Source organism: Lathyrus oleraceus, chromosome 5, assembly GCF_024323335.1.
Source record: "Lathyrus oleraceus cultivar Zhongwan6 chromosome 5, CAAS_Psat_ZW6_1.0, whole genome shotgun sequence".
Classification (NCBI taxonomy): Eukaryota; Viridiplantae; Streptophyta; class Magnoliopsida; order Fabales; family Fabaceae; genus Lathyrus; species Lathyrus oleraceus.
This window is the reverse complement of record NC_066583.1, coordinates 582,646,994-582,719,082: the sequence shown is the minus strand read 5'-3', so window position 1 is coordinate 582,719,082 and position 72,089 is coordinate 582,646,994. Positions and strand designations below refer to the sequence as shown.

The 72,089-nt window shown below is 37.1% G+C and overlaps 3 protein-coding genes across 3 annotated transcripts; 1 reads left to right on the top strand and 2 right to left on the bottom strand.

Moving 5' to 3' along the window:
* Nucleotides 1-10,369: 10,369 nt before the first annotated feature.
* LOC127082220 (uncharacterized) lies at nucleotides 10,370-11,374 on the top strand. The gene is made up of 2 exons (XM_051022464.1): nucleotides 10,370-10,433; nucleotides 10,623-11,374. The coding sequence occupies exons 1-2, from the start codon at nucleotides 10,370-10,372 to the stop codon at nucleotides 11,372-11,374; spliced, it is 816 nt and encodes a 271-aa protein (XP_050878421.1).
* Nucleotides 11,375-23,182: 11,808 nt separating this feature from the next.
* On the bottom strand, nucleotides 23,183-25,777 carry LOC127086659 (NAC domain-containing protein 40). The gene is made up of 4 exons (XM_051027453.1): nucleotides 25,328-25,777; nucleotides 24,249-24,502; nucleotides 23,841-24,146; nucleotides 23,183-23,698 (listed from the first exon to the last, which is right to left on the bottom strand). Exons 1-4 carry the CDS (start codon nucleotides 25,515-25,517, stop codon nucleotides 23,345-23,347), a joined length of 1,104 nt encoding a protein of 367 aa, XP_050883410.1. The 5' UTR covers nucleotides 25,518-25,777; the 3' UTR covers nucleotides 23,183-23,344.
* A 20,990-nt stretch (nucleotides 25,778-46,767) lies between these two features.
* LOC127086658 (uncharacterized protein At5g41620) lies at nucleotides 46,768-49,845 on the bottom strand. The gene is made up of 2 exons (XM_051027452.1): nucleotides 48,556-49,845; nucleotides 46,768-48,321 (listed from the first exon to the last, which is right to left on the bottom strand). Exons 1-2 carry the CDS (start codon nucleotides 49,027-49,029, stop codon nucleotides 47,062-47,064), a joined length of 1,734 nt encoding a protein of 577 aa, XP_050883409.1. The 5' UTR covers nucleotides 49,030-49,845; the 3' UTR covers nucleotides 46,768-47,061.
* Nucleotides 49,846-72,089: the final 22,244 nt, after the last annotated feature.

The window sequence follows — 72,089 nt, the reverse complement described above, 5'->3', positions numbered from 1 at the left end:
CCTAGGAATATACCCTCATCACTTTTGGGATCCATTTTCCTTCTCTGTTCACGATATGTGAGAATGTAGCATTTACTTCCAAAAATGTGAAAGTACTTCACAGTGGGCTTTCTGCCTTTCCATATTTCATACAGAGTGGAAGAGGTTCCTTTTCTCAAGGTAACTCTATTGTGAACATAGCAAGCTGTATTCATAGCTTCAGCCCAAAAGTGCAAGGGGAGCTTCTTTGCATGAATCATAGCTCTGGCAGATTCTTGAATAGTTCTATTTTTTCTTTCAACTATCCCATTCTGCTGAGGAGTTATAGGAGAGGAGAACTCATGACTTATTCCTTCAGACGAGCAAAACTCATCAAACTTGGAATTTTTGAACTCCGTACCATGATCACTCCTAATTCGGACAATACCACTGTCCTTTTCCCTTTGAAGTCTGATGCACAGTTCTTTGAATACATCAAATGCAACTGACTTTTCTCTGATGAAGCTTATCCAAGTGTATCTGGAATGGTCATCAACCACCACATATGCATATCTCTTTCCACCCAGACTTTCAACCTGCATAGGTCCCATTAAGTCCATGTGCAACAGTTCCAGAATTCTGGAAGTTGTACGATGTCCCAGCTTCGGGTGTGACATCTTGGTTTGCTTGCCAATCTGGCATTCTCCACAGACTCTTCCTTCATCAATAAGCAGCTTTGGGATTCCTCTAACTGCTTCCTTGGATATGATCTTTTTCATTCCCCTTAAGTGGAGATGACCAAGGCGTCTATGCCACAGCTTTACCTCCTGTTCTTCCTTGGCTGAGGAGCACATTGTGGAAAAGTTTGAGAGCTTAGGTTCCCACAGATAACAGTTATCTTTGGATCTGGACCCTCTCATAACTTCTTGATTTTCTCCATTTATCACAACACATAGCTCCTTAGTGAACTGAACATAGTATCCTTGATCACACAGCTGGCTTATGCTGATGAGGTTGGCAGTCAGTCCTTTTACTAACAACGCATTATTCAGTTCTAGGACTCTAGAGCAGTCCAGCTTACCCACACCTTTTATTTTTCCTTTAGCACCATCACCAAAGGTCACATAACTGGTAGTGTGAGGTTGTATATCCACCAATATATTCTCCATACCAGTCATATGTCTTGAGCAGCCACTGTCAAAGTACCAGTCTTCTCTGGTAGATGTCCTTAGAGCTGTGTGAGCTAACCTAGCATACCATTGTCGCTTCTTGATGGGGACATAGTGCCTATATGTCTTATGCTTAGGTCTGACATGAGGGGCTTGGTTAGGGTAACCATGAAGCCTGTAGCAGAAGGCTTTTATATGGCCAAGCCTACCACATTGGTGACATCTCCAGTTCTGGAATTTCCTCTTTTGATGATTATTCATCCTGGTTCCCTGATGTTGAGACATTGGGTGTGACCTCCGCTTGAATTTCTGAACTTTAGCCTTTGTGCGTTTGAGTTCAGCTGAGGATTTTTTCACAAAGCCTAAACCAGATATGGTTCCAGACTTCTGTCCCACCTTTAGGATCTCTTCCAAGGTGTCAGTTCCTTTATTCAACATTCTGATGGATTTAGTCATTTGATCCAGCTTGGAGGTCAGCAAGGTTATCTCACCATTTAGACCTTCTATGACTGTCAGATGCTTCTGTTTCTCATCTTCCAGCTCCTTGATGAGCTTCTTCTGCTTTTCACCTTGTACACGCACTTCTGCACTGGTGACACATAGCTTCTTATATGCTCCAGCAAGTTCATCAAAGGTCAGTTCATCTGCACTTGAGTCATCATCAGTGGCACAAACACTCGTTAGTGCAGTGACATGTTTAGCAGATTCTCCTTCAGATTCACTTTCAGAATCTCCCTCAGACCATGTGACAGCTAGCCCCTTCTTTTGCATCTTGAGGTAAGTAGGGCATTCAGCTCTAATGTGTCCATAGCCTTCACACCCATGACATTGGATTCCCTTGCCTTGGTTGAACTTTTCTTCAGAAGTTGATCTTTTCTTGATGTCAGACGAGATGTTCTTGACATTTGGTCTACCTCTTTGATCAATCTTCTTCACGAACTTGTTGAACTGCCTCCCAAGCATGGCTATGGCTTCTAATATGCTTTCATCACCTCCAGTATATCCTGCTTCTGACTCCTCTTCAGTATTTGATACAAAAGCTACGCTTTTGTTCTTCTTTTCAACATTCTCACACAAGCCCATTTCAAAGGTTTGGAGAGAACCAATGAGCTCATCCACCTTCATGTTGCAGATATCTTGAGTCTCTTCTATTGCAGTGACCTTCATGGCAAATCTCTTAGGTAATGACCTGAGAATCTTTCTTACAAGTTTCTCTTCAGCCATTTTCTCACCTAAGCCATCAGAGGTGTTTGCAATCTCAAGAATATTCATGTGAAAGTCATGAATAGTCTCATCCTCTTTCATCCTCAGATTTTCAAACTTGGTGGTCAGCATCTGAAGTTTGGACATCTTCACCTTGGAGGTACCTTCATGAGTTATCTTGAGGGTATTCCAAACTTCCTTAGCCAGTTCACAGTGGTGCACCAGTCTGAAGATGTTCTTACTGATTCCATTGAACAATGCATTCAAGGCCTTAGAGTTTCCAAGGGCTAATGCCTCTTGCTCCTTGTCCCACTCTTCTTCAGGAATCTGCACACTGACTCCATCTTCACCTGTCTTCGTTGGATGTTCCCATCCTTTGTTGACAGCTCTCCAGACTTTGCTATCTAGAGACCTTAAGAAGGCTATCATACGAGGTTTCCAGTCATCATAGTTAGAACCATCCAGCATGGGTGGTCTATTTGAGTGTCCTATATCCTTGTCCATGGTACTAGAAAGTAACTTCCCTAGATCTCACCCAGAAATTAACAGGCAGGGTGCCTGCTCTGATGCCAATTGAAATTCTAGTTAACAGACTTTCGATGTCACACGGGTTGTTATGACATCCAATTCTGCGCAGACAAGAATTATGCAGAACTTAAAATGTAAGTGCAGTAAATAACACAGGTAATTGTTTACCCAGTTCGGTCCAACATGACCTACGTCTGGGGGCTACCAAGCCAGGGAGGAAATCCACTATTAGTAGTATTAATTGAGACCTTAAACCAACTGTTTAACCCTATCACTTAATACCTACCCAATGCAATTTCAATCTTACACTAAGATCAGAGTTCCTACTCACTCCCCCTCAATCACCTCAGTGATTACTACCTTTAATCAATATTAAAGACAATTATGAAGTCACACTTCAAACAACTCTTGATTGTGCTTAACAACTTTAATCAAGATACACAGCACTCACGCTTAAAAGCTTAGAGTGACACAACACTTACAACTCAATGAACACCCTATGCCAATGCAATCATCTCAGTGATAATAGCTTGGCTTACAAGATACGTCTAATACAAGACACACAAAAATACAGCAGTAAAGTATGATAGACACACTAAATCTTCACGCCTAAAATCCCTAGTTCTGAATGAAGGATTGCCATCCTTTTATATTGCAGCACTTGGGCCTTGTACTTGTATTTTCCTGAAATTAAGGTCACGCGAGTTCCCCTAAATTCCACATCTAGGTTACTAACAAATAGGCTATTTGTTAGGTTCATTAATTGTAGCTTGGTTGTTGGTTTCCTGAATTTTCTCTCAGTTGTTGAATCCCTGAAGGATAGCCTGAGAAAAATGCTGAAACAGAAAAACTAAACAACCTACAATATAGCATACGCTGTCAGGAATGAATGTCACAACATTCAGTTTGACATCCAAATCAAGGACCATATGCTAAGTCTGTTTTTCCTGAAAACAGACAGTACAAATTTGCTGAACTGTACATGACCAATCTGTCCATACCTCAGTATCAGCATACATAAATAAATGTCAAGGCATCCAATTTGACATTTACACAATTAGCCTTATATCAGGTCTGTTATCCTCCTGAAGAACAGACTGAGATACATACTGAAGTGTAGCAGAAAACCACTCTGCCTATTGTTCAGTATATGTTGTCAATGATGAATGTCATAACATCCAGTTTGACATTCAGACATTAGGCCTTATGCCAGGTCTGGTATTTCCTTGATAACCAGACTGAAAATAAATACTGAGTTCCAACAGAACACAAATTGTTCTATTCCTCAGTATCTGCTGACAGGGATGAATGTCATAACATCCAATTTGACATTCAATAAATCCTGTATTAGCTAATCCTGCAGTATACTACTCAAGTATGTCATGACATCAGCCAAGACATCAGAGTACAGCTAGATATTCTAACATACAATGCAGTCAAACAAACATCTCCACAGCATGTCATGACATCAGTCAAGACATTAGAATCCAGCTAGTGTTTTACCATACAATGCAGCCAATTAAACATCTACACTATTCCAATGGGTTTGGGATCATATGTTGACATTGATGAATCCGGTATTCTAGATGATATCACTAAACATTGAGGTATGATTGGTTTTTTCTTATATTTGACGGCAAGTTGTCCTAACATAATGTTTAGTATGTCTATGTGCTCACCTTCAAGTAAATCCAAAGGAATCACATCTCATCATCGTTAAAAAGATCATGAAGTATCTCAAAGGGACAAAAAATGTTGGACTATGGTATCCTAAAGGTAGTATTTGCAATTTAGTTGGTTATTTCGACGTTGATTATGCTGGAAGTAAAACTAATAGAAAAAGAACTACTGGCACATGTCACATTCTTGGGAATGCATTAGTATCATGGGCTTGCAAGAAACAAGCATGCGTTGCTCTTAGCACGGCCGAAGCGGAAAACATAGCAGTAGGTAGTTGTTGTGCACAAATACTTTGGCTTAAGCAACAACTTCGTGACTACAGACTCGATCTTGGATGCATCCCTCTATGTTGTGACAACATAAGTGCGATAAATATTACAAAGAATTCAGTCATGCACTCAAGAACCAAACACATTGACATTCAACACCAATTTCTTTGTGGATACTCATAATCAATTTGCCGACATATTCACAAAACCTTTGGCACGAGAACCGTTTTACAAAATTCAAAGAGAATTGGGAATCTTGGATGAAAAAGACGTATGATGAACGATACACGTATTTATATGCTTAATTTTACATGTTTGTTTTTATCTCATTTGTGATTTATAAGAGGTGTTTATATGAAATTATATGATCATATGATGCATACACATGTTATCTATGTGTTATGTGCCTTTATATGTGTTTATGTTTGTTAAACTTCATGTGCCATAGTTTTTTTTTTGTATTTGGCAAAAAATTCCATCAGAAATCGATTACCCATATCCAAGAAATCGATTTCTTGAAAGAAATTTTAACTTCCTGGGCTTCTGGAATTTCTGGTTCGTAGGCCAAAAATCGATTCCCCTTCCTAGAGAAATCGATTTCCTGCTCGTTTTTTTTAATCTTTAACTTCTCTTATTAAATTGCTTAAATTATTATTAGTATTATAGTCAACATTTTTCATCTCTCTCATCTTCAACCCTTCCACCTACTTTCCTTGAAAATCCACCTCCTTCAAACCTATCCTTTATTACCCACTCAAATCTCTTCACTTACCAATACAATCCTCTTGAAAATCTCACTATCATAAAACTCACTATAATAATACTCTCACACCTAAACCTAAATAAGCTTTTTCAGAATCACTTCTCCTCACTCCAAAAGAATTTGGAAAATCTTCTTACAAACCCCAACCTGCTCTTAGCTCCATCCATGGCTCCTCCTAAGAACTCCAAAGGAAAAGGCAAGATGGGTGAAGGTTCAAATGCTCTTGACTCTGACCCAGAATAGTTTCAACCATCCTTGGAGCAGATAAGAATGATGACAGGCTTCAGACAAAGTAATGTGCTCCTTCCGAAATTTTGTAAACTTGACACTTTTCCCTTTTCTAGTTTCCAATTTCCTGCCATGCTAGAATATCAAGGGGTTGTTGATTTCGTATCGGATTCAGGGTTGTTTTATCAAGATTTTTTTAGATACTTTTATGCTTATTTTACTATTCTTCCGGGTTGTGCCTTTAGTTCTACCGTTAGAGGTATTGATATTTCAATGTCCTTGGAAGATGTTGGTGCATGTTTAGGTGTCCCATCTGAAGGCGAAAGAATTTCACACGGTTTTACTCCCGACACTGAGGGTTAGGAAAATTTCAAAAATTTAAGATTTTACTTCAGTATGAGCAGGATTTTCGAACAATAGTTTTATGCTCGTCATGCTCGCTCAAACTCAACAAAGTTGTTCCTCTCAAGCAAGAATCTGTCAGTCAGTGACCGAATGCTTCACTACTTCCTCGTTTATGTGCTTGTTCCAAAAGGTAACAATTACACAAAAATCGGGAATAGTGAAATGTAGCTTATGTTTTCTATGAAGATAAATTAGGCATATGTGACACTTCGTCATATGGAATATTCTAGAGGTTTGACAAGTGGTTTTCCTTATGCGAGAGCCATTACAAAAATCTTGGTATCTTGTGGGATTGAGTTGCGCATGGAACCATCTAAGAATATGGGAAGGACAAGTATGATCTCTAGCAACACTTGCCTAAAAATATGGAAATTTTCAAAGATGTCGATGGAATCTACAAGCATACGGATGCGGAAAATGTATATGCACCTTCCCCCGCTCCCGAAGGTGGATATACACTTGAGCTTATCTATAACAAGATTCATGAGATGGACATACGTCACTCTTTCGAGCTTCGAGCCATGCACTCCGACATAAACTTTCTCAAGCAACAAAACTGGCATCATAATAAGGGAGTAGAAGAGGAAGAGGGAGAAGGGGATGAAGAAAATGAAGAGATGGAAGATAGTGACTAAAATGTTTTTCTTATTGTTTTCACATAATGTTCTAATTTCATTTTTTCTCTATTTCCATGTATGTTTTCATTTAATTTGTAGCTATTTTAAAAACAATATATGTCTTAATATAGTTCCTTGGTTGGATAATGATTTTCTATGTTTATGATAAAATGCTTAACTTTTAACCTTTTTCCCATCATTTTTGTTAATGACAAAGGGGGAGAAGATATTATGCTTTTTATGTGTATCTCTCTAATAAATTTGGCAGAAAGCCTTAAACTGTAAAACTCTCATACATGAATGCATGTATCAAGAGGGAGTTATCATTGTTAGGGGGAGCATTGTACGTAAAGCTTCAATTGTTTGTCATCATCAAAAAGGGGAAGAATGTGAAGTCAAGACTCTCTATCCAATGTTTTTTAATGAAGACAAAGTGAAAATCAAATGATCATGTCAAAAGTATGGAAAAAGCTTCAAGTGCATTTAATCAAATCAAGTGCTCAATATTCAATATGTGTGAAAGCTAACATCAAAGGATTCAAGAGTTATTTTAAAGACTAGCATTCATCTTGAGTTTTTAAGGTACAAGCATGCAATATATATCGATAACTTAGTGCTCAAAATTACTCCAAATATTCATTGCATGTATGATCCATTATGTCTCACATGTCTTTGTTTCTATACTATTTTTCCAAATATTTTTTCAAAATTCAGTTCAGGAAATCGATTACCCCTTTTCCAGGAACCGATTTCCACGTCGTGTCTTGCCTTTCTGTTTTTCCAGAACTCATTTTTAAGGCAAGGAAATCGATTACACCTTTTTGGGAAATCGATTTCACTCACTAAATTTTGGATATTTCAGTAGCAACGCTTTAATGAAATTGATTACCTTCTTTTTAGAAATTGATTTCCACTGAAGCAGTAACTATTTCAAATTTGTTTTATGATCTAAACGTGTTTCAAAAATCATCCTTCAACCATTGCATCTCTTTATTTAATCACACTCATTCATAGAGGTGACAAGCTGATGTATATATTCCCATTTTCAGAAATCAAAAGTCATCTCTTCCATTGCAATTTGAAATTTTATACACATTCATTTTCAAATAAGTGTTTTGATCATTGAACTTTCATTAAGAATTTTTCTACATTTTTCACATATATCAGTCCAGAGAATTCCTCTCATATTCTTAAACACTTGAGCACTAATATATCCTTATAAATTTCTTATTTGGAAGAGAAGATCAGTCATAGTGATTGATATATTGTGATATACTTTCTTTACTTGATATTTTCCAGAATTGGTTGTAAACACATTGCTGTCCAAGATTGTTGGAAGCAAGATAGTTGAGTTTGAGAGGATTGTTATCATATCAACTTGGTGAATCACAAGAGGTTTGTTCTTGGTGATTGTGTTGGTCTTGTACAAGTCCTAACAGATAGTAAAATCTCTTTCGTGTTGAAAGGGGACTAGACGTACCTTTGGATTGTGAAGAGAACTAGAATACATCATTGTGTTCTTTATTTTTCTGAACTATTATCGCTTTCTAAATGCATCACTAAACCAGAAAAATAAGAACAAACTTGTCTCTAAAACCAGAATTTTAAATTGGTCTTAATTCACCCCTCCCCCTCTTATGAGCACTCCGAACTTACAAGGGTGTGTAGGTTTCCCTTAACCTCCAATATAATTTTCTTCCTTTTACTTTGATTGTTTTATTTGATGAATTATATGATTGTAATTCCGTTTTAGGCAATGGATCACTCGAAATTCATGCTCTATACTTATGGTGATTGTTGTGTGTACTAAACTATTCAGAAACATGATGTTTGATATGAAATTGAGGGTTTTAAAGCATGAATGGGATTTTGAATTTTATGATTAATTGATGGAATAACATGTTAGATTAAAAGGAAATAACATGATAATATATGTTAATCATGTATCTATCAATTCTGGACTGTTTTGGGATGTTTTGGATTAAATTGGAGGAGCTCGGAGGTTCTAGCGAGGAAAATTGTGTTCTGGTTTTTGTAGGTCTGAATGATCTTTATTAGCGAGGGTGAGATCGCTTAGTGAGCTACTTTGTCCGCTGAACCAAGCGTGACACGGTGAATGTTCTGGGTTTCTGTGAGTCTTACTTAGCGAGCGATTCGTCGCTCAACGAGAGCTCGCTCAATGAGAAAAGGTCTCGCTTAACGAGAGTGACAATGCAAAGTTGTTATTTTTGTGTCGAGTTATTGGTCCATTTCCGATTCCAGCGATTATTGGTTGTTGTTTGAGTGTGTTTAATAAGAGAAGTTGACATGCTTGAGTGTTGTGTCAATATATGTTTAACGTGTAAATATATGTTATGAATTGTATATATAATTGTGTGAATTATTGTACATGTTTTGTAATTGATTGATGAGTTAAGTGGTTCGGAGTGAGAACTACTCGTAATGTGTAGAATGCATGATGAATTACAGTCAGAGTGGGGTTGTAGTCATTGTTAAGTTGTTGTGTGATTGTTTATGGTCATAGTGAGGTTGTATTCATTATTATATTATTGTCATTGCATTATGATATGCCATACATCATATGTTGTCATTGTTATAAAAGAGGAAATTTCGCTAGTTCTGAGTGGGGACTAATAACTTTCCCCAAGCTCATACTGGGGGTCCGGGGTTTGTAGTTGATTGGAACCCAATTCGTATGAAGAACTAAATGTTGAGTCAGTACCGTATACATATAGAGTTGAGTTGTGAGTCTGGTTCAGAGAGGGGACTGTGACGAATATGAGTTGAGTCGATGTTGCATTGCATTACATAATTGTTGTGCATATGAGTTGTTTGTGTGATGATGAATACTCTTGTATGATTTGTGCAATTGAAGATTGATTGTAATGTGGGTGAAATATGAATATATGACAATCTGGTGCATATTTTCTATGTGTATGATTTTTTAGCATGTGAATCTACTGTGATTATTTTGTGCATTGATTATTATTTGAATGTATTCTTACCCCATTTTGGTGTTGTTACATATGTGCTCCTCTGGAGTATAAACAATCATGTACCTGACTACGAGCTTGAGGTTTAAAATAGTGTTGTGCCTCTTTAGTTGCTTGTCGATCGGATCTTATAGTTGAAGTCACTCTAATATGTAATAAGAGGGGGATAAGTTATTCTTTTATTTCATTTTATGTTGCATATCTTTCCTTTGTTTTTAATGATGAATCACTTTTCAAACTAATTATGTTGTTGAGGCTTTTAATGCCAAGTATTTTATAATTTTTGTTGCTTATTAAATGAGTTAACCTTAATTGTATGGTTCAAATATGAGTTTGATTGTTGTTGAGTAACATCTTACTTGTAGAATATATGTGTTATACATGTTTTATTTAATTAAATGTCAAGTTAAGAAGTATGGTATTACATAGTGGTATTAGAGCAGGTTGGCTCGTCTGACCAGGTTTTGTCATAATGTTTACTCCCTATTATGTGACATATGTATGAACATTGTCGATGCATGTTTCTTCTAATAGTCATTTCTTGGTGTGCAATGTAATGGCTGGAAGAAACAATCACGCAATTGCTAATGCATTGGAAGCAATGGCTCAGGTGTTGCAGGGTTAGCAGAATTAAGCTGGGGATGAGTTCTATGAATTAGGGAAGTTTCAGAAAAACAATCCTCCAACCTTCAAGGGCAGATATGATCTAGAGGGTGCTCAAGCGTGACTCAGAGAAACTGAGAAGATTTTTCGAGTGATAGCTTGTACTAAAGTTCATGAGGTGTAGTTCGGTACTCATATGTTATTAGGGGAAGCCAAAGACTGGTGTAATAATGCATGTGGGAGACTCGAAGCTGTAGGTACTGATATTACTTGGGTTATGTTCAGAGCGTATTTTCTAGATAATTACTTTCTTGAGGATGTGTGCAGTAAGAAGAAGATCGAGTTCCTTGAGCTGAAACAAGGAAATTTGACAGTTGCAAAGTATGCTGCTAAGTTTGAAGAAATAGTGAAGTTTTACCCACATTGTAATAGCGAGGCTGCTGATGGGTCAAAGCGTATCAAGTTCGGGAGCGCCTTTAGACCCGAGATTAAGCAAGGTATTGGTTATCAGGAGATTATCCGGTTTCCTATGATGGTAAATAAATGCAGACTATATGATGAGGATAGTAGAGCCCGATTTGCTCATTATCAGAGTTTTAGTGGGAAGAAAGGGAAGGATCAGAGTCGTGGAAAACTGTATAGTGCTCTAGCTGACAAAGGGAAACAAAAGGTTGATCAGAAAGCTACTGGTGGGAAAGAGCGAAGTGGGGGAGGGACTCATACTTCTGTGAGATGTTTCAAATGTCGTGAGTTTAGACGTCATGTTCCGGAATGTAAAAGCACAACTATGAATTGGTTCAAGTGTTGGAAGCTAGGTCATCGAGTTATTGATTGTAGGAGTAATAATCTGACTTGCTTTAATTATGGAGAGCAAAGTCATATTAGTTCTCAGTGTAAGAAACCTAAGAATGCTTACGATGACTTCTCGATAAGTGTACTCATAATATCGAAGAAATAAAAGATCAAATCCACAAGGACTACTATTTAACAAGACAATAATTTGCAAATTTGGAAAGTACTAAAAGGGAATAGGGGGTTTCGAGTTTTAATTACGAAAAGAAAATAAAGTGTTCTGTCAATAATACGAAAGCGGTTAGATTTTGTATAGAACCCCTTATTTCTCTACTGTCGATGTTCGATGCATTGCATAAATGATATCGTTGTTATAATTCCACGGAAAATTAACAAAATTTCTATATCCAATCCCTTGGTGTATAGCTCACTAATCTATACTCGGAGTTTTCTATCCCTAGTCCACCAGTCTAAGCAAGATTAGGCAATGAAATATAACGTTAATTCCTAAGCCAATACTCGAAGTCTTCTATGCATATTCAACCGACGTAAGCACAACAATTGCCCTAGGTCCAATTTATAGACTAATGTTCATTATGACATATGCGCCCAAAATCAGATTAAAAGAGTATCTCATGAAAAGTATTAAGAACAAAGGGCAATTGAATAGAATTATAACTCAAATTACTTATGCAATAACAAATCAAACATATGTTCCAATAGTATTGAAATAAGTTCATCAAACAAAACCTAACCTAGAGAGAATTAGCTACTCATAATGAAAATTACAATACCAAATAAGAGGTTTTCATAAGATATCCCTTGAAGAACTGACCTCCAATGGCTTCAAATGCGCTCCAAATATGCCTTATGGTGTTGTAAATTGTCACTTGCAGTGTAAAATCGCAGAATCCATAAAAAAGCACCAAACTTCCCTTTTTTATACCAGTTAAATCAGTCAAGAACACGTTAGAATAGGCCCAGAAAAGGACCTATCGTGCGTGCGATGCTGACTTTGCTTTTCTATCACGCGCGCAATGCTGCGCATTTTTGCTTCTTTTTCCACCCGATCTTTACTAAGTTCTTATTTCTTCATACTTGTCCATTTTTGCATCTTTCTTTGGTCTTTATTCTTCATTTTTTCTCCTCTTTAACTTGTTTTGATTTATTTCTTCGATCGAAAATATGCAATGATAGAGTGTCATCACAATCCCAAATTTGAATCGTTGTTTGTTCTCAAATAACTTGCCTGCAATGCCAAATCCAAATAGAAAAATGAATTGAAATAATAACGAATGAAGATCACCAATTGTGTTACCTGATCATCATTCTAGTTCCCGACTTCAATCTAGGAAATTTGGAAAAGTTCTTCCAGCACAACAAGTACTCAACCTGTCTCTTAGCTCACTAATTTTTCATTTGAATTGACAGGATAATCACACAATCAATGTACACAAGTATTTTACCATAAGTTTGTAAAATTTCTAATAAAATCAATCAAAGTCATCTAAACACACACTTATGGAGGTCTTTTAAGGTTGTAATGGGGCTTATGTCAGGGTACGATAATAGGCTTAAACCTTGTGAGTTAGGTACTTAGTTTTCCTTATTTTATCATATTCCTTTTCATATAAACTCTTGCTTAATTACTTTGGTACTGGATATTAACATTTTATGGTCCTAAACATTGCTTTTCTCATTTTTTTTTAAGAAGTTGCTTTGACTTCTTGATTTTTTTAATTTTTATTTTTTGAATTTTTGACAAAAGTCTCTAGTACACCAACCCCAAAATTAAATTTTGCTCAGTTCCAAGAGCAACCCCAAACTTATTCTTTTGCATATGACAAAGGAAATAATTTTTGTACCCAACTCCAAAGAGAGGGTGGAAAGGGCAACATATATGATACGAAAAACACATCATCCTTCTTCTTCCTTTTGTTTGGTAGGAATTCCACCACTTTCAGGAATTGAAGGTTTTTCTTCCATATTCTCTTCAACTTGATAGTATTCAACAAGACATCAATCTCATCCAATACTTTATCTATTTCTCCTCTTTTATCATCCTTGTTGTTAGAATTAGGGATATTCTTTTGTTGAAGATCTTGTTGTTGGATATTCACTTCTAGATAAATTATTGGATTTAGAACTTCATCCAAAACTATACAATCCTCATCTTGCATTCTTGCTCTTTTCCCAAATATATGTATCACCTCTGCTTCTTTTATTCTTTCTTCTATTTCTTTATCAGGTATTGTGCACTTTTCTTCTTCTTTCTCTTTTTCAACTTCTCCTTCATTGACTACCTCACATTCCTGTTTGAATTCTCTTTCAATTTCCTTATCTCTGAGACTATCTAAAATTTCCCATCGAACTCCCCACTAGAGCTCAGTTTTAATGTTAATTGGCTAGATACTAGACCAACATTACAAGAAAATAATGTCTTAGCTGCAAGATATTATCACTGACCCCAATTCCAACGCTAGTAGTGTCAGACATATGTCTCCAAAAGCGAGCGATAACAAATTAAATCATATTTTTAATTATTTTTAATATATCTTTAAATTTAGCGAAGACCCTAATCGCTGCCACTTTATTTTTTTTTAATATCAGCGTCGCTCAAAACTGATGTTACATGTTTATTTATTCATTTATTTGTTTAATTATTTATTTATTGAAAGTATAGCGGCGATTCTGATCGATGCTAGATGACAAGCAAATTGTTTCTTGTTTTCTATTTATAAATTTATTTATTTTTGTATTAGTGGCGGATTGAGCCGACACTAATGTTAATCAATTTTAGGACGAAAAAGATTTCATTTCCCTCCACAACCGATTATGCCAGAAGCTTCAAGTAGCATAAACTTCACTTATGCCAGAGGTTTTATTTAACTTAGCCCATTTGCAGCCGATTATGCCAGAGGCTTCTATTAGCTTGTACTTCAATTAGGCCAGAGGTTTTATTTAACTTAGCCCGACTACAACCGATTATGCAAGAGGCTTTAAATATATTGAACTTCAGTTAGACAAAAGGTTTTATTTAACTAGCCCGACCGCAGTCGATTATGCCAGAGGCTTCAAGTAGCTTGGACTTCAGTCAGGCCAGTGATTTTATTTAACTTAGCCCGACCGCAATCGATTATGCCTGAGGCTTCAAGTAGTTTGGACTTCAGTTAGGCCATAGGTTTTATTTAGATTAGCCCGACCGACCGTAACCGATTATATGGAAATTTCTCGGCCTTATGATGATTACTCACTGACTCCGGACTTAATCCCTGATTACCTCATGGGACCGTTTTTCCTATTTTATAAATTTACAATACAATTAGTTTGACTATGGGTGCCTCATTAAAAACCCTTGCCCTTGCAAGGGAAAAAAGTGCATTCCCATAATTTTATTCATGACGTCTATTATATAGTTTAGCTGAAATAAAATTTAAGGTTGGTTACATTTCAGGCCCTAGGTATTTCAACACCCTCTAAACTTTCTAACTTATAAGCCACATTATTTAACTTCTGACGGATACGAAAAGATCCTTCCCAATTCAGAAATGGATTGCCTTTCTTATTAGGGTCAGTCACCTTCTTCAACACCAGATCTCCTTTGTGAAATACTCTTTGCCTTACTTTAATATTAAATCTCCTTGAAATTCTTTGTTTGGCTGCAAACTCCCTTCCGTGGGTTGTTTCCCTGACTTCAAGCAATAGAGCTGCAGAATTGTCTGAACCTTCTAAGTTACCACTCTCTCTAAAATAAATATGCCTCCAAGTCAGAGTATTGATTTCTACCCGTACCCTGGAATCAACTTTATTAACCATCCTGAAAGGAGTTTCCTGAGTAGTCGAATGACGAGTATTATGATAAGACAATAAGATATCGTGCAAGTACTCGACCCATAACCCCTTAGGTTTATCCAATTTCTTATGCATCTCAGATAGAATAATCTTGTTCGCTGCCTCTTCCCTTTTAAGTCCAAAAGGCATCACCTCATAATAATAATTATTCCTGTTCGTCATGAATGTCATCTTGGAAGTATCCAACATATTCATTCGTATCTGATTGTCACCCTAGTAAACACCCCCAAAGATGAGAAGACGGAAACTAGAAGCCCCGTCTATGAGTGGATTAATGTGAGGAAATGGATAAGGATCTATGGGACATGCCTTATTCAAGTCAGTGAAATCCATGCACATTCGCCACTTCCCTGATTTATTTTTTTACCATGACTATATTAGACAACCAGGTCGGGTACTTAATCTCCTTAATGAAACCGACATTCAAAAGCTTTCCGACTTCATCTTCTATTGCTCTTATCTTCTCCCCGCTATCCTTCCACTTTCTATGAGACATCAAATTGATGGTTGAATCTAACACCAGGTGGTGGAAAAATATGTTTGCATCGATTATGGGCATGTTAGTAGGTTTCCATGCGAACAAATCTATGTTCTCCTTCAATTTTCTTATGATCTCGACTGCCTCCTCTGAAGACAAATTAGAACCAATATAAGTTCTTCGGGATATTTGGGCACCGGTCTGCATCTTTTCCACATCCTCGATGGATGTCAAACTATCTTCTACCAGGTCCTCTCTTGGATCAATATCAACTAGATTCACCATTAAATGATCACCTTTTATTGGCTCATCAACTTGAGCTTTCTTTTTGAGCTTCAGTCTGTCTTTATAATATTTCCTTGCTAATCCTTGATCACATTTTATCACCCCTTACATGGTCATCTTCGATAGGATACTTCAGTATAAGGTATAAAGTAGATAATACTACCTCCAAAGCATTGAATGGTGGTCTCCCGATAATAATATTATAAGGAGATGTAGTATTGACAATCAAGTACACGACCTTGCCACTTTTCGTGCTGTATCCACTACCAAAAGTTATTATCACGAGTAGAGGCCCTATAACTTGCACCTGTTCTCCGGAGAAACCAACCAGGGTAACTTTAAAAGGTAACAACTCGGTGATATCGAAATTCATACCTTGAATGTGTCCCAATACAAAACGCCTATTGAACTTCCCGAATCTACAAAGGCTCGATTCACGCTCTAGTCATGAATTTGTACTTTAATTACCATTGGATCGTTCTCATGAGCCAATACTCTTTCGACATCTTTTTTGGAGAAATTAATTTCGACTGAGTTTTCATCTTCTTCTAAAACCAACTTCTGTTTGATATGCATCATTGCCCGGACATATCTTTTCCTAGATGAAATGGTTTCTCCTCCTCCTGCGAATTCTCCAGCAATGGTATTCAAGGTATGACGAGTCACTCGGGATTCGCGGAACTCATCCTTGTTCTTCCTCTTCTTTTGTAGAGGATTTTTCGAGGTGATATCTCCCTAGGAGGACTTCTCTTTCCTAGCTGTCCTCGGACATCCTGCACATATGACAATAAACGTCCTCTTTAAATTAAAATATCGATTTCTCTTTTGAGCTGATGACAACCTTATGTGTGATGAGTGTCATACCCCAAATTCTATCCTTCCTTTTCCTACCTCTTGCTTAGTTTCATTTGCATAGATGAAATCATACCATGCATCATCATAACTTTAGCATGACCTTTTACATTTGGTCATTGGCTCACAAGCATGGCCATATTTTTTGTTTGATCTTAACATTAGGTTTTTTCACTTTGATTCACTTATTAACTAACCAAAGCATCAATAAGAGATGGTATTTGTTTGTTCCCTTGTTCATATAAGTGATCATGCCTCAATTCAAGACAAAACAAAGGTCATTTTGGTCAAGAAAGATGCAAGTGTGGTTCATTGATTCAAGGGTGGTTCATGTGTTTATTTCCATGTCATTTCATCCAATCTCCAAGCCATCCTCAAGATCATTCAATCCTTAATCAAATTCTCTTCAAGGGATGCTCATTCCATCATCATTTTAGCTTAGGATGCAATAGAACTTCAAGTTTTCACAAGTTGGCACAAGTTTGGTTGACCTAATTTGCAAGTATGGTTTACTTTTGTCCAAACCCCTTAGCTTCTTCAATTTTCAACCTATTGACAAGTTTGTTTGAGCCAAATGTTCATAATGAGTTCCCCTATAACTTTGATTCAAGGTTCAAGCATCAATTCAACCCCTAAAGACCTCAATTTTGGAAAGGGCTAAGTTGCCAAATTGGGCCAAAACCTTGTCATGAGCCCCAATTGGAAGCCATGCCATTTTAAGCTCAAACATCCTTTTGATCTCATTCCTGTTGCCTTTTATTAAGCTTATATCAAAGTTAATTTGACCCAAGTTTGAATCAAAATGCACTAGGGTATCAAAAGTTATAGTGTCATGAATTTGGAGTCTCAAGATGCCCAAAACATGCCAAGACTGTTTTACCAAATGCCTGACCTAGAGGGCATGTCATGACCTCAACTTTCAACACTTTCCATTTTCACCCCAAGAATACTTTTGATGTGGTTATTTTTGCATTGGATTCATTACAATGAGATGAACAAAAGGCACTAAGAAAATCACAAAACGCACGAATGAATTTCATTTGGCCTAACTTCAAACATGGTTCCATGGACTCTATTTTGCACGAAGCCCATATTTTTCAATTACATGTCACTTTTTATTTTAGGACCACTTACACATGTGCAACTTGTTTCGGATTCTAAAATGCGTGCAACCCAACATAAAATGACCAGGTTTCATCATCAATTCATGCTTTTCACTCCTCATCTCACACGAGTTTCATTTTGCAAATGTCAACCCTAGCTCACACGAATTCCATATCTGTTTGGCATGTATGAGCTTCCCATTTCATTTCTTATAAATAGGGGAGTGATTTGCCTTCATTTGCAAGCTTTGGAAAGCCAAAAAACCCATGCTACACTTGAGCTCGAAACCACCATAAACTAGTTAACTGTTCCATCAAATCAAATTCATTTTGTTTTGAATCTTTGCCCATAACTCATCATCGACATCATCTGAAGCTAATTGAAGCATTGTCGCGCTCTGAAACTCCTTGGAACCAGACTTCTGATTTCACCATTGTTGACCTTCGAAGCTTCAATTGGAAAGGTAGCTACGAGTTAAATTCCTGAGCAAACAAGTTACCACTCTCTTCGCCTTGTTTCACTGATCAAAAGCCCTTAATTACCGTTCATTTATTTTTTGTATTAGTCATTTAATTTTACTTTGAAGACTTAGGGTTCTTCGTGTTTTTAGCGAAATTCTCCCTGCTCAGAGCCAATTGATGACTCTGATGCAGGGAGACATAAACGATGATGTGTTACGAAGCTAACTCCACGCTTGGGGGTGTTGCTAAAAACACGAGCTCATGTGACCTGTAAAATCGGACAGAGGTTGAAGATGAAGCTTCCTTCACGCGCCATGGTACCAAATATTTGAATTTGTCCAATCAGAAGCTTCCACACGCTTTTTTTTTAATTATGTAGCCGTTGGCACCCTTATTATTTTATTTTCTTTTTTATATTTTTCAATTAATTTCTCACTCATTTTTAATTCAATTTGATCCAAATTTTTTACCCAAAGTCCATTAAAATATTTTGCATATCATATATTTTTTTCATAATTTTTAAAATCATTTTTGCATTTAATTGCTATTTTTACTCTCATTTTCTTTTTAATTTTGTTTTTGATTTTATTTTTTCAACCATTTTAAAATATTTTTGCATCCAACTTTTTAGATTTCATTACTTGTAATATTTCTGACTTCTCATAATTTTCTCAACCATTTCTTTTACATTCTACCTTTTTTTTTTTAATTTTCCTTTTAATTTCCATTTAAAATCTTTTTAATTCAATCTTGTTCATCTTTTTGTTTTGGACTTGAGTGATTGCTTGGTTCATGAGATCTTTAATATTTCAAATCATTGATAAATGGTCCCTTGGTTGGTTCAATCTTCTCTAATTCAATATGTTGATAGATGATCATTGATCATATTTTTGACACTTTGAGTTAGTGATAAATTATCCCTTGGTGTAACATATATTTGAGTCCTTTGACTTGTTTATAGATGATCCCAATGTGATGACTTGAATTTGGCTTCTAACATCTAACACCTAACACCTAACACCTAACACCTAACTTCTAACCTATAACACTTTACATTCTAGCAATTTATATTCTTGCAATTTACTTTTATGCCTCATTATTCATCATCTCACTTCATACATTATTCATCTTGTCTTGTTCATCTTATGCTTCTTATCTTGTGTTTGGTTTGCTTGACAATCTCAATGAATCAAAACATGATAAAATGGATAGACTTAACCCTTAAGACCTATGCTTGACTTGGAGTGATGTTGAAGACTTTGGACTTTGGACTTAAGACTTAGGCTTATGCTTGATTTGGAGTAACCTTGGACTCATTGACCTCTTGATCACTTACACCTTATTCACTTGTTGAACTTTTGAGCTTGTGATCTTGTCATCGTGTTTATTGTTCATTGCCTTATGCCTTTGTTTTTCACATTCATCTGTTTAGGTTAGCATACATTAGCACACACATGACTTACTCTTGGGATACCTAACAATGAGATCTAGGCTTAGTACAATTTTGCACCCACATGGCTTACTCTTGGGCTACCTAACATTGAGACCCTAAGCTAGTCTTTGTATGATCATGCATTGTGTATTTTATCCATCTCTTTCCCTTTGATTTATCTTGATCAAATTCTTTTTGATCAACTAGATCCTTTGACTTTGCACACATTTCCTTTATCTTTTTCAAGTGACCATAAGTCTATTGGTCACTTGATGGTACTTGTCCCTGTTAATTTTAAGCTCAAGCTTCCCAACAAGTACAAGACCTCAAGCTCAAGTCAAGGCATAATCCATTTTCCTAATCCCCATAGAGCATCCCTGAGAACCCGTTTCAACAACTTGTCAGACATTGACAAAGATTGCATGTCATGAGCCTTAAGCAATAAAGAAGGGGTGAGAAAGAGCATTCTTATTCTCATTCTGAATATTTTGGGTACGAGACAAATGACCCAGTTTCTCAGAGTATTCACCTCTATTCATAGATTTTAGTGCAATTCTCGTCAATTCACTATTAAGTTTGCAGCTAGCCCTATGATTGTCCTTTCAAGTTCCTTGTATTTTAAACACCATCTCAAGTTACCTTTGGTTTAAACACCACTCTTTTGGTTTAAACACCCCTCTTACTTCTTTTTCCGATTTAAACACCACTCCTTTGGTTTAAACACCACTATTTTTGTTTAAACACCAATTTTGCTTCTTTTCCAGTTTAAACACCGACCTTTGGTTTAAACACCACTCTTTTGGTTTAAACACCACTCTTGCTTCTTTTCTAGTTTAAACACCGATCTTTGATTTAAACACCACTTCTTTGGTTTAAACACCACCCTTTTTTTAACCGCTGGTTTAAACACCACAATCATTTTCCTTTGGTTTAAACACCGCGTCAGTTAGTTGCTATCCTTTTTTCGATTTAAACACCGCCCCCCGATCATATCTTTTTTTCAGTCTTAGTCCTCTAAACTACAAAGCTATGACTTCCTTATTTTACTATGAGGATACATACGTACGAGGATGCGAATCCTTGGCGAGCACTTTTCTTGCCTTTCCCCATTTCTTTATCTGGTTCCACGAACTTCGAGGCTCTGACTTTCTCATTGCACTATGAGAATACGTAGGTATGAGGGGCCTAATCCTCCCCGAGCACTCTTTTTCTAACCCATTTTATATTTTGCAGGTACACGAAGATAGTAACACCCACCCAAGCAAATATAAATCAAAACGGTTCCCATGGAGTACCATGGACGTGAGGGGTGCTAATTCCTTCCCCTTGCATAATCGACTTTCTTACTCGTTTCTCTTTTCCCTTGGGTATTATCGATATTTTCCCTTCCCTTTTTCGGGATAAATAAATTTTGGTGGCGACTCTGTTGTATCTTCGAGCGTGCGATGCGTTCGAGTATATTTCCGCTAGCCTCAATGACCACGAAGTGGGTAGTATGCACACCATGCATTCTCGTCTTTTCCCATCACGACGTGGACCGCTTTTAGACGCCCCGAGATGGGGAGTAATTTGAGGTGATAGACTTCTTTCAAAATATCTTCACGTCTGATATTTAGTGGCGTATACTCAACATCTTTGTCAAATGGTCGTCAGGATGGTCTCAACGTGGTCCGATCTTTAGGTCAGGGCTTAGAGTACTCCTTGTTGTGCCCGTCTCCCTCTTCTTTATCTCACATTTTTTCCTTGGCATCTCGAGACCACTTTTCCATGTTGCTCTTCTCCCTTTTGATATAGCATTCTGCTCTGCTAATAACCTCATTCATATTGGATGCCGCTTTTGTGCTAGGGATTCGTTAAACTGTCCGACTTTGAGGTCATCTTGAAATGCCCCCCCACGAACATCTCCTAGTTCGGGTGAGATACCTTAATGGTTTCTTCGTTGAACCTTGCCTGATATTCTCTAAGAGACTCTAAGTACCCTTGTCGGACGTTGAATAAACTAGTAGTCGACACTTTCCTATGTTTGCTTGCTGAAAAGTGATGTACCATCTTTTTAGTTAGGTCCTGGTAACTAATGACTAAGAATCTGGGTAAGCTCATATACCATCACAAATCCCTCTCTTTAAAGGTACCTGCCATAAGTTTACACTTAAGGGAGTCAGAAGCCCCTACTATTGTCATCTGATTATTGGTTGCAATAATGTGCTATTGTGGATCAGTTTTATCATCAAAAGATACCAACGATGGTGGTTTGAAGTTCTGTGGAACTCGATCATCCCAGATCGTCTCAGACAATGGTTGAGAATCCAGAAGCTCCTCCTCTGTATCCTCATCCTGTTGACTCTGTGTTTGCAAAACGTGGACACTATCTTGCAATGTTTCATTATGTTGACGGGGAACCTCCACCACTGCGGACAATTGGGTTAAATCTGGTGGAGGAGGTGGATCACTTCGACTGGGAGATGATCCGGACAACGCACAACTGGGCTGAGAGATGATTTTTTGTGTGGCCTAAGAAAATATTACCAAAGGCCCCACGATGGACGTCAATGTTCTTACTAAAAATACTAAAAAGTTGACATTCCCGATGCAAGTCAGGGAAAACCTCAAATGATTGACTAAGTGTGTTTGTGATTAGTATTGGATAGTTCTTGTCCCCTTTCATCATAGAGGAAGTCTCCCTGTTATACTCCTTCAACCATCAAGGGCCTTTAAATGAGTGCTTCTTCATATTCCTCATTAAGATGACTTATAATAACTCCCCCATCTTCCATAATCATAATATATTTTCTCTTAGCTTCTGTAATCCCTTGCCATTATATAATCGCTCGTTATGATTATTCACATGACCTTCTAGCATTAGCCATAGGGTCGACGTCGACTTATTCTTATATCAAAATTTTACTAAAAAGCCGACCTGCTTGTATGACCAGTATGTGAACCTTAACCGGATTCTGAAATTGTGCTAGATTTATGCTCATCTGACCAACCGACCTCCTAATAATTGGCTTACATAAACTCGACTTTTTAAAATTTTTGAGATGTCCAGATTTATTTATATTCAGGAATATGGTGTAAAATGAGAAAAAAACTTCCTTTATATAAAAAATATTTGTTTAAAAAAAAGAAAATAAGCCATGGATAGATCAATTGATTCTATCCATTAATAAAAGAATATTTATTTATTTATGATTTACAATTTTGATATCCGATCATCCATTCAAAATAAATTTAAATTAAATCGCATAGAACGGGATCATATTTTTTTATTTAGTCATTTAAAAGAATCCATCACTTTAAGAGTGTGACATTCTTTACCATCCATCAAAAACCTAGGCACAAAATACCTTTCTTTCTCTTTGCCTAAAATATTCCTAGAGGAAATTTTCCCTTTCACAAAATCATTTTGAATGCACATATTTAAGTAAGCATAATTTTTGAATTGTTTGAAAGTATATTTCCATCAGAAAGTACACTTCCAAGCCACATGCAACATTTAAAAATGGTTAGTAGAGAAACTGCTCTAAGTCCTGTTAACCCAGTTTCATGGATAGGTCACCATTTAGTTTAACATTGCCATTGCTAAACACATGGATTGCAGATTAACATCTCCTACGGCCGCCGCTGCTAAAGTGCAGTGGCCGTGGGAGCTTGGATAACACTAATCACAATCTACTCCGGAAATTTTCCTACAATATTTCTAACTTGTTCGTGACCATCCAATAAAGACCAGTAAAATATTGCCATGAGAGTGAAAACAAAGAAAGCAAATATCATCAAACGATTGCTCACACTGTCAAAGAAACTACTCTTTGACTCGTGCATTGTTCTGGTGAAACGAACGCCTTGTTGAGCATGCGTCGATTTTGGAACCCTTAACCGTATTCTCCGTTGAGCGGTGCCTTGGCATGGATGAGACTGTGGAAGGTCATTTGCTCTTGTTTGAGCCGCTTGAGACATTGATGATTCATCTAGTTTTATGATATCATTCTTTAGTATCTCCGCATAACAATCTTCTTCATCCATCTATATCACAGTGCCACCATAAAAGGGTAAGTAAGAACTAATGCTAAAAAGTAAAAACTATGTTGAGACATATTTAGAATCAATTATGTTTATAGAATCACTTCTTTCATCTCACCGAATTCAAACATGAGCTTATTTATACCTTTAGGTGGCCCGAAGAGTCTGTCAAAGTAGCGTCAGTAGCTGGTCGCTGATTAGATTCAGACACGGAATCATTTTGTTCCATTGAAGGAGAACCATAACTGCTGCTTCCCCGCTTGGAACTACCATCAACCTCCTTTTCTTGTTCATGTGCGCCTATTTCCCTTTGATCTGTAGCTCCTTCTGAGACAGCGCAGTCACTTTCATGTGAATGTACTTGGTTTATTTGACTTGACGAGGCTCTATTCGAAGTATCGTTCAGACGGAACTCGGTGTTCCTCTTGAGGCGACAAACAACCAAAGAATCCTGAAACAAATAACAAACACAACATAGAATTTATGAATCTCTCTTGTTTGTTACCATTCATATCAGGAGTAAGGACACATTCAGGTGATGATTATTACCCACCGGAGACCTGTCACTGATGCAGTACTCATGCATAATCCATTCTGTCCTTTCGCCTTTAGGTGCACGACCTAAGTGAAACACCAAAGTTCGCTTCGTGCCTATGACGTTAGGACCTGATTTCACGTTACGCTCTTTTCCAGTGGCTTTCCAATATCCACATTCAGTAGCTCTTTTACTCTGTGAACCATTTGGATACTTCCGTCCACGGGGAGAGAAGAAGAACCACTCGTTATCTGATTGAATGAATGATTTGGCTGGTTTCAAGCAAATACTAATCAGTCAGTTCTTCAAAATTTCTGTTGAATTAATGACATATATTCAAACATGCATAACAAAACAGTTTTAATTACTCTTACTTTTATCTTACTCTTACTTACAAGACACAAAGCTAGTTTGTTTCCGCGTGTTCCATTTTCTTAAAACATGGAACGTGTCACGAATCAAGGAGATGCATGTTTCTTAAATGTTCACAAACAGCATTTCTTCCGATAATACTAATGATTACTCAAAACAACATTTCTCAAATTATTATTAGTGTTAGTGTTAACGTGTCAGTGTCGTGTTTCTATGCAGTATCAGTGTTGTGTCTCGTATCTCAGTGTAGGGATGGCGAATGAGTATAGTGACAAGGAAACTACTCAAACAAATATATATAAAGTTCATGGAATGCATTAATTAGATGCAAGTAAATATCCAGCATAAGTCTTGCATCAACAAGAAAGTTCTATCTGTTTATTTATTAATCTCCTAAAACGGAATTTACATGTAAACAAAATACAAATAAGAATCTCCGTGGTCCCACCAAATCACATTTTCAATGCTCAAATCAAAACATAGTTTTATTATTGATATAAGTGAGCAATAGAGTTGAAACAAACATGGTTCTAAAAACACAATCAAAATGAATAAACTGTCAAGTCTACATCAGTTAATAATAAAAACAAACAGTTGAAAAGGCAGAAACAAAACCGCTAATCAACCACACAACAATTTAGTAACATCCATCCAACAAAACACAAAACAAGACAAAGAAACTGAAACAAAAATAAAAACAAGAGAAGAGCGTTGTGTTGTGTAACCTGGTAAATCCCAAGGTTCATATGTACAAAGCTCAACTTCAGAAATAACTTGAACACTTTCTTCATGACCATCCAACTTCTTCCTGAGGTAATAAGAAATCAACTCTTCGTCTGTAGGACAGAATCTGAAACCAGGAAACATAGAAGAAGCGGCAATAGACATATGAGGTTCTTTAGAAACCATTTCCATGGTGGTTAGAGAATTGAATTGATTGAGAAAATAATAATATAATAATATAAATTGTAACTGTGATTGTGATTGTGATTGTGATTGTTCTTTGCTTGGTTGTGGGTGACAAAGGAAGGTGGGAGTGGAATGGGCAGGGTCGGCAAAGAATGAGTAAAGAGAGAGAAGTGGAATGGTGAGGTTAAGGTTAAGGTTTTGGTTCTTATCAATGTGTCATCACCACGTGCTTATCTGCTTTACTGCACACACTCCCACCGTTTCTTTCTTCAGGTATTTTACTTTCTTTTCTTATTTTTAATCATTTTTCTCACATTGACTTTATATTTATTTTCAGCTTAATCGCGCTAGATAGTTATATTGAGATCGAACACTGAAATATTTGATTTGAGTTTCAATCAATTAAAATATTTATTAAATTTAATTTCACACACACGATCATATGTTACGACTTAATAAAATAAATATTTAAAAATCTATTATAAATTTAATGTACAATATTAGATCTATTTATTTCAACTTTTAAAAAATAAAAATTTTCTTTTAATTTCAAAAATAAATTTTATAAATCGATTTTTAAATAATATAAGTTTTTTTAATATTTTTTTTATTAAAATTAAAATACTATTTTTGATATTCTATAATATAAATTAAACATATCAATTTGAGTTATCCCAAATCAGTATCTACAAAAATCCACAATGAATATCATAAAAATCCGTAAAATAGATATTAACATGAGTTCGGATAATTACTCATTTAAATAAGCGGATATGAGCATTTTAGTATCAACTTTGTCCTATACCTGCATAATACATTTATTTATATATTTTAATTTATATTATTATATAAAAATATTTTTTTTTATCAATTTTTAAGAATACATTAATGTTAAACCATTACCTATTTAATATAAATATTTGTTTATTTCATAATTCAATAATAAATTTTTTGAAAACTTTTTAATGATTTTAAAAACATAAAATGATATGATATTTTAGACTTGATATATTTATTTTTATTAGAAATGTGGGTATCAGGTACGTGTATTAGTAATTACATACCAAGAGGGCACAAATACGATGCTAATGTTGGTACCCAAGCGGTTATGAGCTCAGGTACGAGAATTTTTTCCAACCACGAATATGAGAATGAGTACTATAGTACTCTATCCAAATTCTGTCAATTGTCAACTTTATCATAACCATACATGTTAATTCTGTGTTTTTATGATTGACAACATTTTTGTTAAAACTTGTATCACAACAAGATGTTGAGCAAGATGTTCTGACATGTTGATCATACATCTTTCCATGTTTTGTTTTACTTCTTTAAAGACTTATTTTATTATGAGATATCTTAAGATTCTCTGAATATTTAGCTATCATATATGATTGTTTATTTTAGACACTCTTGTTTCGTTTACAGTTGTGCACTTGTTTCATAAAAAGGGATGTTGAGACATTTTAAGGAAACATTAAATCATATTTGATTTGATTCTGAAGAAGATTGTGCAGACTGAATGTCGAAACATTTAATGAGACATCGAATTTGATTTGATCAGATTTAGTTTATTTTTATCTGTTATTTTTTTAGCCTGAAGCCCATACTTACCCATGACTATTTAAAGAGGACGTTACTAAACCTAATTGAAAGAAGAAGTAACGTTGGAAATTGTCTTTGTTATGGTTTAGTTGTCATTGTTATTTGTGAGTTATTCTAGTATCTCTTTGATACTTGAATTGCACTGAGTTTATTGAGTTGTAATTGTGAATCACTCATGAGGTTTTTAGCAAGAGTGTATTTTGTTTCATTGGAAGTGTGTCTTCTGTTCTTTTATTGTTTTTCAGTTGTTATCATTGTTGTGTTGGTGAAGGGAAGTGAGAAGGGTCTCATATCTAGGAGAGTCTTAGATAGAAATCTCACGGGTAGTGATTAGGTGAGAAGTTTGTAAAACCAGAGGTTGTTTAGAACTTCAAACTAATATTGTTATAGTGGATTTCCTTCCTGACTTGGATACCACCAGATGTAGGTGACTTTGCACCAAACTGAGTTAACAATTGACATGTGTTATTTTCTTCCTGCTTTTTAGACTGTTATTGTTTCTGGTGTGACATGTCCTGAAAATGGTGTTGTGATATCATATACAACATCTCTGTTATGTGCATAATTGTTTCTGGTGTGACATGTCCTGAACCTGGTGTCGTGACATTGTATACGACATCTGTTATCTATTTATTATTATTATTGTTGTGTGAAGTCCTGATATTAGTGTCGTGTCATCGCTTACGACATTTGATATTTGAATACCAAAATTTCAATACATTATTGAAGATCAAAATATAGTCAAAACAACATATTTTTTCAAAAAATTGTATCTCAAAAATAATTATTATAAAAAGCTATTTGAAGTATCTAAAATGATATTTTAATAATAACTATTCAAACTTAATTTTCATTTGAAAATTTTATGAAATTTGTAAAAAAAAAATATTTACACAAAATTATGTTATCCTATGAATGTTTAAAAAAAAGGCAAAAACAAACCGACCTACGACAAACAATGACTTGAACAACAATCAATATGGAGGTGAACACCGTGATTAATGAATGTTTTAAGTTTTGATATTGAGGAATGTTTTAAATTTTAATATTGACATATTAATTTTTTTCAAAAAAATAAAGACAAATTTGATGCATTTTTTTGAACTAGATGATTTTAAAAAAACGATTCTGATTCTTTGGTTTAAACGGTTTTGGACGGTTCAATTCAGATTTTTCGATTTTATTCTGATTTTGATCCATTAACAATTTTAAAAATTTGACCGGACTGAATTCAGTTCCAATTTCCGATCCAACCCATTGAACCTAAAAAATAAGTGTTATACTATTTTCACGTCAATTAAAAAAATATAACAAAAAAAGAGAAAATAATAATTTTATTAAATTATCATTAATAACTATTGATGTATTCAAATTGGAGTAACATTAACGTAAGGATAATGCTAACTTGTGCCCCAAGGGCACAAGTTAAGAGATGAATATAGAAATAAACTCTTGGAAAATTTGTATTGAATTTATTAGAAACTTATCGTTAATAATTGTATTTATTTTTCCAAAATAAATTTTCTATTTGTGGATTTCTTAACATGTGCCCTTGGGGCACAAATTAGCATTACCCTTAATGTAAAGTGAAAATTCAACCCAAGATGGGAATTTTGACCTACATGCCACTCTGTTGAAATCAATTTTCTATTATGCCACTTGCCCAATTTTTTTTCCATAATGCCACATTTTTTGTCCTTTAGTGAGGATTTTTTAATATTTTAAAGGCTCCTCCATCCTAGATGGCGGACGTCCCCAGAGGTACAGTTGTGGTGCACCATCTGGGATGGAGTGTTTTTTTTTTTAATTTCTGAATTAATTTAAAATTATTAAAATAGTTAATTAATATTAAATATTAATTAAAATATTATATTTAATGTAAATTAAATTAATTTTTTTTAATAAATTAAATACTTTTTTATATAATATTTTTCATAATTATTTAATATTAATTATTTATATTCCTTTTTATTTAATATTTGTAATAAATATTTAATACTAATTAAAAATTAATGTTTAAAATAAAATTAAATAACAAATTGTTATTTCATTTAATTAATAAATTGTCATTTCATATAATTAATAAATTGTTTTAAAAATAAATTTAATAATAAATAGTTACATATTATTAAAAATATATTTATTAATAATTATTTAATATTTCAAAATTATATAGCTTTTTATATAATATTTGTAATAAATATGTAATATTAATTAAAAATTAATATTAAAAATAAAATTTAATAATAATGATAGAAGTGTGAGATTTGGTAAGAAAATACACGAAATATAACGACGATTGAATATACTAAAACTTCTATCCTTTTTACCAAATCTCACACTTCTATCATTTTAATCAAATCTCACACTTCTATCATTATTATTAAATTTTATTTTTAATATTATTTTTTAATTAATATTACATATTTATTACAAATATTATATAAAAACTATATAATTTCAAAATATTAAATAATTATTAATAAGTATATTTTTAATAATATGCAACTATTTATTATTAAATTTATTTTTAAAACAATTTATTAATTATATATAATGAAATAACAATTTATTATTTTATTTTAAATATTAATTTTTAATTAATATTAAATATTTATTACAAATATTAAATAAAAAGGAATATAAATAAGTAATATTAAATAATCATGAAAAATATTATATAAAAAGTATTTAATTTATTAAAAAAATATATTTTAATTTACATTAAATATAATATTTTAATTAATATTTAACATTAATTAACTATTTTAATGATTTTAAATTAATTCAGAAATTAAAAAAAATCAAAAGCACACTACATCCCAGATGGCGCACCCCAACTGCACCTCTGGGGGCATTCACCATCTAAGATGGAGGAACCTTTAAAATATTAAAAAATCCTTACTAAAGGACAAAAAATGTGGCATTATGGGATTTTTTTAGGGGCAGGTGACATTATGGGAATTTTTTTGGGGCAGGTGGCATAATGGGAAATTGATTTCAGCAGAGTGGCATGCAGGTCAAAATTCTCTGAAGATGTTAGAGTCATGAAATAACGGTCCAGAAGGTACAATTTTATAATTATGATGGCATATTTAATATTGATTTTTTTTTCAAAATAACCATTTTATTCAAAATAAATCCAAAATAATCAATTATTCAAAAAAATTACAAAAATAATCAGGTTTGGTAGAGGATGCGCCAGATGAATTGGCGCATCCCCAATGCATTAAGAGGAGACACCAATAGCATTGGCGTATGCATTGGACTCCTCATGAGGAGGCGCCAATGCTAGTGGCGCTTGCATTAGGCCTCATGAGGAGGCGCCAATGCTAGTGGCGCCTAGGTGCATTTGGTTGTTGTATGCGCCAATTCATCTAGCGCATACACCCCCTTCTTTTTTTTATAATTTTTTTAAATTTTTTTTAAATTTTTAATGTTTAAATTTTTTTAATTATTAATATTTAATTTGTATTATTTAATAAATAATAAATAGTAATGAAAATAAATAAATTCATTGAAGATGTAATAATGGGTTAAATTGGACTAAGAATAAACTAATGACCGGCCCGATTATAACGTCCCCCTGTTCCACATCCTGGTGCGTTAGTTTGTCTTTGAGGTCTCCCACGATTTTCTTGAGGTGTTTGGGGTCTTTGTGTGCTGACCCGATCGAGCGATGGCTGGTTGGAAGGTTCAGCGGAAGTTCCAGCGGTATTTGACAAATGTGTCATTATTTGCTCCCAATATCCGAAGGGGCTCTGGCCAACGGCGCTTCCGTAATGGAGTTCGGTGTCACGTCATCGTAGTTAGGGCGTTGGGGTTGGGTGAATTGGGGACGGTATAGTTGCCCAAATTGGGCCATTGAGTCGTTTTGGAAACGAAGTAATGGTTCCTGGGCCGTACTATAATTAAACAATGGTTGGGTGTTCTGTTGATGGGATGTTTGGGTGGTCATTGGTGGGGGGCTACGATGAAGTGACCCATATGAATTATCCGGGCTGTAGACGGTTGTGGTTGCGGGGTTTGATTCTTAGTTTTGTATTTGGGTGGGTGGTATGAACGGGTTACGACGTTGGATGGTTGGTTGTTGGGTGGTTGGCATGAACGGGTTGCGATGTTGGATGTTTGGTTGTTGTGTGTATGTGGTTGGTTGATGTTGTGTGGTTGGATGTTAGGTTTTGGTGGATTCACATTGGTGTTGGATGGTGAATTGTTGTGGGGCATACGATGACGAAGCAAGTTGGCGTGGATCCATCAAATATCGCGGCTCAGATACAAATTGCTGAGTTGTTACCGACCTAAACCATGCCATATATTGTTTAGTGGGTCTTACGCCATGGATAACTGGTTCGTTTAAGATGTGTTGTCGTTGATTCCTCCATTGACGATACATGTCTTTTGCAAAGTCTCTCCAATCAGAATAATCCCACTGTGCATCAACCATTTTTTGATGCCAATTCCCCAAACACGTGGGAGATTCTGGAATCTGTTGTAGCATTCCGAACTGCAGTTTGACCCAGTCACTCTGGTGCATTTCCACTGTAGTGAATCGGATAATCGGTGTCTTTGCTGTCCAAACTGCAACATCGTCATGGTTCACATCATGATCTAGACCCAGACATGGCCTCCAGACAAACTGTAAAACAATATGAAACGATTAGATGGAAAATAATTTGAGAAGTGTTTTTAAATTAAAATATAGTTGGGTAGGATTATTACATAGTCATGTCCAATGTGGTCCAATAGATTTCGATAGACTACAATAGCGTGTTTCAGACACCTTTTGTAGTTCATTCCCCTTACTGACCACCTAAGATAAAAAAGAAGTGAAAAATATTATTTACTGTTAATTATAATATTAAATATAATTAACTAAATGATGAATGGTAAAGTGTTAGACTTACTTGGTTGCAAACGGGAACACGAATGGGCGCTCATTTATCGGGGCGAGCGACGATATTCTTGACCAACCCCAAGCTTGAAGCAAATACACACATGAAAAAAAAGTACAAGTATTCTCTTTTGCAGTTCTACATATTGCACTATATAGATAGCCCAACACAGCTGAACCCCAACTATAAGTGTTTACCTTATTAATGTTGCGTAAAAAAGGTAAATATATTATATTTACAGAATTACCTATACTTTCTGGAAACAAAAAATTACCAAATAAAATCATAATATAACACCGAGCTTTTATTATTTTCTCATACTCGGTTGAATCGTCGGACAATACTATACTGGCATAATATTGTTTTAGGTATTTTAAATTTATACCTTGCCCCTTGCTTGACCAGATGTGTCTCCCTCAGTTTCGTCGTCTAACAAAGGGGCACCTAATAATTCATTGCATATATTGTTGTCTTGGTTAACTCAACCATTCACTGTCTTTCCATCTATACGGAGAACCAACAACATTTACACGTCCTCAAGTGTGACGGTACACTCACCAATCGGAAGGTGAAATGTGTGGGTCTCGGGTCTCCACCTCTCCAACAAAGCCAGAATGAACTTGTAGTCCACCGAGTACGAAACAATGTTGAGTAGATTTCCAAATCCACATCCTCTAATATATGGTTCTATTAAAGGATCGTGAGGTACATATTCATGTACACGGCATCTAAACCGCTTCGGATCCTAATAACAAAAAAGTAAGAAAATACAATTAGAAGAAGAAATACATAATCAACAAACACACATCTATAAGAAGTAAGAAAAACATAGATAACAAAGGTATAAGACTAAAAACATAAAAAGTAAAAAGAGAGAGATAACATACAAATTCCGAGATATTCTCGAGTGTGCCTCTGTGTTCATCGCCCATAGTCAACAAAGACATGATTTGATTTTTGCAAAGCTTAAGCGTGGTAGAGGAAACAAGTGTGGTAGAAGAATACAATTGAGTATTGATGAAGATGATTTGATATTGTTGATATGAAAGACTACTTATAGATGAATGAGTGAGTAGGTTTGCAACCTAAGATGAATGTGATTGGTTGCATGGAATGGCAAGAGAAGACAAGGGAGACAAGGGAATGACAAACTTCAGAAAGCATGTGAGGAATCTCTTCTAGGCGCATGTAAAGAAACCACATGCAAGGGAAGAGGCGCCCTTCCTCTTGGCGCCTACATGTGATTCTTCACATGCAAGGAAGAGGCTCCCTTCCTCTTGGCGCCTTAGTGTAGGGCAATGGGAAGGGGCACCCTTCCTAGTGGCGCCTAAGACCAATTTTTGTGAAGATGCGCCCATCCTTTTGGCGCCCCAGTTACTTTATGGAGCCTAGGGAATGGTCAACTTGTAAATAAACTTAACTATACTTGACTTAATTTTTCTAGGCCTTATGAGGGTCTTAAACCCTAGATATGAGCTTGTAAATAAACTTAACGTATCTGTGTTCCAAAGTCGAACACGTATCGGAGTCGCAACGACAAAAAATATTACATCAGTATTTCTTTTCTGAATGTATATAAACATTGTTGAAACAGAGAGAATTGAAATTGATGGTGGTTAAACTAGACAATATGGTATTAGAAGATGAGTTTGAGGGAAAAATATTGCATCGAAGGAGTGGTATTTATAGAGACGGAACATCAATTGTATAAAACATGTGGCCGCCTGAGGGATTGGCGCCCACATGACCATGACATGCAGGCGTCAGATGAATAGGCGCCCACACAAACAAATGCACCTAGGATCCACTAGCATTGGCGCCTCCTCATGAGTGTAAGACCCCAATTTTGACCCTAAGATCCCTCATGCAACTTCATCATATGCATTAGCATTGGGATCATACCTTGACATCCTCCTTACCCCTCTTTCATTGTGTTTGTTTTGGGAGAGATCACCAAGCACCATGTGATTGTATCATACTTGTATATTATCATTTTTACTAACCAAAATACCAAAAATATGTCTTTGTATTTGCCTAACTCTTTTGTAGGTAGGGCATGATCCCCATTGATCTAGCAAGCTCATATCTAGGGTTTAAGACCCTCATGGCTACAAAAGCACAACCAAGGAATGATCCACAATGGATCTAAGCATCATATATGAGTCCCCATGATCTTCATACGTTACTTTGATCAAGTATTCTTCAAGAGTTTGGAGGTAGTTTGCCTTGGAAACCCTAGTTTGTCTGGGTATCTTGAGTAACTTCTTCAACAAGCTTCCTCACCAATTGATCAAATTTCTCAAGGGACACTTCTAATTTCATCATCTTATGCATATATGATCTACCATGAGCCTAAAAAGTCAAGAGAATTGGAGGTTAGCAAGTTGGTTGATGGTGGTTGGCCAGATGAATTCATCTGATCAAAACTAGGTCTCCCAAGACCCTATATCCTATAATTTTCACCATATGAAAATGATTCTAAGAGAAAAGTTACTCTAAATGACATTCCAAACAACTTTCATGTTGAGACCTAGAGCTATTTTTTCTTGGAAAATCATTTTCTATGTTGAAACATTATAGGTCATTTTGTCTAAACCCTAATTTGAAAGTCAACTTCCCAAGGCCATAACTTGCTCAATTTTTATGAGATGAAAAATTTCCAAGTTGCACAATCAAATTCAATATGTCTACTTTAACTTTGATGTTTGTAGTGAGAGATAATTCAACTTTTATGAGCATGTGATATGAGGATACATTATAGGTCATTTTTGCCCTATACCATTGAACAAGTGATTTTCCTCAACTTCAAAGATGCATAACTCTATCATTCTAAATCCAAATGATGTCAAATTGGTGACCATTTTAAAGGTTTTTGAAAGAGATACAACTTTGATGAATACACTTTTCTCATTTGGAGCTCACATGAAACGTTAAGCAAGGTGGAATATTGAAGTATATGACTTAACACTTAGAAAATTTTTCAACATGTTGAAATTTCCAAACTTCCACCTCAAAATTAACCTTGATCCAAGTTACAAATGAAAAAGTGTCCAACATAAAAGTTGTCCCCCTTGATCTAAGCTTTCCAAAGAGTCCCATTTCATACATTTAGGATGAGGTTTGCTAGAGTTGCGCATGGTCTTAACAAGTATGCATCAAGTGGAAAAATCAAATGTCCAAAACTTCACATTGCATTGCCTTGCCATTCAAGCATCATTTGAACTTCAGTATAGTTGGAATTGGATCAAAATGGATTGCTTCATGGGCCCGTACACGCCCATGCAAGCTTGTGCATGATATTGCCTAATTTAGCAAAATTTCAAGTGTGCAATTATCAATCACAAATGCTATAAATACATGACCTCTGAGCTCATTTCAAAGGGACCTTGCGCGCCAGCTTTTCCCCCACTTTTCAAACCCTCACAATTCAAAGGAAAACCTGAGAATTTTTAACTTGAAAATTGAGTTTGAATCTCACTATTTGGAGATTCAAAAACTCCAGGATACAAAGCTTTGTTCCACCGCCAAACCACTTCTGCAAGCTCCTCGAGTGTGATCAAGTCAAGTTTGAAGCAAGCAAGATCCAGTTCTGCATAACATTGAAGGTATTTTTCAGAAATCTTCTTCTCTTCGATTCTCACTCAATTCTCATCAGTTCTCTTGGATTTTTGGTTGTCTGAAGTCCTACCAATGTAGGCAAGAAGATTGAGTTGCTTTGAGGTCAAATCGAAGCAACTCAGCTGACACACCTCAAAATTCAACTCCTCATATCTTTCTATATATGTGGAGTTAGTTAAAATTGAGGTCAGATTCGTGCTCTACGCCATTTTTTCTTTCAGATCATGTCCTCCTTTTTCATTTATGTGATGGTGATGACTGAACCAGTCCGGTGAGCCTCGCCTGAGAAGGTGACCGAGTTCCAGCGCCGGTGGTGTGCTGGACAGGTTCTGAGCCATTGATCTTGTTTAAAATGTTTTAATATCACACGTTGGTTTTGATTACCATTCCTGTGGCGCACTGACTTAAGTCCATGGTGGAAAGCGCGCTGATGACCACTTGATTTTCCACCTCAATTAATGAGGGAGATCAAGTGGTCCACGTTTTTTCTGATTATTTGAATTTCATTTAATTTGTTTTATTTTTATTAATTCATATTAATTTTAATATTGATCCAAAAAATATGAGAGTTTCACCAAAAAATTTAAATAAAATCCTCTTTCATATTTTGAATTAAAATTATGTTTTGGATCATTATTAATATTTTTCATGATTTAATTGATTTTTTGAATATTTTTAATTGTTTAAAAATACTTTTAAGTCTCCAAAAATTCTGAAATTTTTTCTCCAAGGTCCTTTGACATTGTTTGACCTATGATAAATCTCATGGCCATTTCTTTGGTGTTTTGATGAGATTTTAGGAATTTGACAAACCATATTTAATTTAATGCATTATTTTTAGTATTTTTAAATTGAATAAGTGCTAAATAATTGTATTGAGCCATTTTGATTGTTTGTATAAGTTTGACTTGTGTTGTTGGGCCTTGGTCAAGGTTGATTTGATTTTGTTAGGTTAAGATCATTGGATTTAGGGGATTGATGGAATGTACATTCCATCTCCCAAAATGAATGAACGATCTTAATTTGGTAAAAGTCCTCCTTTGTCCAATTTGAGTTTTGATCCATTCCCCTCCCTCTTCATCTAATTCCCCTTCTTTATGCATCCATTTCATTTGACCTATGATATCTCAACATCCTAAGGCTAGTTGATTGCAAAATCAACATAAGTATGGATGAGATTATGCCACCTCTTTTGCATATTCTTTTTGTGTGTGGTATGTTTCATGAGCATAGCCCATTATACTATGTCTCTAACATGCATTAACACCAAAATTCTATTGCCCGACCTCAGATAGTTGTGACTTCTACATAAGTCCAATCACGATTGCTTAACATAGCGCTAAATTTTTGACACAAAAGGCATAACATTCTAGTTAGTGAGATTGTAAGTCTCCCCTCTTTCATGGTATTGTGTGGAAACTTGACCTTTTTTCCTTCCTTTGGAAGATGTCTTGGTTCAAGGATCTATGCTTGTGATAAGTGGGTTGAGTGTTCTCCAAAGAATGACTTAAACAAAAAAAAGCAAAAATAATACTAACTTCTAACTCATTAACAACTAACATTTTATTTCAAGTCTTTTACTTTTAATGCACTTTATCTTTAAGCTTTATTCATTTGCCATTATACATACCATTCTAATTGTTTATGCTAATGTCATTTTCACTTTGTCCATTTGAACCATATTTTGTGATATATTTTGCTTGTGTATACTTTGTTTGCTTGTGTGGTCTTTGGCCATTAATGTACATAATAAGAACAAAAACCCTAAAAAAAACTTCTTGTGTGGACTATTGGTTGGATCTGAGACAATTGGACTTAGAATTTAGGCAACACTCTCTATACAAAGGACTTGGCCAATGCCAACTTTCATGTAACCAAGTGATTGCAATTTGAAACTTCATCTGATACATCATTGAAGATCCCTTTGAATTCATCTGCAACATGATCATTTTGAAGCTGTTAGTTTGAACCAGTGATTTGTGGAATTCATCTGTTACATGGGCAAATGTGAAGGAGATCATGGAGTGGGTAAAGCTTGGATGTGGCTATCTTTATTTGATGTCTTACTCTTCAAGTTAATATTGTGTGCATTGTTTGTTGCTTGATTCTAATGTCCAAGGGAATTTGGGGTTTCTATATGACATTCTTGTCTATTGGATTGCAGCCCATTGGCCAGATCTTTTAAACTCTTAACTTTTAAATTTATACTTAGGATTAGTCTCTTCATCTCCTCCCCATCTCTTTAATTTCAAAACATCTCCCTCCTTTTAAAAACTTATTTGCTTGTGTTTGTCTTTTTAACTTAGACCCTTTGCAAATTAGAAACTTTGGCCTTATGCCATTGTATTTTCAAACTTCTTTTCTTAAATCAAACTTGTAAATAAACTTAACTATACTTGACTTAATTTTTCAAACTTCTTTTTGTAAATCAAACTTGTAATCAAACTTGTAAAAAGAACCAACTCATTCAAACCATTTTCTAGGCCCTTGTGCCTTTCAAACTTAATTTTTGATTAAAAGAATGCATCCACTTTGAAATTTGTATCACGAACTACGAGGTTTTGATCCCTCATTTTTATGTTGATACGTAGGCACAAGTCCGAAGGTCTTGTCAAACACAAAAATATAATTAATAAATTCTTTTCTCATCCCCTTATTCTATTTGTTTGTAAACATCACTTTGTACAAAATACATATGCACACAAGAAAGGGCTCCCTAGGAGTACCTAAGACACTTTGGGTGCTAACACCTTCCCTTTGTGTAACCAACCCCCTTACCTGTAATCTCTGACATTTTATTAGTTTTGATTTGAAAACTTCTTATTTTTGGGTTTTGTTCGTACTTTTCCCTTTTCCCTTGGAAACAATAAAAGCGTTGTGACGACTCTTGTTATTTGATGTCTTGCTTATCCATATCTTGATGATCATGAATTTACCGCTATAATGAGGCCCAATGTAGGCGCCACTAGCATTGGCGCCTCCTCATGAGGAGCCCAATGCATGCGCCAATGCTATTGGCGCCTCCTCTTAATGCCTTGGGGATGTGCCAATTCATCTAGCGCATCATCTACCAAACCTGGTTATTTTGGTAATTTTTTTTAATAATTGGTTATTTTGGATTTTTTTAAAAAAAAATAATTATTTTGAAAAAAAAATCTTTAATATTAAGATGATAAAAATATTAAGTAGTTTCTAGTGGTGGCTAACACATATTTAAAAATTAATGCCCTCAATACCATTAATGTGGATCCGTGCCTAGTCAGTTGGGAGATACGTCTCATTAGAAATATTTGTTTTTGAGAAAAATAACCTTAAATATAATATTTTAATTCACTTCTAATTAAAATTAATTTATCAAATAAAATAGTTACATTTTTAAGTAAACATTAATATATATATATATAATTAGAAACTTTTTTTATATAAGTTTGGCATTAACCCAAAAAATATATATTAAAAAAGAAATAAGTATAAAAATGAGAAGAACATAAAATCAAAACCTCAAACCTATCGGATCTTAAAGATAGACAATCTTAACCGGTTCAATAGTCCGATGAACATCATTCCATCAAGTAAAATTAGTGATATATAATCCTAAGTGTGTGTTTGTTTCGAGTTATAAAATAGGATTCCTTAGAATCATATTTCCGGGATTATTATTTTCAGGATAATATTCCTAAGCATGTGTTTGACCAAATATTAGATTTTCTAGGAATGTCTACGAGTTTAATTTAATTAAAAAATTATAAAAAATAAAAATAAAATAAATGTGAGTATTAGTGAGAAGTTAGAGTTACTTGAATTTTATTCTCATGAGAATTATAGAATCCCACCCTTTAACACAAGAATAATTAAAGAAAAAATTATGTGTAAAATAAATTCCTGTGAATAAGGAATACCCAGGAACAACTTTTAGAAACTTGAAACAAATGTGAGATTATTGTATTTCCAATATCATATTCCCGGGAATGTTATTTTATAAACACATCATAAGTTAATCAGCTTATCAGCATAGTGATTTCCTTCCCTATATATGAGTAGTAAAAAAATTAAAATTTCCTAGTTGCCCCATTTGTTTATAATTTTCCAAGGCACCACACATGGGTTACTGAACGCCAACACGACTAATTTAAAGTCTGACTATAACTAAATATTAGACCAACCATGAGCATACCATGCTCAATAGCCAAAATCACTCCCATAAACTCTGCAAAAAGTGCATTCACATTGCTTAAATTACACACAAAGCTCCAAACATGATTTTTAAAATGACCCCCGAAGATTCCCCCATAAACTGCCTTAACCGGGACTTCACAAGAAGCTCTATCCACATTAACCTTCATCCACCCTCTAGATGGAGGACTTCAAATAACATGTGTACACACACATATGAGGTTTAGGATGATTGATAGAAATATAAAACTTCTTAAAGATTTCAAAATCACCAATAGCCAAAGTAGATGATCCATTTGATGAATTACTAGCTAGCTATGAAAGAGAGTAGATGAAAGAGCAAATACTTCTCCAAAAAAAAGTTGTTATGAAACCTGGCATGATTACGAGCACGTCAAATGTCGTTGACCGCAGCAATAGCTGAAGCATAAAAAACAACCTTTCACTGAGCAGAAACATGCCTGCTCATAGCCAACAAACAATCATCTAGATTAACGATTCCCGAATTCACATTTAGCATGTTGCACATCCAATTTCAAACCTGTAAAGAATAAGTGTAGCTAAAAAAGAGATGAGAGATTAATTTCTCACTTTGGAAATAAAGATTACAAACCGAGGGGTCAGTCACACCGCATTTATGAAGCACATCGTCTATTGGCAATCTATTTTTTTTATTAATCTCCAAATAAGAATAGATTGAGGAGGAGGAATATAAACATCACAAATAGTTTCTTGTTTAAACATACACAAGAAGTTTCTTGTTTAAGAGGCTTATACGTACGAATGACGAATCAAGTTGGCGTAGATCCATCAAATACCGCAGCTTATATACAAATTGCTGAGTTGTTACCGACCTAAACCATGCCATATATTATTGAGTGGGTCTTGCACCATGGATGACCAGTTCGTTCAAGATGTGTTGTCGTCGATTCCTCCATTGACGGCACATGTCTTTTGCAAAGTCTCTCCAGTCAGAATAATCCCACTGTGCATCAACCTTTTTTTGATGTCAATTCCCTAAACACATGGGAGATTCTGGAATCTGTTGTAGCATTCCGAACTGCAGTTTGACCCGGTCACTCTGGTGTATTTCCATAATAGTGAATTGGATAATCGGTGTCTTTGCTGTCCAAACTGCAGCATCGTCATGGTTCACATCATGATCCAGACCTAGATATGACCTCTAGACAAACTGTAAAACAATACGAAACGATTAGATGGAAAATAATTTGAGAAGTATTTTTAAATTAAAACATAGTTGGGTAGGATTATTACATTGTCATGTCCAATATAGTCCAATAGATTTCGATTGACTACAATAGCGTGTTCCGGACACCTGTTGTAGTTCATTCCCCTTACTGACCACCTAAGATAAAAAAGAAGTGAAAAATATTATTTACTGTTAATTATAATATTAAATATAATTAACTAAATGGTGAATGGTGAATATTATACTTATTTGGTTGCAAACGGGAACACGAATGGGCGCTCATTTATCGGGGCGAGCGACGACATTCTTCACCAACCCCAAGCTTGAAGCAAATACGCACATGAAAAAAGTACATGTATTCTTTTTTGCAGTTCTACACATTGCACTATATAGATGGGCCAACACAGCTCAACCCCAACTATAAGTGTTTACCTTATTAATGTTGCGTAATAAAGGTAAATACATTATATTTACATAATTACCTGTACTTTCTGGAAATAAAAAATTACCAAATAAAATCATAATATAACACCGAGCTTTTATTATTTTCTCATACTCAGTTGAACCGTCGGACAATACTATACTGGCATAATATTGTTTTAGGTATTTTAAATTTATACCTTACCCCCTTGCTTGATCGGATGTGTCTCCCTTAGTTTTGTCATCTAACAAAGGGGCACCCAATAATTTATTGCAGATATTATTGTCTTGGTTAACTCGACCATTCACTGCCTTTCCATATATACAGAGACCTAACAACATGTACACGCCCTCAAGTCTGACGGTACACTCACCAATTGGAAGGTGAAATATGTGGGTCTCGGGTCTCCACCTCTCCAACAAAGCCAGAATGAACTTGTAGTCCACCGAGTACGAAACAATGTTGAGTAGATTTCCAAATCCACATCCTCTAATATATGGTTCTATTAAAGGATCATGGGGTACATACTCATGTACACGACATCTAAGCCGCTTCGGATCCTAATAACAAAAAAGTAAGAAAATATAATTAGAAGAAGAAATACTTAATCAACAAACATACATCTATAAGAAGTAAGAAAAACATAGATAATAAAGGTATAAGACTAAAAACATAAAAAGTAAAAAGAGAGAGATAACATACAAATGCCGAGATATTCTCGAGTGTGCCTCTGTGTTCATCGCCCATAGTCAACAAAGACATGATTTGATTTTGCAAAGCTTGAGTGTGGTAGAGGAAACAAGTGTGGTATAAGAATATAATTGAGTATTGATGAAGATGATTTGATATTGTTGATATGAGAGGCTATTTATAGATGAATGAGTGAGTAGGTTTGCAACCTAAGATGAATGTGATTGGTTGCATGGAATGGCAAGAGAAGACAAGGGAAACAAGGGAATGACAAACTTCAAAAAGCATGTGAGAGAAAGCATGTGAGGAATCTCTTCTAGGTGCATGTGAAGAAACCACATGCAAGGGAAGAGGCGCCCTTCCTCTTGGCGCCTACATGTGATTCTTCACATGCAAGGAAGATGCGCCCTTCCTCTTGGCGCCTTAGTGTAGGGCAATGGGAAGGGGCGCCCTTCCTAGTGGCGCCTAAGACCAATTTTTGTGATGAGGCGCCCATCCTTTTAGCGCTCCAGTTACTTTATGGTGCCTAGGTGGGAATCTTATGGCTCAGGCTTCAGAGATTCCTTGATTCCCTGGCGCATGTGTGTTCTTGTCACTCTTTTCTCTACATGGTTGATTCTTTCTACTACATGCATGGTCAAGTCTGTACAGACAATGACAAAGTTATCAACGCAACGACCAAGTTAGCAATGACCAAGCTATTTATGCCGTGCAGATGAACAACTTAGCAATGCATTCAATTCCATTAAAGCTATCTACATATTTAATATTTCAACAAAATGTCTTCCATACAACATTACATGATCAGTGCCCATGTCGAAGGTGAAATATTTGATCACCAGTTGTTCGGTTTTTGTTTTCTAAAACACAGAGGTAACTAGGTTTACAATAAATCGACGATCAAATTTTTCACATCTGAAACAAAGAATAGAAAAGAAACTACATTGCAGTAATGTGGTCCAAATCATCTATAAAAATCCGATTTGGTTTACAGAAAACCAGGTAAAATTTTATCAGAAGAAGATTCGAGATGATGATGATGTTCAACATATGTTTGTCAGTCACGAACAATCCGGTTACAACGATATATAGTTGTATATATTACCACATCAACAACAGGTGTCTCAGTACATTGATCAGTCACAAATGTTTTGTGAGACTGATGACGAACAAGCTGAGGTGAATGTTTCAGATGACGAAGAAGAAGAAGCTGAGATCATGGTTGATTCGATGGTGAACGCTGAAGAGGAAGAGGAGCCAATACCAGCAAGTCATGTATACTGCCCACCCCAACACATGACAAGGTTGAATTTGGGTTCAGATGAACCTTCAGCAGATGTATGGTACAATCCTTATGTGCAGATGCAAGGATCTTTGAAACAAGGAGACACATTTCGCACAAAAGAGGAATGTGTAAAAGCCATTAAGAAATTCCACATGCAACTATCAGCTGATTTCAGAGTTGACAGAACTGACGCATCGAGGTATAAAGTTTATTGTCTGAATGAGCACTGCCTTTTTAGGTTGTCAGCTTCGTACCGGAAGAGGAGCGAGTCTTGGGAGATTGGATCAATGGGTCCAGATCACACATGCATGCTGACAAACCCAATGCAGGATCATCGTAAATTAAGCTCTCAGCTAATATGCGATAAAATATTGTCTGTCATTGGCGATAATCCATCGTTAAAGGTGAGTACAATAATCTCTCATATTAGGGAAGAGTACGAGTACACTCCATCATATAAGAAGACATGGATAACTAGGACAAAAGCTGTTGAAAAAGTGTTTGGCAATTGGAAGGAGTCTTACAAACAACTTCCAAAATACCTGTTGGCTCTAAAACAATATGCTCCCGGGACAATTGTCAAGATGGAAACATTGCCCGCCTATACACCAGATGGTACGTGTGCTGTTGGAAATAGAATATTTCACCGTCTATTCTGGGCGTATCAACCATGTATCATAGATTTTTCTTTCTGTAAACCAATTATACAAATTGATGGTACATGGTTGTACGGAAAATACAAAGGAATGTTACTGATGGCAGTGGCACAAGATGGGAACATCAATATTTTTCCAATCGCCTTTGCCCTAGTTGAAGGGTAGACTGTTTATGGATGGAGTTTTTTCCTAAGAAATCTCCGATTGCACGTTACACCTCAGTCTAACTTGTGTTTGATCTCCGACAGACACCCTTCAATCATCAGTGCATATAATAACATTGACAACAGCTGGAAAAATCCTCCTTCGATGCATGTGTTCTGTATTAGACCTATTGCTCAGAATTTTATGCGGGAAATAAAAGATAAGACGTTGCGGAAGAAGGTTGTTAATGCAGGTTACGCATTATCAGAACCTTGTTTCAAACGCTACAGTGAGGAAATAAGATTGTCAAACGAAGATGCGGTACGGTGGATCGATAGTATTCCATTGGAGAAGTGGAATAGGGCATACCACAACGGTCAACGTTGGGGCCACATTACAACAAATCTTGTGGAATCAATGAACTTTGTCTTCAAAGGCATCCGTAACCTATCAATAACCGCTTTGGTGCAGGCTACATATTTCAGACTAGGGGCGTTGTTTGAAACCAGACGCTCAAAATGAAGTTCAGTATTGCAATCTGGACAGTTGTTCAGTGATGCTTCAATGAAATTCATCAGACATGAAGCTGCCAAAGCAAACACCCATGTGGTTATGATATTTGACCGAACTAAAGGTTGGTTTAGTGTTACCGAGTCCATGGATCACAATGAGGGCATGCCGATGGAATAGTACAGAGTCGAACTAGATAGAGGTTGGTGCGACTGCAGAAAGTTCCAAGCCTTTCGTACCCCTTTCTCCCATGTCATTGCGGCATGCTCAAAGGTTCGAAGGGATCCATCCTACTTGCTATCTGAAGTTTACAAAGTCGTCAGCCTTTTAAATGTTTATAAAATTAGTTTTTCTGTTGTGGCAAAAGAGGATTATTGGCCAGAATATCAAGGGGGTCTCGTCTGGCACAACGAAGTTATGCGAAGGAAGAAAAAGGGTCGCCCTAACAGCACCCGAATTCGAACCGAAATGGATACGACGAACAAAATGGTTAGACTATGTAGTTCATGCCGTCAACCAGGTCACAATCGTAATAACTGTCCTAGTGTTGGAACGAGCACAACCAGATAAATTTACATGTACCTCTATTGCAATATATGAAAAACTAAATTTATTTCATATTAGACGTTCGTGAAGAAAGTACCATTACATAAACAGTAACACAAATAATTATAACAAATACAATACAAGAACTATGCAATTACAACCATCAAAACAATTTTGAACATGTAAGGCATCATCCTACGAGCGTCTTGGTCGGTCTTAATATCCACCCATTCGCGCACTTCTCTGTGTTGGTTGAACGTGGACACAAGCCATTGTATTCTTCTAATCCGTTCACCCTCTCCAGTTTCTCCCTCTAACCAACTGTACAACATCCGATTAAGACGTTCAAACGTATCTGTGTTCCAAAGTCGAACACGTATCGGAGTCGCAACGACAGAAAATATTACATCAGTATTTCGTTTCTGAATGTATATAAACATTGTTGAAACAGAGAGAATTGAAATTGATGGTGGTTAAACTAGACAATTTATGGTATTAGAAGATGAGTTTGAGGGAAAAATATTGCATCGAAGGAGTGGTATTTATAGAGACGGAACATCAATTGTATAAAACATGTGGCCGCCTGAGGGATTGGCGCCCACATGACCATGACATGCAGGCGCCAGATGAATGGGCGCCCACACAAACAAATGCACCTAGGCGCCACTAGCATTGGCGCCTCCTCATGAGGCCCAATGTAGGCGCCACTAGCATTGGCGTCTCCTCATGAGGAGTCCAATGCATGCGTCAATGCTATTGGCTCCTCCTCTTAATGCATTGGGGATGCACCAATTCATCTGACACATCCTCTACCAAACCTGGTTATTTTGATAATTATTTTTGAATAATTGATTATTTTAGATTTTTTTTTTAAAAATAGTTATTTTAAAAAAAAAATCCATATATGTGAAACACTGATATTATAATTTTGAATATATCAAAATTATAAACAAACCATTAAATATATCTTTCTTTTTTTAAAGATTTAATATTGCTCCATTCTTAAATTTAGATTCGAAAATTAACTATCTAAACTTTAATGTTTGACACACACTTGTTGGTGGCAAGAAAAGTGACTTTTTTAAAGCCCAAAAGCCATGGAAAGGCAAAATATTGCATAAAAGTTAGTCTTTACTTGCATCATACGTTAACGTAACATCCAAACAAATAAATTAAGAATAAAATTGATAGAACCCATGTAAACTTAAATTGAAAAAAAAGTATATTAGTAGAAAATGTGTTAGTAAACTATTCTTAGAAAAAACAGAGCAAGCTTTGAACTTTTATATATATATATATATATATATATATATATATATATATATATATATATATATATATATATAAATTTAAAATAGTCAAATATCCATCTAGAATTACTAGGAAGAATTCAATTAAGACGGTTCCTGCACTTTATATATTTCAAGTTAATAATTGTATAGAAATATCTAATTATAGGATCGTAAATTTAAACACCACATTCTATTTATTTAGTTTATGGGATGAAATTCGGAAAAATGCATTATTATACTTTAAAGAAAACTTTAGTTTAATTTGGATACTATGTTGGTATAAACTTTGTTTTTGCCGAATATAAACCACCATGAAAGATAAATAGTAACAAAAGAACATAAACTAATCAAAGAAACTTCTCTATATATATGTTACTACCTCCTCAAAATAAATCTCCATTCATTTTCATGGAGCACACTCTTTCTTCACTTCATATCCCTCCATAAACAAAGCATTTTCCTCTGCTTCACCATCAATGCACCTCAAACTCAAAACCTTACCACTTTATTTAGCAGAATCAGGATTTGATATATAATCTCCAAGACTCATAATAGGCTTATAGGTATAGTTCTCATTTTCTTCCTTATGTTTTTGTATTTCATCATCTCCAAAAACAATTTCAATTGATTTTCCACTTTCAAGATTGTGATCATAACTCTCTTCAATATTTCCACCAACAAAGTCCTTCTTTTTAGTACCTTTGTTTAGGCAAATACTTCCCCAATCAGAGAAAGATCTTCTACCTATATCTTTATCAATTGAAACTCTTTTTGCTTCAAAATGTGGAATATTCTCACATGCATAACTCCATTTGTAGCTTTTATTCTCATTGTCCATGTTCAATTCAATAGATTGAAGATCACTCTCACCCGACTCGTCTTCATTCTCTATTGAATCCTTCTCTTCCTCTAGATTTTGGAATTCGAAAAATGTCTCGTTTAGATATATTCCAAGATCCTTGAGCCTTTTAAGCCCTTGATCAACTTCGACTTCAACATCGTCATCACCGTTGCCTTTGTCTTTTTCTTCTTTGTTTCTGATAAGGCTTTCAAGTTCATTTCTAAGATTTTCAAGCATTGCATTTTTCTCTTCAAATTGATACTTAGCCTCCGAGAGCTTCATATGGACTCGTTCTTCGCGTAAAACATCGGCTAAATGAAGCATTTCCCTCTCCTTTTCGACTTCTTCTCGAACTTTCTCTGATTCCCTTTTCATATCCTCTACTTTTGCTCTATCTTCTCCAATTCCTTTGGCTAGTTCATCACAAACTTGTTCCAATATCTCTTTAGCCCTTTTCTCCCTTTCGTGCTCTTTCGACAACTTTTCATAGGAAGCTTTTACCTTCTCTATTTCTTTCGAAAATTTCATGTTCATCCTCTCGGTCTGCTTTCTTAGCTTCTTCTCAATCTCAAGCTCCTGGGATAGGCTCGTTGCGGCCTCGCGAATCTTCTCTCTTTCTCTTCTTTTCCAAACATTCTTCTCTTCTTCAAAATGCTTCATGAGATACTCAACATCACTCTTATTCAAGCTTTGTTCTTGAATGAATTGATCAATTTGGTTGTGGACGTGATCAAGCTCGTTACTCATAGCCAAGATGAGAGGCATACTTCTCGATGAATGCTTCTCTTCAACAACCATTTGACTCAACACCTTTAGAAGCTTCTTCAATGCAGATAACCCACTTTTCGCTTCCTTAAGACGATTCTTAACTCCAACTTTGCATTTACCACAATCCTTCTTCTCTTTTGCCTTATTGCTTTCCTTCTGTATTTCAACATAGTAACAAAACTTAAATAACTTAAATAACTTCTATCTTTATATAACAAAAGTGCAAAAAAAAACACTTTTCAGATTCATTGAATACCCAAGTATGATCCATATCTAAAAGTGAAATTTTCCGCATATAACAGTGATCAGAGGGTATATCAAGTAAAACATTGGGCGTAATTCGATCTAATGAACTTTATTCAAACACCATATATGCATTTAGTAATTTACCTCTGAGAAATGCCTATTTGATGATAGATCCAAATCTAACTTCTGTGGTCCCAATAACATTGATCTACATAAGCTCTCAACTTTCTCTCTGTCTCTATCCTTGTTGCTTTTCATTGATTCCTTCATGACCCTTGAAGGAGTTAAATCATTGATTTCCCATATTGTAGCAGCAAGTTTTCTAGCAGACACAGAAGTTTCCTTCTCTTTAGAGACTAACCCGGAACGAAAAGAATGAAAAGCTGTGTTTTTTGTAACATGGTGATTATGCTGATGATGAGTTGCCATAGAAGGTGATTTTGAACTTATTTTCCAAATGGGTGCTGGTGTACTATACCCACTTTTCTTCCCCATCAAAACGGCTCTCTTAAATCTGTATTTTCGCGAAAAGATAGACGAGGAAGATGTGGAAGAACAACCTCGTTTTCTGATCTTGTTGTGTTTCTGTTTAAGGTTTTTTGTCTGACACAAGGACATGATGGAAATTCTGAGGGTCTCAAATTTGTAACATGATTTATAAATTATGATGATTCTAAATAAAGTTGTAGAAAAAAAGGTTTGCGATTGTGGTCGCGATCTGGGCTAGTGATATAGAGAATTGTAGCGCGAACGCAACCGCAATTTAAAAAACATTGGACGAGGTAAGGGAGAGGTAATGAAGTGTTTGGTTGTGGTCAGCATCATGGTCTTTTTCCAATGTTTTGGTAAGATGGAACTATTAGCATTGAATTTAGTGCAAAGTGGGTCTGTGAAAGATTTTGTTTACTTGTTTCTTTTGGTATTTGAATGTATAAAGGGATTTGAGGACCAAGAAAAAGTGGGAATCTGTCAACATATAATGGAAATGGAAGCTTTAAGTTGATTGAGAGGGAAAGAAAAAGGGAATAAGAGAATTATGAAAGTGAGTGAAGAAGAATAAGAAGAAGATGAAGAAAAAAAAGTGTAGTCAATATATTAAATGGCAATGATTGTTTTGATGAGTAGGTGTCATGAAGAAAAAAACAAATATTCAAATAATGTCATGAAAGAAAGTTAATTGTGATTCAAATAATTGTTTTGATTGGAGCTTAGTGAAGGGATATAGTAATTGATACATTGAATGTTCAATAATAGTGATTAATGAGGAGATTACAATGATGATTGAGTTCATAATTTGGTGGATTGTAAGTGTTTTTGTGAAGATAATTCTTTGATTTGATGATGATTAGACGGATTAGAATAACATGCATCCTGGAAAAAAGCATGTTAAGTTAACATTCTCTCATTCAACCAACCAACCATGTGGTTTTGAGGAGATGTTTATGGCGTATATGAGATTGTTGGACTAAAATCAAACCTTTTAAAGTTTAAATTTGATATTTTTTAATTTTAAAATAAATTATATTAAAATATGGCTGTTGTGATTTGTAAGTAAAAATATTGTTAATTCTCTAAAGTCAAAAAACATATCAATAATTGTTAACACTATTGATGTAATAGAAATTAATTAATTTTTATTTATTTATTTATTTTCATCACTAATATTTGATTCATTAAATCGATTAATCCGATTCAGAGATCAACTCTGATATGAAATAGTTTTAACTCCTTCCCATTGTAGTTTGGGGATTGCTATTTATTTAATACATATTTAAAATAAAATTTTGACAACCTAAATTTTTTGAAAGATATGATTTCTTCTTGATTTTGTTAACATGATCTTGTTAACAATCACATAATTGCATGATTTCCAAATCGACTAAATATATGCTAGTTAAATAAAGTGTACTATTTTGTGCATCAAACCATTAAATTGAAAAGGGTGTATTTGACTAATTTTGGGTAAAGTACTATGCATATCCAACTAAGCCTTCCAACAAATGAGGTTAACACTGGTGAGGTTTTCTGAATCTTTGTTTTTTAAAGTAGCAACAATGTACCTTAGAATCATGTTGTATTTCGTCATGTCATTCACAAACTGTCTTTTATGATCTTTTAGACGACTCAATATGTCATGGTATTCTAAATCTCTAGATCGTTTATGATTGTGCAACCCGCACCTAAATATCACTTTCCAACCGATACCACCTGACACATATCTCAACATAAAAGGACATTTAACTTTTATATTATAAATTCCTTATGAAGAATTATTGCTTTCTGTTGTGAAAGCGATGCCTAGAAAATAGAGTATGATCAGTTTCTTGATTAACAAGAAAACCATAAGGTAAAGGAAAAGAGAGTAGAGAAGAGAAAGAATAATCAAAGTGGTTAAAACTGGATTCTTGATTCAATTACACATTAGGAAATAATGTTTATAATTAAATCCCAACCACACCACTTTCTCCCCCTGGTCAGGATTATCAGTGATTGAGGGAGAAGTGAGAACTAGTATGATATTTATAAGAAAACTAAACCCTAGCTTTCAACTAACATACTAAACAATTGACTCAACAAACTAGCCCAATTCAACATGCTAACTTAAACAACAAGCTAACATATTTCTGCATGCAAGAACGAACTTCGACTACGACATGCACATCATCGACTACCGTCGAACCATGAAGCTACCCTTGTCGAGGCTAGAGTTGGATTCAAACACCACAAATCTCCACCTTGGAACGAACTCTACACTAACAAGGGAGCAAACTAGATTTCATCATGCAACTTTATCAACTGCATACAGTGGAAGAACTTGCTACTTGGCAATGTCTTAGTGATCATATTAGCAGCATTGTCATTAGTCGAAACCTTCAACACTTAGACTTCTCCACGCTCGATTATCTTTTTGAGGAAATGTAAACTCACATTGATGTGCTTGGTTTGCTCATGATAAGTTGAATTCTTCGAAGGGTGTACTGCACTTTGACTATCACATTTAATAGCGATAACTCGACCTTGAAGTTTCAGCTCCTTAGCAAAATCTTTAAGCCACAATGCTTCTTTCACAACTTCAATAAGGGAAATATACTCCGTTTCAGTGGTTGATAAGGCAACAACCTTCTAAAGTGCTGCTTTCCAACTTATATATGTGCCAAACATAGTGAACACATATCCATAAATAGATTTTCTAGAATCCATACAACCTGCATAATCAAATTCGGTAAGCCCTTCAATTTTGACTTTTCTATCATCACCATTGACTCTACCATAAATCAGGACTATGCTCAGAGACCCATTTATGTACCTTAGGATCCACTTTAATGTTTTTCAGTGTGCCTTCACATGATTGGTCATATACCTTTTTACAAGACTCACTCCGCACACTATGTCTGACCTCGTACAAATCATATCATACATAAAATAACCTATTATGTTAGCATATGAAATGCTATTCATATAGGCTCTTTCGACTTCAGTACTAGGACTTTGAGTCGTACATGACTTGAACTGAGAATTAGTCAGTGTTATATCATGCTTTGAATTCGACATACCAAACTTGTCGAGAATCTTCTTCAGGTATGTCTCTTGAGATAAGCATATTCTCAACTACTTTCTATCTCTCTGAATGTCAATCCCAAGAATCCTGGAGGCAACTCACAGGTCCTTCATGTCGAACTCCTTATCAAGTTTAGCCTTCACCTTCATAACATCCTCGACATTATTGCTTGCTATGAGGATATCGTCCATACAAAGCAACAAAATAACAAGTGAATTTCCAAGTCGAAAACTGAGGTAAACACAGTGGTCGAACTGGCTTCTAGTGAAACCTATGTGTGCGATAAAATTGTCGAATCTCATATTCCATTGCTTAGGATAATGTTTTAGGCCATAAAATGGCCTATTCAGCTTGCACACATAATCTTCCTTTCCCTTTTCTGCATACCCTTCAAGTTTCCTCATCAGGATTGTTTCATTTAGATCACTATACAGGAATGTTGTCTTCACATCCATATGTTCAAGTTCTAGGTCGAACTTTGCCACCATGGCTATCAACACTCTAATGGATCTATGCTTTACAACAGGTGAGAACATATCCTTGAAGTTGACACATTCTTTCTAAAATGAACCCCCTAGCAACTAACCTTTCCTTAAATCGCTTCGACACCACTCCTTCCATTCCTTCCTTAACCTTGATAATATACTTTCATCTGACTAACCTGGCCCCTGCAGATTTCTCAATCAACTCCCAAGTGTTATTATCATGAAGAGATTTCATCTCACCATCCATGGATTTCAGACATTCAGTCTTGTCTTGACTCCTCATAACTTCCTTATAGTCTATAGGTTTTTCATCCAGAACCTCACTTACAGAGATTGAGGCATAAGCTATGAGATATGCATAACCAAGTCTTTGAGGTGGATTGATAACTCTTCTCGGCCTATATCTTGCTAGCAGGTAGTCATTATCAATCTCCTCATCTTCACCAGTAACTTGTTCTTCTTCTTCGAATTCATCTGGGATATGCAATTAAGCATCACTATGCTCCACCTCAACATGGATCTCTTCTTGTTCCAGCTCTTCTCCAGAGATCTTCGAACTTCGACCAACGTCATCATTTTTCTTAAAATCCATCTCATCTTCATTGAAAACTACATCTCGACTTATGATACACCTCATATGACCTGATCTAGGAACCACAACCTATAAGCTTTGACTCCTTTAGGGTATCTAAGGAACATACATCTCAGAGCTCTAGGTTCGACCTTGTCTTGCCTAATGTGAGCATAAGCTACACAACAAATTACTCCAAGTCTATCGAGATTAGATGGATGTATCAACCATACTTATTCAGGTTTCTTAATCCCCAATACATTCGAATGACACCTATTTATCAGATATGCTACAGTCACAACAACTTCTGCTAAAAACACCTTGTTTAATCCGACACTAACCAACATGCACCTCACTCTTTCCAGACTAGTTCGGTTAAACATTCAGCCAAACCATTTTTTTAGGGAGTACCTGCAATAGTTATGTGCCTTACAATACTAGACGCAACACAATAGTTGTCGAAATCCTCATTGCAAAATTCAAGACCATTGTCGATCCTTAACCTCTTGACCTTCCTGCTAGTTTGGTTTTCGACTAAAGTCTTCCAACTTTTGAAATTTTCAAAAGTTTCATCCTTAGTATTCTGGATGAATACCCATAACTTTATAGAATAGTCATCAACTATGGTTAGGAAATACCTTCCACATGAGTGTAAAGGATTCCTTGTAGGCCCCTAAAGATCAACATAATGTAATTAAGGGATCCATGTGTTCTTTGTTTACCTTTGTTGAACTTCACCCTATAGGATTTACCAAATACACAAGGTTCATAAAACTCCAGTTTTTCGACCTTGTCACCACATAATAGATTTTGTTTCAAAAATTCAACTAGGCCTCTTTCACTGACATGGACAAGTCTCTTGTGCCATAGCTCAGTCTTCAACAATGTTTTATGGATACAACATCTGCTGAACCACTTACAACCTCAGCCTCAAGGGTATATAAGCCTTTAAAAGTGATAAAAACATTAGAAGGGGGTTGAATTGTGTTGGCTTTTTCTCCTTAAGCGATTTCTTCTTCTGTTTGTGATAGTTCACAACCAAATTCTGAACACTTAGTTTAGATTCTGGATCAAAATCACTTTCAAACTTGAACACTTGGAAAACCTTATCAGATTCTAAACCATAATCTAACTTAGAGATATACAAGTAATAGTAGCGGAATATAGACAGAAGAAGGTAAAGTAAATCAGAGACACATGCACTTATCCTGGTTCCTCTCACAACTTAAGATTAGTCCAACCCCTTTCACTTCCAATGGCTTTCCACCATAACCAAATCTTACTACAAATGCTCAAGGATCAAGGAAGAGACTTCTTATGCTCAAACCCACAAGTAAGAGACTTATATGCTCAAGCACACAAGCAAGAGACTTCCAATGCTCAAACCCACAAGTAAGATACTTTTATGCTCAAGCACACGAGCAAGAGACTTCAAATGATCAAGCGCTAAGGCAATAGACTTTTGACTCTATAACAAACTGATAATAGATTGGGTAAAAACTACACTTGATATACAATCAGAGGTGTAGACAAAATATAACTTAGAAAGACTCTAAGACTTTAGAACTTTTAAAACATACAAAGTGTTAAGAGGTTATAAGTCTATCAAATTTGATAGAGTATCTTCTCTTTGAATGTCAATGTTCAGAGTCTTGTTATGCAGTATATAGTTATGTGTATTTTCTTCAGGTCTTCTGCTACTTAAATAGAGAGGAAGAAAAAATACGTTGAGGACTTTCACTAAAAGGTTGGATAACCTTTGTACTTGATTATACATATCAAGAAAATAACTTTCTACAAGGAGAATTATCCACTGAAGCTCAGACAACAACAAAGACATTTTTCCTTAAGTCTTCACGCGATCAAAAGGTCTCTGAGTTTGTCAGAGTTGACTCAATTGAAGAGATACACCTTCAGTGGTTGAGTTTATTCAGACTTGAGTCTTTAGAGTCTGCTTCATGGCTTTTAAAGCTTTATATTTGGGATCACTAGAGGATGACTTTCTTCAAATCTGACTTCTTTAGAGTCTGGATCTTCCATCAGAGCCAGAGTCTTCAGAAGTTGATACCTGTTCTTAGTTTTATAATCCCGCATACTTGAACAGATGTTAGAATACCCAATTGTTCTTTAAATACTTTGTTATCATAAAAACTCAAGGGATATGGTATCAACTAATTTTGTTCCAAGAATCTTCCTCTTTTTGATGATGACAAACATAAGTATTTAAAAATAATGGTTTTTAATTTAATTAACATGTTGAATTCAGGGTCTGAGGTATGTAAGCCCCTCTTGAGTCTGATAGTCTAGAGGGTGAGGTTTGTAAGCTCCTCCTAAGTTTTATCTAGGTTAATTAAATTTCTTTTAAGGCATAATATCATTAACCTTCATAAATTAAATAAGCAGCAACAAGAATAATCATCAGATTTAGGTTCTTATGTGTGATTTTAAATACCCCTTAACTTTTCCCCTCTTTTGTCATAAACAAAAAGATAAATAAAAAAGGAAAGAAAATATACTTAAGAAAATATGTCATTAACCAAGGAAAAGAGTTAGATTGCAAAAACATGTTTAAACAAGAAAAGACAAAACAAAACAAGGGTTTTCAAATTCCCAAAGCCTATAGTTTCAACTTCAGAAGCTCCATGATGGCATTCAGATCAACACCCATGTCACCTTTCCTAGTAATCATAGTCTTCATATGATAATCCATCTCCTATTTGCTTAGAGGCCATGACTTTCTGAGTGGCAGCAACAAGAGGTAGCTATGCTTCTAAATTCTCTTGCCTCTCATTGGAAGAATCAACAGATTATGAAGAGAGGTACTTCAGACCTTGGAGGACCGACACCACAGAAGCTATGAGAGAATCCCATTTTGCATCATAAGCTATTAGGTCATAAGTTGTAATTCTCCCAGCAACCAGATTCTACAATCTATCAAAGAGAACAGTTTTGTATTCTTCCATTTGGGTTTGGATATAGGGTGGAAAGGGTGGAATGTTAGTTTATGGAATGTCAGTTTGTGAGGGAATGAATAGGATTGATGTGTCATATTTTGACATAACACCTATTTTTTTTTGGAGAGGATAGATGTTCAGATGTTATGTTTTCTTGGAAAGTTTGGTTTAGAGAAGTTTCTGGTGGAGGTTGGTTCAAGGAGACTTGTTCAGTTTTAATATGAGGTTCACATGTAATCTGAAATTGAGATTGATTTTGAACAAAACTTGGTTCAGGTTGAGGTTGAGGTTGGGATCCAGGTTTAGGTTTAGGTTTAGGTTTAGGTTGAGGTTTAGGTGAAGGTTCGTGTTCTGGTTGGTTTTAGGTAACATGTTCAAATTCAATTTTAGCAGATAAGATATTCTAATCATAAGTTTTTTCAGCAGAACATGTTAAGTCATTTTGTGGTTTTTGTGGGGTGAATATCTTCAGAGGGATAGCTCGGATAGGTTTGATAAATACAGGTTTGAGACCAAGAGTATCAATAAGGTCAATATTTAATTTAGATCTAGAACTAGATGAAGATTACTAGAGACATTTATAAGGGTTCAAGCATGGTGTTTAAAGGTGGAGGTTATTTAGAATAAAAAAATGTATGACAGTTGTCTCTGATCATCAGTGGTTTCACCAACAGGATGTTCACAATCAACTAGATTCATAACATTCTCTAGAATCTGAATGATATGTGTTGGGTTTGGGGAATCCATCACAGGTTCTGAATGTTGAACCATGTTATAAACAGGTGATGGAGTGTGTTATGGAGATGGTTTGGGTGAGGATGTCGATGATATATGGTTTAAGGTGGAAGAATCAAAACAATCCTCAAAGATAGAGTTCAAATTGTTACCTATTGTCGCATCCGCGAAAAACAACCGGCGGGCAAAAACAAAACAAACAGAGCCGCCACCGTGCGTTATTTATCCCAAAGAGGGAAAGGAAACGCTCGAAGTAAACCTGGAAAAGACATGGTCTCGCGACCAAAGAGAGATGGGATCGGGAGTCGGTTATGCGAAGGGAAGGTATTAGCACCCCTACGCATCCCTCGTACTCGACGGGATCCACGCTCAGAAAGAAAGAAAAAGGTTGCTAAAACTGCTCACAAACATCACACACACACCGGAACAAAACACAGATGGGAGAAGAGGGGAACGGGCTCGCTAGGATATCGCATCCTATGCCTACGTATCTCATCTGGAATGAGAATCAGAGCTACCGTAGTTCGGCTCACGCACGCCGAAACAAAACACACGCAAACAGGCAAACATGGAAACCGAATGCCAATCGCTGGACTTATATCAAACTCCGAACCAACAAACACACACAGGAAACCAACTGCCAATCGCTGGACTTACGTCGGACTCCGAACCAACAAACACACACTGGAAATCGATTGCCAATCGCTGGACTTACGTCAGACTCCAACAAACACACCACGCACAGGAAACCGACTGCCAATCGCTGGACTTACGTCAGACTCCAACAAACAAAAGGTTAACCGGACACTGAGTCGTCAAAAGAAACACAAAGGTTGAACAAACAAGCTAACAGGGAGTCTGGAACTCGAGCCTGATAGCTGTCAAACAAAACACACGCAAAAAAGAAAAGGGTGCCCGGAGAGATCTCGCACGATCTCCTGCCTACGTACCTCATCTGTGTAGCACCTCAAATTTGCACCTATCATTGTACATACATTTTCATATTAGGACATAGCATATCATGGCCCATTGCATAGCATTGCATTGCCTCTTTTGCCTCAAGTGCAAGCCAATCAAGGAATTAGGTCAAACTGATCAGGAGATCAGTCAGACAAGCAAGCAAGCACAATTCTCAAGGAGCCAAGGCCTTGGGGTTGGTCCAACAAGTTCACATGACTTGGAGGTCCATTTGAAGTGTTCAAGTCAAGGGTTGAAGGCTTGGAGATCATCAGTTCATACACAGACAGTCAAAAGTCAAAGAAAGTCAACAGTCAGTCAAAGCAGTGGATGGTGGCCATTCTTGTGGAATTTGGGCACCATGATCAATAATCAAGAGTTCATACAACTTGGGACATCATTTGAAGTCAAATTCTCAAGGAATTAGGGTTTGGAAGTCATCAGTCAATGCACAATCAGACAGAAACCCTAAAAGTCAACTGTTGGTCAACTGTCCATTTAATCAGTGATTTGATGATTGGAATTGGTTTGTGAGAGCTCATTCATGGCCAAATAGTCCTCATATATCATGTCAAACACCATCATGGAAGAATTTGAAGCCAGATCAGAAATTTCCCAAAATGGAAACTGGGCCTGTAACTGAAACCTGCCATAAATGGAAAGTCTTGATCCTCAAACTTACATCATGATACAAGCCTCAAATGAATTTTTGCCCAACATGAAAGTTGAAGATCTTGTTCTCCCATTTCCAAAAAGTCCAAGAACTCTCAATTCCCATGTGTGGTTGGCAAGTTATGATCGAATCGATTTCAGAAATCCTTGAACTTCAAAGGGCCATATCTCTCAAACCATTTGGCCAATTTTGGTGGGGTTTTTTCCTACAAGTCACATTTGATCCCCTCTTTCCAAAAATATAAATTTCATGAGCCAAAACTTCACCAATCAAAATGACATTTTTTGACCTATCTCACTTAAATGCAAGTTTGACCAATGTTTGACTTTTTGATATAAACATTTTTTTAACATTTGGCCAATTGGAACAGCTCAGAAATGTCATTTAAAACAGGTTTGCAAGCTCAATTATGCAGTACATGAAGCCATTCTTTAACTTGCTTGAAATTTGAAAAAAGTACAAATGCACCCATACCACTCCATACTAACCACGCCATGCCTTGTACCACAACCTAGCAGCATTGTGCATCATTGTTTTTCTGTCATTTGAGACCTCATCTTGCAGCCTAAACCAACAGCAAAAAGAAGCCATGCCTTAGTTGCTTGGATTTTGGAAAGAAGGTACATTGTCACCATGCTACCACATCCCACTAGCCATGCTTGGTACTGCACATAGCAGTCTTGTCATTTTGCTGTCATGCTACAAACCAATGGCAGACACACAAACCATTTTGAACACAGCAGCAAAAGCCATTGTTCACACCCTCTCAAACCTCACCTTGTTATTTGGCATTGAAGATTTTCTGTCAGAAAAAACACAAAAAGCACCAAAACCTTGCCTTGCCAAAAAGCAACATGAAGGAGCAGATTATGGTCATTTTCCTGTCATGAGGAACTAATGACAGCAGCACCATCCAACACAACCAACTGACTCATACAAAAATCCTCACTCTCTCTCATTGGACATTCTCTCTCAAAAAATTGCCAATGCTATTGAAAAGAACCAAAAACACAAACCAACAGAACTGATTTCTCTCACTCATCCTAAAAAACCTGCATTTGACCTTTGGCTTTGGCATTTTAGAATTTCCTGTCCAAACTTCCAATGAATTAAACCTGAGCCTTGCATTGCATCTTAAAACCCTGCTAGCCAACATAACCAACTGCATACAGCACTCTCTCTCAAAAAAACTCACCTTGCTATTTTTGCATTTCAAACTTTCTGTCAAACACCACAGACCAAACTTTGCCCTGCAGCATCCAAGAGCAACATCCAACAGCAGGAATTCACCTTGCTTTGGCATTTGAGAAAATGCTGTCAAAAAGATTGCAACACAAGAAAACAACAAGGCCTTGTACTGTCACATGAAACAGCCACAAACCAACTCACTCATGCTGAATCCCTCTTTGGCATTTCTCAAAAGTCTGTCAAAACTCTCAAAGGACCAAACATTGCCTTGCCAAAAACAACATCAACACAACATCTTGGGCTCATTTCAACATTGTTTTTCCACCTGTAGAAGCCCCTTGCCCGACTGTTTTTCCAAGGTGACAGCCATGGCAGAAGATATTTGAAGCCGTTCCAAGCTGTTTCAAGGCAAATTATCTTCAGCATTCATCATTGCAAGCTTGGAGCTCCACCTGTTTCAAGCATTTACCACAAAAAACAACAGCACCACGACTGTCCTTCACTTTTTGGTAAAAACTCGATTCCCTCCTTTCTTAAAACTATCACATGCTTTAGAAAGGTCCTTTTATGCTGAGCTCAACAGTGTTTGTGGTTTTAAAAATGGTGGTGTATTTTGAAAGAAATGTTGAAATGAATATTGATGATTCAAACTTGTTTTGCTTATTTCTTGATGGATAGCTCGATTTAGTGGAAGTTGCTGTTGGATTCATGTTGCTTGTTGTCTACTGATCATTTGTGTATATTTAATTGCAATTTCTGGAAAATTTTTGGTGGGGTCGAATTTGGGAGGGATGAAGATCATGAAACCCTAGTTTTCAAGTGTATTTCCCAGATTTTTCTGCTGTTTCATATGCGTGGCATGATCTAATTCCAACAACCAATGAAAACATTCCATTTTCGTGGCCTAAACGACTGTGTTCCATTTAGTGGCCCTGGGAATTACAAAAATGCCACTCAGCGTGGCATGTGTCACATTGGATAAATGTTATTTTTCACAATTATTTCATTTAATCACTCAAACTTCCAAAATTCATAATTCATCCAATTTTGATCCAAATTTAATGGGATTTTTTGTGTTGTGTTCATCATGATCTCTACTTTTTTATCACATTTTTTACAGAATTTTTTGATGGATGGTTTTTGTTTGGAATATTGGTTTGTGACATGTATGCATATTTTGTACACTTTGCCAAAACATTTGTGAAATGATGAGAATGTATCCAATGGCTCCCAAATTTTTTGTGCTTAAACTAGACACACTCATGGTGATTTTGGTGTAGAGTTTGTGAATTTATCTTGTGTGGTTTGAGAGTTATGTTTTTTTGATTTAGGGTGTGACAATTTGTGTCACACCATTGCTGTCCAACTTCACGATTTTCATTACCATGCTTCTTGACCTCAAAATGGATTGAAATTTTGCATGAACCTACTCTTGTATGTCTAGTTTACATGTGAATTTTCTTAGAATTATTTGTGGCATTTCCTAATTGTTTGAGATTTTCTCCCCTGCCTAGTCAAATGTTGACTTTGTGTGACACATGTTCCCATTTCATTTGTGAAATTCTCATACTTTATTGGATGGACATGAAATTTTACATGAGATAACTAGACATCCTCATCTTTGCCATGGTTTTGATCCCATTCATTTATCATATGCCATCTCTGATTTATGAATTTTCTAAGTTGATACATGTTTGTTTGACTTCTTTGAGCATGTTCAAAATTGCTTTGACTTTCTGATTTTCATTGACTGCCTTCCACTTGTCCAAATGAGATGAAATTTGACATGCTTACCATGCTGTGGATTGTGATTGACCATGATTTATTTGGTGATTTTTTGGAAATGTTTGAGTTGACTTTTGAGTTAAATCTTGCTGTTGACTCCTATGAGCTTCTGTTTGCTATACTTTGACCTAAATTGTTCATGAAATGATGATGATGATTGATATGCATGTGAACCCAATTGGTTGTGTTTCCTAATTGTTTGAACATGATTTGGGATGCTTGCCCTTTGCTGTTTTAACTTTCTCATTCCCTTTTGACCCTAGGCTTGCCCTAGTGGTCCTGTTACTCACCTTTGAGTTTGTGTTTCCAGGTTGACCATCAAATGGCCATTGAGACCAATTAATTTGATTGAGCTTGCTTAAATATCATTGTCTAACCTCTTTGTTTTGTAGGTAGCTTGGCTCACATGCCTTAAGCTTTGTGCCTTGCACATTCACTTGCTTGGGTGGACTGGTTGATGTCTGCTTCATTTTGATTTAACTCTGACTTGTATACTAACTGTGCTTGACTGTTTCAGGTGCTTTAGTTGCTTAGTTCCTTGTGAACTTTTTGCTTTGCTTTGCTTGTATAAGCAATTTGCATTGAGGTATGTCTCTTTTACTTCATGTAGTCTGGAAGACCTGGCCTGTTACTTGGCCAGGCAACTGTCTGAAGTCCTCCTTAAGAGGCAATGTTTGTGGATGTTTAATTTTGTCCTTGCATAGAGTCAAAGTCCTCCTAAGTGAAGAGGCAATTGGTGGAAGGTAGGGATATGCAATCTATCCCCCACTATTCAGTGTGTCATCTGCTTTGCTCACACCACTGTGTTGATGCATTGCAGATACAAACCCAAGATCTTGTACAATTGTACAGTTGAGTCAGTTTTAAATGTGTAGAAGGGTCCTCACTTTCTGAACCCACACATTCTTGTCTTGAGCTCTCCCAGGCCAGGGATAAGAGCTGTGAAGTCTTATCTTCACTCACCTTTCATCTGCTTCACCTTAGCCCCTCAATGGCAAGGTTAAGAGCAACATTCACCCAGTTCCAGAGGTTTGTTTGTCGAGGTTGATATGACCCCTCGACTAAAACCTAGCCTTGTTTGAGCCACTTGCTTGTGTATAGTGTGTGCTATCTGTGCTTGTAGGATTGTTTGACTTGCTTCCTGTGCAAGTTAGGATTGTTTGACTTGCTTCCTGTGCAAGTTAGGATTGTTTGACTTGCTTCCTGTGCAAGTTAGGATAGTTTGACTTGCTTCCTGTGCAAGTTAGGGTTAGTTTAGACTTGCTTCCTGTGCAAGTTAGGTTTTGCTTGGCTTGCTTCCTGTGCAAGTTAGGTGTGTGTGTGGCTTGCTTCCTGTGCAAGTCATGTTTAGGATAGGCTGGCTCCCTGTGCCAGTTAGCTAGAAACCTTAACTTAGGGATGATTTGCATGATAACATCTAGGCTCGAGTCGTAGTCTCCCTAGTGTTGTGTCTCCCTCTGTTATCTGGTTAGGCTAATCCTTTATCCCTCCGTAGGGGAACTACATCGCCCTGATCTTCATACCAGATGAAGTATGTAGGCAGGAGATTGAGCTGATCTCTCCGGGCGCCTTTTCTTTTCTTTTGTGTTTGTTTGACAGTTATAGGCTCGAGTCCCCGACTCCCTATCAACCTGTTGTGTTGTTGTGTGCTTGGAAACCGATGTAAGTCCATCGAGTGGCATTTGGGTTCCAGTGTGCGTGTGTTTAGGTTCGGATGTCAATGTAAGTCCAGTGATTGGCATTTGGGCTCCACGTTTGCCTCTTTGCATGTGTTTTGGTTCGGATGCTGATGTAAGTCCAGTGATTGGCATTCAGGCTCCACGTTTGCCTTTGCCAGTGTTTGTTTGTGTGCGTGTCAGCCGAGCTACGAATGCTCTGATTCTTCTCTCGTCCGAGAAGATACGTATGCATAGGATGCGATATCCTAGCGAGCATGTGTCGTTTCCCCCAGTCCGAACTACTTCGACTCTGATGTCTATGCCTGATAGACTAAGTAGGCCCAGGATGCGATATCCTGCCGAGTCAGTTTCAGTCAGTTTCTTGTGTCTCTTTCAGCCAGTGTGTGTGAGTATTTGAGCAGTGTTTAGCAACCATTTTCCTTCCTTTTGTGCGTGGATCCCGTAGAGTACTACGGATGCGTAGGGGTGCTAATACCTTCCCTTCACATAATCGACTCCCGAACCCATCCTCTTTGGTCGCGAGACCATGTTCTTTCCAGGTTTACTCTGAGCGTTTCCTTTCCCTCTTTTGGGATAAATAACGCACGGTGGCGGCTCTGTTGTTCTTGTTTTCCCGCCGGTTTTTCGCGTGATGCGACAGCTGGCGACTCTGCTGGGGATATAGAGAAGTTGACCTCTTGCTGGTCCATCTTCCCTAAGCGAGTCTCTCCTAGCGCTCTCTAGGTTAGGGCTTTGGTTGCTTTGTGCTGTTATTTATTGCATTCATTGTATATATGTGCATTTATTGTTTGCATTTATTGTTTGCATTAATGTTTGCATTCATTCATATTCATTTGCTGGTTGTGCTGTGTTTCTCTGTTTGGGGTGGGAGTTACTCGAGGTAAAAGGCCCAATACCCAGGCTATGAGTGAAATCTAGGAAACCTAGGAATAGAGTGATTCATGGGAAGCGGGTGGTATGGCGCCACTTAGCGGAACATTGATATCACGAGCAGTTCAGACCCTGGTGGGATATTGTCGTTACATACTTCAGGTGTGTATATGATGGTATTCTGCGAAAGGTTATTTATGCTGCGTTTCTCTTCGACTTTACCCTGGCCTAGATGACACCCGTGAGTGGGGAGGGAATGATCATTTTAACAGGAACAGTTGGTGACTCCTGGTACTGATGGTGACTACGAGTTATATTTCTGGACGCCGGAGGTTTGACCCTGGTATTGATCGGAGGGTTCCGTTTATTTCGGACCCCTGGGCTGAATTTGAGGGTACTCGCTCAGATGGTGACTCAGTTCTCCAGACTTGGGTTCAGATGCCAGCTCCTCAGATGACTTCGGGGTTTCAGATGGTTCCTCAGATGCCAGTTCCTGCCAGTCTTGGCTCCATCATTTGCATCATAGCATGTTTATTTTCCAAAAAAAAATAGTAATGCATGAAAATGAAAAAAAGTTAACTCGCATACGCATATCCTTTATCAGGATCATTCATGACAAAATAATACCCATATCATGCATATCATGCATATCACATAACATCCTTGCATTGCAGACATGTTTGGGAGAGAGTTCTCACTTTGACTGAGACAGGATTGCTGATTGTCGTCCACACCGCTACTCAACCAGATTGAATCATCAGAGGATTATGGACCAAGTTCAGACAGAGTTGGCTGAGATGAGGGCAAACATGGTCCAGTTTATGACAATGATGCAAGGATTTGTTCAGGGGCAAGAGGAGCTGCGTGCCTTAGCCCAGAGACTGGAAGCCGTGATTCCACCAGTCCGCCGTGCTTCACCAGTGGATGTACCCGTTCATGAGAATGCTGCTGTCACTATTCTCGTCAATGATTATGCCGTGGGTGATGATTTGAGGGGGATCAGAATCAGTGAACAGCCTCTTGCTGCAAAGACTATTAATGTCAGAGCAACCCGCGCTCCGGTTCGCCATCCTGGCTCTTCAAGTTCTTCCGGTTCTAAGAAGACATACTCTGGGGCACCCAAAAGGGGAGAGATTGAAACAAATGCCGTGCACCGACGGAGGAGCGCAAACAGAGGACAGTATCGTCAGGCTGCTGCTGTAACTATCCCAGCAACTCAAACTCCACAGCGACAGAGAAGACCAACTCAGCAGTATCAACATCAACAACATCGTCCTCAGCAGCAGGCTTCCCATCAAGCCAGTACGAGTAATGAGAGGAAGAAGATCATTTTTGATCCAATCCCCATGTCCTACGCCGAACTGTATCCCTCTCTGTTAGAGCAGAACTTGATTACTCCCAGAGACCCGCCGCCCATACCCGTCAACCCTCGGTGGTGGTATAGGCCTGAACAGCATTGTGTGTGTCATTCGGGTGCTCCTGGTCACGATGTGGATAGTTGTTTCCAGCTGAAGATGAAGGTTCAAGACCTCGTGAGGTCAGGCATTTTGAACTTTGAAGACTTGGGTCCCCGTGATAATCAAGTCTGAAGATAACAAGTCCTGGGCTGGCGCCGACTTTTTCTTCAGAAGGGTTTGTTCAGAAAACAGAAGCTGCTGATGCAAAGGATACTGACAGTTGTCATCCCTGGTGGGATCTATCACAATTGGGTCACTGTGGGCTTTCCTACAGTTTTTCATAAGTCAGAGTAATAATCACTTTGTTTAAAAACCCTTCTCCCATGCCAAAAGGAGAAGTGATGGCATTGTTGGCAACATTTTGTGCAATGATATTTTCATTCAAATAATTCATGTTAAAACATTTGTTTTTCCAATTGTTTTCCCTTTTCGCTTTTTGCATGAAATTGGTGATCACAAAAAACCTTTAAAAACAGGAATAAAAGCAGTCTTTTCATCTGCATAACGATTGTCTTGTTTGATTTTCAAAGAGCTTTTCATATCAAATCATTATGCAGGTTGTTTCTCAAACCCATTGAACATAGTGATCGGACGTCATCTCCCAATTTTGAATTCCCTGTATTCGAAGCGGACGAAGATGATGTTGAAGGGATTCCTGACGAGATTTCCCGACTTCTTGAGCAAGAGAAGAAGATCACTCAGCTGCATCTCGAGAATCAGCAGAACAGCCAACTGGGGCATTATCAAAAACAAAAAAGGAAGAAAAAAAAGAAAAAAAGAAAAGAGGAGGGTGCAAAATCAAAAAAAAGAAATCAAAAGAAATCAAAAGAAATCAAAAGAAAGAAAAAGAAAGGAAAGAAATAAAAGAAAATAGCACCCTCAAAGTCCCAAGTTGGCTGATGCTGAATTCGATCAAAAAGAAGAGATCAACTGCCATGTGTCATGGTCAGTCATATCAGCAGAGAGTGAAAAAGCATTCAACAAGAAGGTCAAGCCTCGTGTGTTCCGAGAAGGTGACCTTGTGCTCAAGAAAGTCTTGTCTTTCGTACCCGATTCCAGGGGCAAGTGAACCCCAAGCTATGAAAGTCCATGTGTTGTCAAGAGAGCCTTTTCAGGCAGTGCTTTAACACTTACATCAATGGATGAAGAAGTTCACTCGTCCTGTGAATTCCGATGCAGTCAAGAAATACTTCGCCTAAAACAAAAACAAAAAAGCGAAAGCTCGATAAGTCAAACACCCCAAAGGGCGACTTAGTCAAAAAGGAGCGTCTCGGTGGATTGAAAACCCGAAAGGGCGATCCAGGCAAAAGTTAGAGACATTGAAAAAAAAAAGAATTTGCATCCCGCTAGATTGATCACCTCACACTGGGGCAATCTAGGCAAAAATTAGGGATTTGGCAAGTAACTGCATCTTGACAAGACTGTGCTCTATATCTGTCATCCGTCAGGGATTCTCGATTCGTTGTCGACTGAGGCTTTGAATACATCGAAAATTCAGAATGGTAGAGGAAAGGTCATTATGTTCAATGTAGCCCTCTCCAATATATATCACCGGTTTCAAACTTGTACAGATCTATGGAGTCTCGCCCTTTGCAGACTACCATTCCATCACATTAATTCGAGCTTTTATCCAATTATTTGCATTCTTATTTGCTTCAACTCAACAAAAGTTTTGCATGTTTTAATTGATAAAGTATCATTGTTTTTCAAAATAAACAAATTTTTCAAAAAAATTGTTCTTAAACAAAGCGAACCTTCACAATGATGGAAAGAATACTTAGGAGACCCGCAGTGCTCTCCCGGGGGTGGTATGATTACCAATAGGTAAGACAATTGTTCGTATCTCAAGCGTGACTGTATCTTTGTCCTACAGAACCTCGTATGGTCTCTCCTCAGTGAAGTTGCCCGACGCAGTGGTGTTTGAAGATGTTCATCTTCATGTCCCCAGTAGTGCAACATTTCTCCCTCCGAGTCCCTATTAGCTCTATTGTGGGGCATCCCCAGTAGAGTGCTGTTTGAGCCTTATCATGGGGCATACCTGGGGCACGTTTTTATCTGACGATCTCTTGTGCAGAGCCTGATTAGGGGCAACGGATAGTTGAGCGGTGAAAAGACGATGAAAGTTACGACGACGATCCTGGAAAATTAATCAAGAAGACTCTTCAAAGTCTGATGATTGGAAAGTATGTATGAATCCCAAGAGTTCAACCTCCGTGAAGTACGGACGAGTTGGGAATACAAGATGATGGAGCAGAAAAGTCCAGAAGAGTCTGGGAGTTCTTGAGAATGGAGAGTCGACACTATGGGTGGATGATGGATACCAGTGTTCGACGAGTCGACCGACACCCCCGTCAAACAAGCTGTATCTCCCCAGAGGATTAAGAGTGTGATCTCCCTGGCAGATTCGAGATCGTTGTCTCCTCAGCAAGCCTGAAAGTTATCGCGTCCCCAACCCAAGCCAGTATTGAAGCTATCAGAGTTATTTCCCCTGCAGAGATGCCTGTAGACAGTACCTTCTTTCTCCAGCAGATCTAAGGATTGTTTTTCCCCAGCAGGCATGTGCTTGCAGATCCCCCCAGTTGAGAATCCCCGCTGAGCACCTGTCAGTTATTTTCCCCGGGAGCACCCCAATGGAGTTTATCAATAGACTGTTTGTGTGTTCCTCAACAATTGGTTTTGTGATGCTATCATCTCCAGTGGGGCCGTGAGTGCTTATCCCAAGCAGGTTTGTGGGAATTCATCTCCAGTATGATATGACGTGCTATCATCCTCGACAGAGTTGTTACTCTCGCCACTATGGTTGTTCTCTCCACTAGGATTGTTCTCCTCAGCAGAATGGTGTGGTTTTCCTCAGCAAGTTCCCCGAGTGGAGCGGGTCTCATGAAATACATCTCCAGCAGTGATTCTCCTACATATGGATTGGTTGGGTCGTCCCTAGTGGAGTAGCATTTATTTCTCCAGCAGAGTTCATCCTACCAGTGGATTGGACGGGTTTCTGTAATAGACTGATATCCGTATCCCCAGCGGAGTTGTGACTGTTTTCCAAGTCTGAAGCTGTCTTCCCAGCAGAGGTTGTGTTGATGGTTTTTCCCCAGCAAGGTTTGTCTTTCCCCAGCAGGATGGAAGTTGACATGGTTATAGGATCCCCAGCACAGTTCCTGGAGTTCCCCGGTGTTGTCTCTGAAGGAGACGTGTGTTTATGCATTCAGCATTTAGATAAGCATAGCATATTGCATCATTAGTGCATAGCATTTCCATGATCATGGGGCATTGTGTAAAACAAGAAAAACTCATGCATCAACATAGCAAGCATATCCATTAGCCCTAGGCCGTGGCGACCAGCCGAGATTGGGTTGTTGGAAAGAGTTTAGCATCGCGCCATTGGATCGGCTTCAGAATTGGGTTCATCAGCATGGTCGAGAGGTTGGTGTTTTCCGAACAAGTGATTCCTCGGTCGAGTGGGTATCCCCATCAGTGTTACTCCCAATTGTTAGCGTCTTGCCAGCTTGGGTCTTTTTCCTTAAGCAGATATGGGTGTGTCTGATCTCTCCATGTAGAGTCTACCCCTTAAGCAGAAAGTGTCAATCTTTTCCTGCCATTTCCCCACTGAGATACATCCTCGTGGATGACGGTTGCTTCCGTTCCCTCCCTAATGGGATGGGTTTTCCCTATTGAGTTCTTTCCTCATTGGGATGAGTCTTGATTCAGTCTGCCTTTTTGGATCAATCCTAAATTGGCTTCTTGTTGACTATCTCTTGTGCTGCCCTGGGGCATAAATGAATAGTCGCTCACTAACCGGCACTCATTCATTTCATCCTCAGCGGAATTTATTGGCTTCTACCTACAAACAGGTAGTTGTAAGTCCTATCGTCGTGGTTTTCTACCTACTAGCTGGTAGTTGTAAAATCCCACTTTCATCCCCTTGTTGGAGTTGACCCTTTGTGCCCATCCCGATGATGACTGGTTACTTTTCCATGGGCATCTACCTACAAACCGGTAGTTGTAAGTCCTATCGTCGTGGTTTTCTACCTAGAAGCCGGTAGTTGTAAAATCCCACTTTCCTCCCCTTGTTGGAATTAACCCTTTGTGCTCATCCCGATGATGACTGGTTACTTTTCCGTGGTTTTCTGCCTACAAACCGGTAGATGTAATCCTCTCTTTGTGGTATTAATGGTCTTGTCCCCTTTGGATACTTGCTTTGATCAAGCAGTATTGTCCCCATTGGGTCCTCACTTTCTTTTTTGGATACTTGCTCCGAGTTAGCAACTTTGTCCTCTTTTGATTGGTCATCTTTTGCATACCTAGTCTGGTACCCAGATGCCTTTCTTTTCGGTCGATTATTCATTTAGCAACCTACAACCCGGTTATGGATAATCTTCCATGCGAGTGTATTATCTACGTTTTGACGGCTATAGATAATATGTCTCACGTTTTTCCGGTATTCAGACCGAAGGAGTTCCCGACGATCAGGTCGATGTACTCATGGCACAAGGCCAATTTTCCGGTATTCAGACCGAAGGAGTTTCCGACGATCAGGTCGATGTACTCATGGCACAAGGCCAATTTTCCGGTATTCAGACCGAAGGAGTTTCCGACGATCAGGTCGATGTACTCATGGCACAAGGCCAATTTTCCGGTATTCAGACCGAAGGAGTTTCCGACGATCAGGTCGATGTACTCATGGCACAAGGCCAATTTTCCGGTATTCAGACCGAAGGAGTTTCCGACGATCAGGTCGATGTACTCATGGCACAAGGCCAATTTTCCGGTATTCAGACCGAAGGAGTTTCCGACGATCAGGTCGATGTACTCATGGCACAAGGCCAATTTTCCGGTATTCAGACCGAAGTGGCGTTCAGGCCAATTTCCGATTTTCAAATCGAAAAAGTATCCTCCTCTCCGTTGGTGTCGATAAACGTCGAGTTTTTCCCGATCATCCGTTGATGATTTGGTTGTGTTCACTCTCCCCAGTAGAGTTTCCTCCTCTCCGTTGGTGTCGATAAACGTCGAGTTTTTCCTATTCGTCCTATGACGTCTAGTTGTGTCCTTCTTCCCTAGTGAAGTATCCTCCTCTCCGTTGGTGTCGATAAACGTCGAGTTTTTCCCGATCATCCGTTGATGATTTGGTTGTGTTCACTCTCCCCAGTAGAGTTTCCTCCTCTCCGTTGGTGTCGATAAACGTCGAGTTTTTCCTATTCGTCCTATGACGTCTAGTTGTGTCCTTCTTCCCTAGTGAAGTATTCTCCTCTCCGTTGGTGTCGATAAACGTCGAGTTTTTCCCGATCATCCGTTGATGATTTGGTTGTGTCCTTCTTCCCTAGTGAAGTATTCCTCCTCTCCGTTGGTGTCGATAAACGTCGAGTTTTTTCTATTCGTCCCATGACGTCTAGTTGTACCTGTCCCCATGTGGATTTACCTCTCCGTTGGTCTTGGTAAACGTTGAGTTTTTCCCATTTCGTCCGTCGACGAATGGTTGTATCCTTTCCAGTCATTCATTAATGTCTGGTTACCTCTCCGTTGGTCTTGGTAAACGTTGAGTTTTTCCCATTTCGTCCGTCGACGAATGGTTGTATCCTTTCCAGTCATTCATTAATGTCTGGTTACCTCTCCGTTGGTCTTGGTAAACGTTGAGTTTTTCCTAGTTGTCCGTTGGCATCTAGTTGTGATTTCTTTCCCCCATTCATCGTCATTGCGATGTCTGGATGTGGCCGTACCCTTTGAAAACAAAAACCAAAATATATACCCAGTAATAAAAATCAAATCCCAGTGGACGTTTCCATTGGTGGATCCCTGTATTGTGCAAATTCTACGGTTCTTTTGTATTCAATCCCTGTTTACCCTGAAAGTCTGACAGCCATTGCTATCATCCGTTCGGGTTCCCAGCTGATTGAATAGGGGCAGCTGTAGCACCTCAAATTTGCACCTATCATTGTACATACATTTTCATATTAGGACATAGCATATCATGGCCCATTGCATAGCATTGCATTGCCTCTTTTGCCTCAAGTGCAAGCCAATCAAGGAATTAGGTCAAACTGATCAGGAGATCAGTCAGACAAGCAAGCAAGCACAATTCTCAAGGAGCCAAGGCCTTGGGGTTGGTCCAACAAGTTCACATGACTTGGAGGTCCATTTGAAGTGTTCAAGTCAAGGGTTGAAGGCTTGGAGATCATCAGTTCATACACAGACAGTCAAAAGTCAAAGAAAGTCAACAGTCAGTCAAAGCAGTGGATGGTGGCCATTCTTGTGGAATTTGGGCACCATGATCAATAATCAAGAGTTCATACAACTTGGGACATCATTTGAAGTCAAATTCTCAAGGAATTAGGGTTTGGAAGTCATCAGTCAATGCACAATCAGATAGAAACCCTAAAAGTCAACTGTTGGTCAACTGTCCATTTAATCAGTGATTTGATGATTGGAATTGGTTTGTGAGAGCTCATTCATGGCCAAATAGTCCTCATATATCATGTCAAACACCATCATGGAAGAATTTGAAGCCAGATCAGAAATTTCCCAAAATGGAAACTGGGCCTGTAACTGAAACCTGCCATAAATGGAAAGTCTTGATCCTCAAACTTACATCATGATACAAGCCTCAAATGAATTTTTGCCCAACATGAAAGTTGAAGATCTTGTTCTCCCATTTCCAAAAAGTCCAAGAACTCTCAATTCCCATGTGTGGTTGGCAAGTTATGATCGAATCGATTTCAGAAATCCTTGAACTTCAAAGGGCCATATCTCTCAAACCATTTGGCCAATTTT

Excerpts from the sequence above, each read along its gene's own strand:
- LOC127086659 (XM_051027453.1), bottom strand. The coding sequence starts at position 25,517 with ATGGAAATGGTTTCTAAAGAACCTCATATGTCTATTGCCGCTTCTTCT. Across the intron at positions 24,147-24,248 it reads GCATCAGTGACAGGTCTCCG|GATTCTTTGGTTGTTTGTCG; the intron begins GTGGGTAATAAT and ends TATTTGTTTCAG. Across the intron at positions 23,699-23,840 it reads ACTCTTCGGGCCACCTAAAG|ATGGATGAAGAAGATTGTTA; the intron begins GTATAAATAAGC and ends ACTGTGATATAG.
- LOC127082220 (XM_051022464.1), top strand. The coding sequence starts at position 10,370 with ATGGCTGGAAGAAACAATCACGCAATTGCTAATGCATTGGAAGCAATG. Across the intron at positions 10,434-10,622 it reads AATGGCTCAGGTGTTGCAGG|GGGAAGCCAAAGACTGGTGT; the intron begins GTTAGCAGAATT and ends ATATGTTATTAG.
- LOC127086658 (XM_051027452.1), bottom strand. The coding sequence starts at position 49,029 with ATGTCCTTGTGTCAGACAAAAAACCTTAAACAGAAACACAACAAGATC. Across the intron at positions 48,322-48,555 it reads CAAATAGGCATTTCTCAGAG|AAGGAAAGCAATAAGGCAAA; the intron begins GTAAATTACTAA and ends GTTGAAATACAG.